Consider the following 71894-nt stretch of genomic DNA (forward strand, 5'->3'; position numbering starts at 1 on the left):
TCTCGTTCTTATTTTTGAAGGATGTCCTATAGCAACTACGTTTCTTGTCGTGTTTGTCTCTATAAATTGAAAACAGTAGCTAGTCCTAATTAATTACATGTTTGCAAATTGTTTGTAACAACATTCAGAAAAGCTTGAAAAAATCAGAAATGAGGCTGCATGTACAGTCAATTGAGTAAATAATTATGAGCCCAAATCCAACCCATGCGTGATGGGCCAAATCTGGGCCGCTGCTTGCTCGAAGCAGGCCAGCTTGGCCTGTTTTGGCCTGAACTCGACCTTTATGAGGTTGAGATTGCGAGTTTGGTGTTCTTTGTCTTAACAGGTGGTTTACTAATTATATGAGATCATCAAAAAGGGAGGAACTTAATCCATGATGTACAGTTTTCATACTTGGCATACATTACAACATATACTGCAAAGTAAACTAAAATCTGAGATGCAACCTATCTTATTGAGCATATTATCAGCATACATATGTAAACTACCATTTAGCTAACTTATATTGATATACACTAGGCATACAAGCTGCTTCGATTGTCAATACAAGAATGAAAATTATCATATAATACATGATATCTAATATAACAATATATGTATGAAAATCAACTTCAAGTCTTTTCCTTTTTTGCATTCATGTTCAATGTTCCAATTACATTTGATAGTGCCTTGGTTGTGTACCTGATGTAGAGGAACAGAATAAGAAGGAAAAGGATCAGCTGAGCAGCACACGGCAAACAACAGCAACAGCAGATTCACAGCAACAACACAACAATAAACAACCAGCCAATAATGGTGAAGCTCAACAAGGAATCGAACAACAAATGAACAATCCCAGAAAAAGAACAGAGTAGGAAACAATAGCCCAGAATGTTGAATGTAACAGCAACAGAAGTCCAATGACCACAAGAAAGCTTGGCAGACAAACAGGAAAAGCAAAACTCCACAGAAAACCTGATCAAACTGGACTCTTGCACAGTTTCTTCTAGACAATACTCATTCACAATGTTCTGAAATTTGTTTCTGTTTTTCCTTTTCAGTTTTTCTTACTCCTAAGATCTCTCCAGACTCAAAAATTGAACCCCCTTCTAATGGAAGGTCTGCCTCTTTTATAGCCTAACCTTAACACTTTACAGTCTGTTTTACAACTCAAAATTGCCCCCCTCCCGTTGTTTTTCCACTCACTTCTTTTAAATAAACAAAACTCCCATCAAATCCCTGACAGCCCCTCTCTCTTTTGTTGTTAAAATGTACTAATCACTTGTTTATTTAACCAAAGTATGGGCAGTAGGAATATAATCTGACAGCACATGCTGTCCAATTATTTTAATTCCTTAAAGCTAACCATACACATGCTGCCCACGGTCTAAACCAAATGGCATCGTGTTTTAAAATCAAAGTCTGAATCTGCCATTATAACCTTTCCCCTAGATGTTTTTTTTAATTCAATTTGAACAAAATCAATAGGCAATACAATTCAACTCCTAGTGGGACTCAAATACGATCACAGCAGAAATAAGCAATACGAATCAAGTTGTTACCATTAACGATTGAAACTAATTGACGACATATATCGACTCGACTATATTAATCGTAACACATAACAATCAATCGTTCATACAAATAACACGTATAGAGTCCCGAATGACTTCAGACAAATTTGTTCAAACACTGGGAACTTATATGAATTAAACTCGTTTGACGACTAATCTAATTGATGAGCATATGTATATCACAGGGTACATTCAGAACACAAACAGGAGACAATTGACCAAATAAAAGGCCTTTAACAGAGATGGAAGAAATCCGAATGAAAAAAAATAACAAAATAACAAACAAACACGACGAAACATGCTGACAACTTAATTAGAACTAAAACAAAAGAAAGGAAAACTTACCAAAAGAGTTTGAAATCAAAATGACCCAAATCTGATTCAACTTCGAACTTTTGAGGCCGAACAAACTTTAATCAGGGTGTTCTCACATGAGAACACCTTGATTAAGGTCTATTAGACCTCAAACCCTTGTCCAGACCGGCCGGATTCCCCAGGTGCATGTGTTCTAAGGTCTGGATTTTCAGATCTGGATTTTTAGGAGTTGTGGGTAGATTCGGACCAAACCAAGCTTGGTTTGGTCACGAGGAAGGTCAGGGGAGTGTCTGGTATGAAGATGGGGTGGTTTGGCATAGTTCCGGGTTCGACTCAAATCTTCAAATGAAGATTCGAGACGAAAGAAGATGATTCGAGGCAAATGGATAGCAGATCCATGTTTAGGACAGTGAAGTGGTCTTAGGGTGTTCAGGAGGTGGCCACCGGCGTTCGTGCCGCCGGCTTTAATGGCGAAGGAGACTAGGGCGGCTGCTAGGGTTCGGGGGTTTCAGGTTTGAGTTTGGGGACGATGAAGGGTGGGGTTGGTATAGGGGGTGCGGGGTATGATAGGAGGCTTATATACGGGGAGGCTGATTGGATCTGAGCCGTTAGATCAGATGATCTCAACGGCTTAGATCTGATGCTGAGAAATGAGACGGGGTCGTTTGATAGTTAAACGGGGTCGTTTGGTTTAAGTGAGGGGTTGGGTCGGATTGGTTCCTGGGTCGGGTTTTGAAACGGGTTACTGATAGTGATCCTGGACCGTTGGATTGGATTGATTGGAACGGCTGAGATGAGCCGCCCTTGAAACGACGTAGTATGGGTATTGAACTACGTCGTTTTGATAACTGGTGAATGGGTCTTGGGTTGGCTGACTTGGACTGGGTCTGAGTGCTGGTTTGGGCCTGCTTTGTTTCATTTCTTTTTTGGCCCAAACCGATTTTCTTTCACTCTTTTGCTTTTTTTTTTTCTTTTAAACAAAAATGAGATAATAATAAAATAGTGAATTTAAAATCAACAACACTGTAACATTTCCACATAATTATCACAAAAAGTAAGTTAAATCACAACCTAGAACGAACGACGCACATATATTTATATTTTTTGAATTTTCTTTTAACGACACATATTTTTGTATTTTGTTTGATAATGACTAAATGCGAAATGGACAGACCTACAAACGACTAATAACACATGTCACGGAAAAATCGAAAAATTGTACAGCGAAATCATTTGTCACTATTTTTATTTTTTTTGTTTTCCTTTTGGAGTGATTGCTCGTGAAGCAAAAATCACGTGCTTACAATCGGCACACCATGAAGCCTAACAATCTCCTTGATATACAACTTCGCATAATCTTCAGCCATGTAAGTTGTCTTAACTGGCAGAAAATAGGCATATTTTGTAAGTCGATCAATTATCACCCAGATGGAGTCAAACTTATGATAAGAGCGAGGTAATCCAATAATGAAGTCCATATTAATCACATCCCATTTCCATGTTGGAATCTCTATATTCTGAAGCAATCCACCGGGTTTCTGATGTTCTATCTTTACTTGTTGACAATTGGGACACTGGGCTACAAATTCTACAATAGACTTCTTCATGTTATCCCACCAATACTGCTCTTTGACACCATGATACATCTTTGTCGAGCCGGGATAGATGGAATATCGGGATTGATGAATCTCATTCATAATCTTCTCTCGCAACCCTGCCACATTAGGCACATATAATCGGCCCTGGTATCTCAGTGCCCCATCTCTTCCGATATCAAAAGCCATACTTTTACACTACTGAATGTTCTCTCTTAATCGTACTAAGATAGGATCTTTATATTGTCGTGCTTTTACCTCGGTTACCAAAGATGATTCTGATGTATTCTGTACAGTAACACCCCCGTCATCAGAGTCTAACAATCTGATTCTCATATTGTCTAGCTGATAAAGCTCTTTAGTCAACCCACATCTACCTGCCTTAATATGTACTAAGCTTCCCATTGATTTATGGCTGAGAGCGTCTGCCACAACATTGGCTTTATCGGGATGATACAATATCTTGACGTTGTAGTTTTTCAGCAATTCAAGCCACCTACGCTGCCTCAAATTCAACTCTTTCTACTTGAAGATGTATTGTAAACTCTTATGATTTGTGTAGACGTCAACATGGACGTCGTATAAGTAGTGCCGCTATATCTTCAAAGCATATATTACTGCAGCCAATTCCAAATCATGGGTTGGATAATTATTTTCATGCTTCTTCAATTGTCTTGATGCATAAGCAATCACCTTCCCACGTTGCATCAATACGCACCCCAAACCTATACCTAAGGAATCACAATATACCACATAACCTTCTGTTCCTTCAGGGATGAGCACTGGTGCGGATGTCAATCGATTCTTTAGCTCCTGAAAACTACGTTCACAAGTGTAAGACCACCGGAACTTGGTAGCTTTCTGTGTTAACTTAGTCAATGGTGATGTTATAGAGGAAAACCCTTCTATAAACTGCCTATAGTATCCTGCTAGCCCTAGGAAGCTGCGGACATTTGATGGTGTTGTAGGTCTCGGTCAATTATTTACTGCATCGATCTTCTGAGTGTCGACACTAATACCCTCGTCAGATATCACATGGCCAAGGAAAGCTACTGAGTTCAACAAAAATTCACATTTGGAGAGCTTAGCATATAACTTACAATCCTGAAGCGTCTGTAATACTATCCGCAAGTGGACCGCATGTTCCGCCTCCGAACAAGAATACACTAGAATGTCATCAATGAATATAATCACGAACACATCAAGATAGGGCCTAAATACAGTATTCATGAGATCCATAAAAGCTGCTGGGATATTTGTTAGCCCGAACGACATCACCAAGAACTCAAAGTGCTCGTATCTTGTCCGGAAGGCCGTCTTTGGAATATCCTTCTCCTTAACCCTCACCTGATGATACCCTGGACGTAAATCAATCTTGGAGAAATACTTGGCACCCTGGAGTTGGTCAAACAGGTCATCAATTCTTGGAAGTGGATACTTGTTCTTTATAGTAAACTTATTCAACTGTTGATAGTCGATACACATCCGTAACGACCCGTCTTTCTTCTGCACGAATAGGACTGGTGCACCCCAAGGTAAAGTGCTAGGCCTAATGAAGCTCTTATCCAGCAAGTCCTTCAACTGCACCTTCAACTCTCGCAACTCTACCGGGGCCATTCTGTATGGAGGGATAAAGATCGGTTGAGTGTTAGGCAACACATCAATGCTAAACTCAATCTCCCTTTCAGGAGGAAGGTCTAGGAGTTCATTTGGGAAAACATCTGGAAATTCATTGACCATGAGGATTGATTGTAGAATAGGCGGCTTCGCCTCCGCATCCCTAACGCGAACGAGATGATAAATGTAACCTTATGAGATCATTTTCCTAGCCTTAAGATAGGAAATAAACCTACCTTTCGGTGTAGCAATGTTCTCTTTCCATTCAATGATGGGTTCACCAGGAAATTGAAACCTAACCATCTTCGTATGACAGTCAAAATTTGCATAGCATGAGGCCAACCAGTCCATTCCCATTATCACATCAAAATCAACCATTTCCAACTCAAATAAATTTGTCGAGGTTTGACGACTATAAATCATCACAGTGCAACCTCTATATTCTCTTCTAGCAATCACCAAATCTCCTATCGGAGTAGATACCGCAAGGGGTTTACTTATCAATTCAGGTTCAATGCCAAACTTATTAGACACAAAGGGTGTAACATATGATAATGTAGATCCCGGAATCAATCAGCGCGTATACATCATAAGAAAACACAGACAATATACCTGTAACAACATCTGGAGATGACTCAAGATCCTATCGACCTACTAGAGCATAGGTTCGATTTTGAGCACCACTCGAACTCGGCACTGCACCTCTACCTCTACCACGACATGTCGACTGCTGAAAACCCCGTGCTGGAGGTCGAACTGATGAGGAAGAACCTGGCACAGATCTAGTCGGTTGAGCCATACCATCACCTTCTCTATTAGGACAATCACGTATCATATGGCTAAGCTATCCGCAAGAATAACACGCATCAGAACCTCGACTACACAGTCCAAAGTGGGCCTTGCCGCACTGATCACAATATGGTGTTGGGGGTCTTGTCTGACTAGTATCACTGTGATGTTGCGAGCTTGATGCCCGCGAACTCTGACCTGGACTAGAATAGGTAAATCGATTATATCGAGGCCTCTGAAACTGGGGAGGAGCACTGGCTACAGGTGGCGCCGAACTCCTCGAAGACCGGGGCCTGACGCTGCCTCTGAAGTCATCAGAATACCCTGCAAATCTCACCCTCTTATGCTAGCCCCTATCCTACTCCCTATCAGCCCCCTGCCGGCTCTTACGATCCTCTAGGGTCTGGGCATAAGCCTGAATACGGGAAATATCCATGCCCTCCACCAAGGAGGCTGTCGTACACTCATTTATTATATGTGGTCCTAACTCGTTCACGAATAGATGCACCCTATCATTCATCTCGGTCACCATATGGGGAGCATACCTTGCCAAAGAATAAAACTGCATACTATACTCTCGCACACTTATATTACCTTGTCGAAGGTTCAAGAACTTATCAGCTCTAGCTCGTCGTATCTCAACTGGCAAGTAGTGACGAAGAAAGGCCTCAGAAAATTCCTTCCACACAGCTGGAGAAGCATTCGGACCCCTAGATCTCTCCCAACTATCATACCAGAAAACCGCTAAATCCCGTAACCGATAAGAAGCCAACTCTACTGCCTCCGTATCGCTAGCATGCATAACCCGCAGTGTACGATGAACCTGGTCAATAAAAGTCTGCGGGTCCTCCTTGGGGTCTGATCCGGTAAACACTAGAGGGTCTAAATTAATAAAATCACGAACTCTTGTACTAATTGGTTTATCAACAGCACCTGTATTCTGCCTCTAAGCCTGAGCAGCTACCAAGCTAGTCAACAACTGCAAAGCACTCAGCATATCCTGGTCTGTAGTGCCAGACGGAGGAACTGGAGGTGTTGGGTGCCTCCTAATATCCTCTGGAGGAATGGAGTAGATGAGGTATGAGAGGGCATCTCACTCTGAGCCTCACTTTGTCCTGCTCTGGCTTGGGGAACCTGACTGGTACCCTATCCCGCTGCTGTATCAAGCCGTCTACTAATCGTTTGCTTCCTAGTTGAAGGCATCACTGAAAGAAAACAAGGTGAATATTAGAGACGAACGCTTACGACTCAACTCTATGCACGATCTAGATTCATGAAGAAGGTAACAACCCTAGATGTCATGTAGCCTCCTGATTATAAATGTGGCACGCTACACATCTATAATCAAGACTCTACTAGACACGTCTCATAGACAACCCCTAGGAAACACTTGCTCTGATACCAAGTTTTGTCACAACCCAAACTGGAGGGCCATGACTAGCACCCAACCATACTTGCCGAGCACCAACGTACATTTTATCTAACCTTCTTTATTATCTTTTAGGGTTGACGAGATCAATATAAATGGTAGACATGGATCATGGACAACCAACAATAAAATATGATGGCATGAAATACATAACATGGGATGACCAGACAATCAAGAAACTACATATAAGGTACGAGCTACCACGCTATCATGAAAGACAATACAACAAAAATAAGCCGACAAGGCATACCAAACTATACATGAGTCGACACCTGTCTATGAGCCTCTAAATGAACATAAGCGCTGCAACATAGCTGGAACAGGGCCCCGACATACCCATAATGTCTATAACAAAACTGCATACCAAGACCACGGCAAGTCCGGAGAAGGGATCTCGTCAATCACTGCTGGACTAGAAAACCTACTGTGGTGGGGAAGCTGCACCTGCCTGTCTATCAGGGCCTGCAATATGACATGCAGCATCTACAAACAAAAGGATGTCAGTATGAATAAAGTACTAAGTATGTAAGGCAGGGAACCATAAATACGAACAATAATGTAAGCAGGGATAGAGAATATACAACTTGTAACATCTGAGTACCTTTGAGGGCTAATGACATGAAATGCATGATACATATATATAAATACATAAACTTTTAAATCATACGCCTCTGTGGACATCATCATCATCATATCGTACCCAGCCGTAATAGGCTCGATAAAAAAAACGTACCTGGCCATCATAAGGCTCGGTAGTATCGTACCCGGCCACGTAGAGCTCGGTAAAACCCAACTGATCAGTGGTTGCACAATAGGTGCCGTACCCGGCCGACTATAGTGCGGCTCGGTAGAGTAAAATCGATACATATATATAATGCATGCTCGAATCATGGAATCACATTCTAAACCTTTCGGAGTGACGTAAGGTCGGTATCCTCTGTACATGTTATTAGGACTAACTCTTCATTGTGAACCTTATAAGAATCAGGAAGTACCAACAACATTGATAACATAAGAATAAGAGAAGCAACATTAACATCAATCGTTCCATAAGAGGGAAAACAATGAAAGTACTGCTAGCTTCTAAGAGTAGAGTATCTTTGGAAGCTCGTTCATTACATTATGTACAATCGGAGTCGTGCAAAAGAATGAAAGGGAAAGCCTCACATACCTTGTATATACTGCCTCAATCTCAAGCTATGCAATTGTCACAACTCCTTAGTCTATAATAAGAGAAACGATACTATCGTTATCATTTAAGCGTCATAACTATTATGTATCGACCGCAACCTATTTTACGATGAAACGGACAACACCTCCCCTATATATATGACTTCACACAATTCAAAACAATCACCAAACAGCCCAAACAACATCAATAATAATCATATTGAGCCTCCTAAAATAGTCCACGCACAACCTAATCACTTCATATATACGACGACCACCGTAGTCGTGTCAAACGACCCGAAAATGTTACGAAGAAACTATCAACCCACAACCCTACATATATAAGGTGTTTCTACACCCCTTTCTACCTTCAAAACGCCACAAAATATTAGTAAACCACGCAGCCCAATAGCAACACAAAACAGTCCACAAAACAGTCCGTTATAAGTGAATAACTCGAACTCACAGCTTCCGATCACCGTCCCGTGAGTTCTTACATGTATAAAACGAATTACCATGAATTCACAGCAGAAAAAAATGTATGAAAGACGGAAGTAACTTACCTTACTTGTTGGATAACTCATCCCTTCCCTTGGTTCTTCAAACTCTAGGTTTTATCTTCAATTAGAACTTGAAAGAGAGGGAAAATCGAATAGGGTTTGTATGGGATTTTTGGGGAGGAGTTGCAGGGATTTAATTTGGTTTTGAAGGTCTGAAATAAGGGTGAAATAACTGGGTTTATAATCCCTTAAAAGTCCTCTCTTGTCCGACTTTGGGACTTTTACTTTTGTCCTCTCATTTTGGCAAGTAGGTGATGCACCTACTTGTCTCCTACCAATCTGCGTAGACTTGCGAAAATACGAATATCTCTATACTTCGAGATCGTATTGACAAAAGGTTTAATGTGTTGAAAACTAAACTCATAGATCTTTAATTTTGTAGGTAGATCACCCCGTGATTCCTTGTAAATTGGGAGAAAATCTTAGAAACATTTGACCTAATGTTTAAGTAAAATTATGAACCTAAGTTGCGACAATGTTTGTCGACTTTTGTTTCATAACTCGTTTGACTTCAAGAATTATGATACGGATATTATATGATTCAAATACCTTAATACATGACCTCTTGAGTGTATTAAGAACCTCTAGTTTTTACCTGAAAATACGAGTTACAACATTCTTGCTTCGTTTAACTTCTAATACTTGTTAATCACCCTTATACACCCTTGTATCACTTAAGACCAATAGGATTAACTTCTTATCATCTCAAAGGTAATTCCTTCTTGGATTTATGTTAACTAATATATGGCATGAACTAACTCGTGTGGATATGGGTTGTAACAAGTTTTTTGGCCTCGGCTTCGAGCTTTTTAACACTTTCAATCTCAGCCGATAAGTCGAAGCCCCGAGCATGAATTTCTTCAAGGGTTCCCTTCGAGACTACCACTTAGCATGGTCAATGATGTCCTTTGCCCAAACCTGTGTTGCCTCAGCGCCGGCCTTATAAACGACCACCATTTCCTCAGTATCAACTTTTATTGCTTTGGCCTTTGACTTGACCATTTCGAGATCCTTGGCCAAATTTTCTCGATCAGAAACGGCCAAGTTCAGCTGGGACTGGAGCTCCTCGATCTCCTTGGTCTGGGCCAAGGACTTCTCCTTTAAGCCTAGAAGTTAAACCACAGTTGCAGCCAGCTATGCTCGGGCGGTCTCCTTTTCTGAGGCCAAGCGGTCCATGTTCTTTTTCCATTCTTCTATATAGGACTTTACCATGTTTACCTCTGCCCGAAGCTGTCCGATATGGTCAAGCTTCTATTGGACCTACATATTCGGACCATTAGCCACTAGATCTTACTTATTGTCACTATCCTCAAAGACTATTCTTACCTGCTCTTCCAGGTCAGCATGCTCCTTCCAGGCCGCCTCCAGCTCAACTTGGAGTTTCCTGACCCCACTCGCGTTGCTCACTAAGAAGCTTGAAAGCATCCCTGTTCTCGATGAGCTCACGGGTCTCGGCCTCGTGGTGGTTTAATTCTTCTCGGTACCGGAGAAAAGCCTTGTGAGTGAGCACCGAGGCCTACAAACACAAAGGAAAATATTGCGATTGTTTACAGATTAATCTAAGTACATAATAAATAAGGCATCAAGAGGCATTCAAAGTTACCCAGTTTAACACCTGTTGGGCTTTATTGAACAGGCAGAGCGCTTCCACGTTGTTCATCTTTGTTTGATCCTCTTCTGTCACCAAGTACCGAAGATAACTTGCGACCCCCATAGGGACTGAGAGAACCCGGGCATCCTATGGGATGGACATAATAATTGTTCGCTTCCGGATAAGATCTAAACTAGGGGCTGGGAACTGGTTAACTAATTTCGGACTTAAAGAAGGCCCACTAGTTCCGAAGACAGACTCGTCTTTGGTACCGTTAAGTTGCCCAACCCGGTGACATCCTCTGAGGCGGAAGAATCTAAGCCATCTAGGAAGTGGTCAAAGGGGTATGTTGCCCCTTGGGGACCCTTAATTGGGCATCCTTTAAGTGTTTGGGCATCACGGATCATGGAGTCGATGAATAACGGCGACTCAGAGAGGTCTATCACCCCGAGAGCATCTTTCGCGCATTATCCTCCGATCGAGAGGCATTATCCGCAATATTTTGGTTGACATTCCTAACTTAGGGCAAAACGGCTTTGACCCTACCTGGTTCAGAGGCCTCGACCACCGCCTCCTCAACAACCCTCTGGTTTGAGGCAATACGACATTGCCTCGCACACGGGCCACCAGCTTGGATTTTCTTCTTCTTCTTCTTCAAACTCATCCCTTAGCTGGTGGACTGAGTCTAATGGGAGAGTGTTGGTGCTTTCCTTGGGTTTGCGCACCAGCCTCCTTCTGGATTTTTTCTTCTTCGAGTTAGGAGAACTCGGAGGTCTTTTACTCTTCTTTTCCTCGCCCTGCCTCGGAGCAGAGGACTCGCGGGGCTATCCTCATCGCTAGTTGGGGGCGTCATTGCAACATCCTTCCCAAGGCCTACATAGAAAAATAAATGATTAATCTCAGAAGAAGCTCAAGTGTTGTCTACTCTAGGAAGGGATCTCACCATGAGAACGGACCTCTCACCGGTGCTTTGAAAGTTTGCTCCATGCACGCTCATAGTACGGTTTCTTGGAGACAATGCCCTTAACCTACTCCCTAGGTTAAGGAACTGCCCTTGGAACCTGAGCAACAAGTGCATTGCAACCAAATATCAGTAAGAAAGCTGGAAAGGAGAACAAAAATATTAAATTCTGGAAAAAAAAAGAACTTGACTTACATTTTGTGTTCCACTCTTCAGGGAACGACATATCCTCGGCCGAGATCAAGTCCAAGGTTCTCACTCGGACAAATCGGCCTAGCCAACCTTGGTCTCGATCCTCATCGATGCTCGAGAATGGGGATTTAATGACCCGGCGCGCAAGTTTGATTAGTCCCTCCAGAAAAATCAGGGACTGTACAAGGGCATCAGATGATCAACGGTGAAAGGGCACCCGTCGATCTTGCTCACGAAAAATCGGAGAAGAATAACTATCCTCCAGAACGACGGGTGGATCTGACCAAGGCACACCTCGTACCTTTTACAGAATTGAATGATCACCGGGTCCAACGGGCCCAACGTAAAGGGATAAGTGTAAACACTTAAGTATCTTTTAACGTGGGTAGTGATATCTTCGTCGGGCTCGGGAACTACCACGTATTTTCTGGCCTAGTTATAGTCCTTTATGACCTTAGGAAGTATATCCTTGGTGATCGAGCAAATATACCTAGGCACCTTCTCACCCCAGCCCAGAACGGGTGAAGGTTTCTAAACCTTGAAGTCGGCGGACACTGAGCACCCGCCAGGAATAAACGCGTCGATCGGCCGGGAAGCAAAAACGCTTTCTTTTTGAGAAACTGTTTTACAAGTATTCACCATTTTGTGGATAAAGATAGAAGAATGAGTTAAAAGAGTATGCTTACAAAGGGGTAATCCTTGCAAAGCTCTCAAGAAATTTGGGTATGAGTACTAGAAAATGCAAAGATTCTTTAAGAACAAGAGTAGGAAAAGATTGGATGTATAGTTTGAATGAATGAATGAGGAGGTATTTATAGTTTTCAAATGATGGTTCAAAATTTGAAGCAGTCGACCAGTAACTGACGAACATTAATGCCATTAAGACGTGACTAACGGAAGATTTTGTTCGTTTTGTCATTTCTGGCACGAAGTATCGAGATGAGGATCGAGGGCTCATATCGTTTCTCGTCGTTTACTCTCCGAAAAATGAAGGGACTATCTGTATACGGTCGAAATCGGGCTCATCTATTGTATGACAGATCGGGCTGAAACGTGATGGATTGAAGATCGACCCCCGATTTCATCGAACCAAGGTACGAGGTAAGAACATACATATTCAAGATCGTCGGGTCCATGACTCCGGAACCAACCCCTACTACGAATGAGCCCAAGCAAACATTATCGGATCGAATAACGGAAAGGCAAAATATCTGTAACCGGGCGAATATCACGGCAGAAAACTCGACACGTATTAATGAGAAACGGATTAATTAGCAAATCATGAGATTTTTTACCTTAAATAAAGTTGTACTTAATATAGGACTCCCCTACTATATAAAGGACTCTTATTATTTGTAAAAGGGATTGTAACATTCAGTCAGAAGCAATATACTGTTATTTTCTCTTTAAAGCTCTATTTCAACGGTGTCTTGATACTGTGATCGAAGTACACACTGTTCAAGGGAAACTTTTCTCCTAAGGTTGTTACTGTCTAACTCATATGGTTTGAACTTATTTTATCATACCTTATTTGCAATTTCAATTTAACTTATTACTTTGTGTCAATTTAATCCACGTATCCTTAAAACCACTTATAAATTTATTTGTTATTTGATTTTGAGGATAAACATGCATACAAGTTAAATACAAAAAAAGAATAGCCTTGATGTTTCTTGGAAAGTAACTTCATGTACCAAGTGAATCCTAAAATATCCATCACAGGGGCGGCTCAAAGAATTGTGTGGCCTAAAGCCAAAATATATTAAAAGGACCTTAAATTTTCATAAAATACATATCATAATGAGACATAAAAAAATTCATGTGACTTTGGTTTAGTGGTAAGAGTATAACGCATGATGAAGCTAGGCTCATTTTATGATTTCGAACTCTCACGTAGACAAAAGCATGATATTTGAGTGAAAAAGAGTAGAAGAACGAGCTCATTATCCATCGAGTTCAAATCTTCGCCGCTGTCCTCGAGAATTTCTTAGTTAAAAAAGATGAGACACAAAAAATAGCTAATCCAGAGAATCTGAGTTGAAATGAGTGTGAAATGTCAAAACATGAAGAAAAGAAAGAGTATACATAGAAAAATTAGAATTAATGAGAAGGCAAATATACAATTTAATTTAATAAGAGTGAAAAATTGTGTTATTTACTCACTCAATCATACAACGTCAATCAAATTTAAAAATTTAAACACGTTGTCAAAATGAAGAGACCTTGGTTTTAAGCCAATAGAAGCAACATACACTAGATAACGTATGCTGGATTTGGACCATACTTTTTCACAATTGAATTGAGCAGTTAACAAAAGAGATTTTTACCTTCCTATACACTATTTGAAACTTTATTACCTTCCTTACTTAAGTTTCAATTTAATTACATAGGCATATATAATTTACCAATTATATACATTTTAAGTTTTAAATGAGTATCCCTTTATATTAGGAATTGAATAAAGAATATTAGTTATTTCCTTATTCCTTTATACTTGTCCACTCTCTCTCTTTGTGTCTCTCTCTGCTTTTTCCAGTGTACATATAGTCTAGCTTTCTTTCCAGTAGTGTGATCTTAATAAAAGAATATAATTTCTGGCAGTGGAACTTTCACACTTAATTGGTTATTATAAAACTTAGAGTTCACAGAACAAAGATTGCAACTCAAAAGTGTGGATTACAAATATTGAAAAGAATTACTAAATTCAAGACGAAGATATTGTAGTAATTCATCAGTGGATTTCTTGTTGTATAAAGTTTTACTGGAATTCATCAATGGATTGCAATCGTTTTAACTTAGCAATTTCCTTTCGTGTTGCACAATTGGTGTTCAAATTGAAATTGTCAATCAATAAATTTTGAAGGTGTTTGACTCTCCACCATTGAAAGCCACTAAAAAGCTTTGAAATTGAATTTGGGTTTTCAAAAATCATTATTTGTTTGGATTGGGTGTTGTTGCAAACAATCGATAATATTATTTGGAGTTTATATTTCAATTTTGAGGGTGTTTTGGTGAAGATTAGACTTGATTTTGGCTGAATTTCAGATTGAAACTCGAAGAAGAAGAAGAAGAAGAAGAAGAAGAAGAAGAAGAAGAAGAAGAAGAAGAAGAAGAAGAAGAAGACGACATGGCATACAATATACTTACGAATTTGTAGTAAAGTTGTAGGTAAATTGTCTTACAAAATTGTAGTAAAGTTGTAGGTAAATTGTATTCTGTTATAGTTATATATTTTTTTATTTGAAAGTTGTATGAAAGTTGAAAAATAGTTGTATTATGTATGAATTGTTGTATAAAATTTGTATTTAAGTTATCAATACTATCTTTTTACATAAAGTTGTTGATATGTATCAAAATAAGAGAGTAAGTTTTGATTGGAATTTTAGAGAGGAAGAAGCACACACTACACACAAAATATATACAAATCAGATACAAAATATACAAAAGACATATTGTATAAAATTTATATAACAATTGTATTTAAGTTGTATGATATTGTAATTGTATTTAATTGGGTATAAATAATGTATGAATGTTGTAGATAAATTGCAGATTAGTTACAAATAAGTGTATATTGTATATTTAGTTGTAATTCACTATAACAAAATCAAATGCAATGTGCGTAATTCAATATTACATTCAAGTCGCAATTGACTATAATTTCTTTGAGGGTAAAATTTGATTACGTAATTTGACCAAAATAACTTGTGACTATAATTGTCAAAAATGTCGATAAGTTCAAAATGTCTTTGTGCCAATTCTCAGTACTTGTACTGAGTATTGCCATTTGTCTAAGTAATAAGGAGCCCTATTTTCAAGTTGGTTACGTGATAGACCTGTAGGCTTTCGGTGCTTGTGATGTAATTTTGATTTCCTTTGCGTTATGAAAAGTAATGCATGTTTAAGGAAATCAATTGTGCTAAGCTGATAGCATAATGAGATAAATATTATCGTTGAAAGGCATTTGCTAAAAAAGAATTTCGTGATGCTTAATTGTGTGAATGTTAGAGTTAAATGCCAAGAGGTATTGTTATATCAAATATCACCAGTTTCTCAAATTATACATGGGGAACAACTAGATTTTATCATCGTACAACTATTTTTAACTTTCAAATTAAAAAAAATATATAACTACAACAGAATATAATTTACCTACAATTTTACTACAACTTTACTGCAATTTCGTAAGTATATTGTATGTCATGTCTTCTTCTTCTTCTTCTTCTTCTTCTTCTTCTTCTTCTTCTTCTTCTTCTTCTTCTTCTTCTTCTTCTTCTTCTTCTTCTTCTTCTTCTTCTTCTTCCTTCTTCTTCTTCTTCTTCTTCTTCGAGTTTCAATCTAAAATTCAATCAGAACCAAGTCTAATCTTCACCAAGCACCCTCAAAATTGAGATATAAACTCTAAACAATATATCCAATTGTTTGCAACAACATCTAATCCAAACAAATAATGATTTTTGAAAACCCAAATTCGAATTCAGAGCTTTATGATAGATCAGTGTTTGAAACTTCAATTCCTACGACCTGGAGGTTACTTCAATAGGTTGATTGGCAGAAGACAATTTTAGGCTTACCTTATTGAGAGAGAAAACCAGTGAGAAAAAAAAGAAAGAAAAATTGATGAGAGATGCGGCAGTGAGGAACGATGAAAGGAGAGAAAAAAGAAAAAGGATGTAACTAAATCCCCTAATTCAAGGCACTAATAATGGATTGTATATAATTTGTAAGTAATCCTTGTTTAGGATGAGTAATATACAAAACTAAGACAATTTTGATAAATAAGTTTCAAATATTGCATAGGAAGGAAAAAAATCCCATTAAAAAACCTCTTACTACAAAGATAACCTTAATTTAAAGATTAGTAGCCTAATGAAAAAAGGTATTTGGAACTTTTCCTCTATTTCTTTTGACCTTCCTCCAAACCTAATTCATACCATCAAAAGTGTTCATCTTCCACTATATTTTGTTACTGAATTGTAATGACCTCTTCACTACTGAATCTGCTTCCCAACTCGTTCACTTTGGATATGAAAACTTAATTAGGACTCTAAATAAAAATAAGTTTTTTCTTTTGTTGTGCTACCATAACAGATTACCAACTAGATCATATTTAAAACTCTATTGGGATCATATTAACAAACAATGCTCTATTCAAAGTGAAACCACTAATTTTAGGGCTTAGGACCAAATTTGTCAATTTTTTTTTTTTTTTTTTTAGGGACTATATTTGTTGAGGGGTATATATTAATATTAATTAAGAACCAAAATAGTCCAACTTGTAAACATTAAGTACCATTTTGATCATTCTCCCACTAAACCCTTGGCATTCCTTTTCTTCACTCTCTTCTCTCTTCAGTACTGAAAAATGATAGGTATGAGAACGGTAAGAAGAATGATTTCATTATTATCAAGAACGTCTCAGATTCGAAATGGTTCCAGAATTCCTAAGTCGTCTCCACCTCTTGTTTCACTTGACCTCCCCGATGAATGGTCCTCCAATTTTATCCATTCTGATTCTCCTCCTCCAAAATGCTGTAAGCACCTCGATTTTTGAGTTTTCCCCCTATTTCGTTATTCCTAGATTCTTTTTCCTCTCATTTTTTCCTTTTTTTGGGCTCTAAATGTCATGTAGAGAATTAAGCTTTGCAAATTAATTTTTTCGGAGGTTAAATGAAATTCATTTAACTTTTTTTCTCCTTCATTTTTTGCCGTAAAAGTATTCCCTTTGTGAGCCCCAACAGGCTGATTGGATGGTTGTATCTGTGGTTTCATAACGTACTGTTTTGTGTTGTATCGTGTTTTAATATATTGGTTTGATAGATTATAATGTTTGCTCTGGTTTAATAACATGTTTATTGTCTGGTTTGACTGTATCATATTGTATTAGAATAACTGATAAGTTTACCAAGACATCTATGAAAGGAATAATGCACGTGCAAAAGAAGGGGAAAAAATGTAAGATGAAGAAGATTACTCCGTCTCCAACCTAACATTTGCAAATGAAACATAATGAAAGAAAAGAAAATATTGAGGGAAACGAGAATGAATGGTGTATAGTTTTTTTGATAATCGTGGTGCTAGCTTGCCCACACCTCTGACTAATTCCTGGAATACCTGCTATTCCACCAGCAATAGGTACCAGGTAACTCTGTCCACCAAAGCTTGAACAAATGTGAAGCAATTATAGAGAAACCAAATTTTAAAGGAGCATTGGGGTACAAGAACTCTACTATATTCTTAGGAGCAGTCCTTAGGACTCTTCATATCATAATGTCAAACTTAATGTTTCAGATGTGATACTCCCAATCTCATCTTTAGCAGCCTCACAAAGTAAATACTTGTCATATTTTGGGGAATGAAAATTGTTCATGCTACACAACAATGGCTGTTCCGATAACTTTAATACTATAGAATCTTGCTTTCAAATGATCCTTACACTGCCCTTGTCTATGTTTTGCATTTACGTTTTTTCAAGTTTCCTATAATGGAACGAAAAAAGAAACAAAGAAATGTTCTGCTTCTAGTTTAATTTACTTTGAACAGCCGACAATGCAACTGCTAGAATAATTGATGGGATCTCTGAGGCCGAGCAAATTAGATCAAGCATAGCCGTTGAAGTTAGCAGAATGAAGGAGTCAACTGGAAAGGTTCCTGGTTTGGCTGTAGTATTGGTTGGGCAAAGGCAAGACTCTCTTGCCTATGTCCGTAAAAAAATAATGGCCTGCCATGAGGTTGGGTTCAGATTTTCACTTTCTGAACTCCCTGAGAGCTGTACAGAAGAGGAGGTCTGTGATGCATTATCAAATTATAACAAGGATGCATCAATTCACGGTATTCTTGTGCAGCTTCCTTTGCCACAGGTAAATCTTCAACTAAGTAGTAGTATACACTTATCCATGTTATGTGAAAGGCACTGCATAGAAAGCATGGAACTATCAGTTTCCATAAATATTGTTGATTCTTAAACTTGAGCATCTGTTCAGTTATCCTCATTTTCTCCCCAAAGATGTTTACACAGTTGAATAAATGGTTGAAATTCACAATGTTGAATATGAAATCTAGGGGAGATACTAATTTCATCCCTTTAATTACTGTCTGTATATGGTTTTGTCATTATGCTGCCCCTCCAAACAAAAAAAGGTATGTGATATATTTTCTGGCGCTAACAAAAGTTATTGGAACAGCATTTTGACGAGGGAAAGATTCTGAATGTACTAAGCTTAGAAAAAGACGTGGATGGATTTCATCCACTAAACATTGGGAACTTAGCCATTCAGGGTAGAGAGCCATTGTTCATCCCGTGCACTCCGAAAGGCTGCATCCAGTTACTGCTCAGGTCTGATGTCGAAATAGTTGGCAAGAGAGCTGTGGTGATTGGGAGGAGCAACATCGTTGGACTACCTACATTTCTGTTGTTGCAGGTGATACATCTGTCGCACATAGCCGTCAATTTGTTGCACTCGTATAAATCCAACTCTTTACAAATATCTATCCCACACTAAGGTAGTGATTTATGTGTCAATAGCACAACGTATTAGGCATGATGAATAGTTGGGCATTCATTCTGGCATTGTTAGGTTGGAGCATTATTAATACGGTGTATGTGGCCTTGCAATAACTAGAATATATTTTCTTGTTTAAGGCTAATTTAAGTTTATTTCGACTTTCGACTAAAATTAAATGTAGAAGATTGAGAGTTATCCCTCTGTCCTATTTTACGCGACGGTGTTTGATTTGGCACGGAATTTAAGAGAGAAAGACTCTTGAAACTTGTGGTCTAAAACAAGTCATAGATGTTTTATTTCCCTTATCATATCTGCTTTTCCTTTTGGGTTAACTATAATTTCATTATTTTACATTTTTACATTTTTAATTTAATCAGTTTCTATAAGAAGCACTATATTGCCTGTGACAAAATATTGTTAAAGGACAATGAAGAAACAAGTTACTCTACTTGTATAGCAAACATGGGTATTGATTTATTTACGGCATATCTGGTCTTTGGTAACAAGACATTATACTGCATGTCCGGTCTTTGATTAAAAATGAGCCAAATGTTTGATTGTACTGATAATTCTAAGATTATATTTACCCATATCAGTAATCTCTCTGTATTACAGTCTATGCATTTTCTTCTCACCATGTCAAACGATGTGAACATTGTTTGCAGAGGCACCATGCAACAGTAAGTATTGTGCATGCATATTCGGAGAACCCAGAAATGATTACCCGTGAAGCTGATATACTTGTTGCAGCAGCTGGAGTGCCTAATTTAGTCCGCGGTAGCTGGTTAAAGCCTGGAGCAATTGTTCTTGACGTTGGAATAAACCCAATTGAGGTAATTTCTAAAGACCCTTCTTAGTATTGCATGGCAGTTAAAGTAAGATTGGTCGGATTAGGCATAACTCTTCTATCGAAAAAAGAAAATTGATTTAAATAATTGATGTACATGTGAAACAATAAGGTCATTTGTATGTTTAACTGGTGTAGGACCCTGAGAGTGAAAATGGTTACCGTTTGATTGGAGATGTTTGCTTCGAAGAAGCAGTCAAGATAGCTTCTGCAATAACCCCTGTTCCCGGAGGTGTAGGTCCTATGACAGTTGCAATGCTTCTTCAGAATACCCTTGAAGCTGCCAAGCGTGCTCTTCATTTTACTTGATTTAAGGTGGACGAATTCCTAAAAATGTTCTCGCTTATTCCTCTCCATTAGAAATGTGGAGAAGAAATGAATGATAACTAGCCTGAGTTTTACACAACCTCTCCATTGTTGGAGCTATGTCTGGTGGACGAGTCGCTGCCATTAATCAATCCTGACATATTAGGAAGTTCCCAGTTCCCACATCAAGGAAGCAGCAGTACCGAATGAATGTAGCAGCTTCAGTATTCGGGATGACGCGCTGAGATAATGACATTGAAGGCCCAGCGAATAGCGCTAACAAATTGACGTTTGGTTTCCATAATGCAGAAAGTTCTCGTGTATACTGAGTTGCTTCTTCAAGGTTCCTTCCCCCCCCCCCCTCTCCTTATGGTTGACCTTTTAAAAGGTACACAAGCATATGTTTTGTCGGACAGAACTTTTGCAAATGTAAAAGGAAATTTAGAAATGATGCAACATGCATACTGTGAGGTGGATTTGATGGTAAACTTCAAAGGCTTTCTGCAATGTTCTTCCCCTTATTTTCTAGAATTTGATACTTTTTCCTTCAAATTTTTCTAATGTTGCACTATTATTACTTAGTTGTTGTAGTACCTTTTATCATTCGTTATTACCTAGGTAACTATATTTTGGGCGAGATCGACAGTAAGAGTCAAAAATATACTTCTGCTATCAAAAATTGTTTAAAGTTATCCTACGTTTTTTTTCCCCCATCAAAAATACCCCTACCGTCTTACTATTAGATAAATATACCCCCAAGTTAATGGAGAGGCCACATGGTAGTCACTTAAGCTATTTGATCCATCCGGATTAATTTTTACACTGATCTGACCCAATATTTGATACCCACCCTAAAATTAAACCCTTATTCAATCACTTTGAATTCAGAACCTAACTTTTTGGACCTTTCTTCATCTGCTTCGTTTGAGCCTTTTATCTGCAAATGCACTTTGAAGAACTCAAGAAATGAAGGTCAATCTCTATCTACATCATCCATATTGATAAACCCAAGAAAAGAAAGGTTAAATCTCCGTAAGAATAAAAGATACAACCTGTTTATATTTCTTATCACTTAGATCTAGTTATTGTTGACAACTTTTTAGGGTGGTAATGGATGAAGAAGGTGGGTTTCTTTCTCACTATCTATCCAAAAATTCGAAAACAAACCATATAACAATAAGAAGAAGAAATCAACAGATATTCAGTACGATAATTTAATTGCTGATTTTTTTTGAAGTAATATTACGAGGAATGTACGGTGTAAGCTTGTGCAACAATTAGAATTCGGGCAACATGTGGAGAAGAAGAGGTTAGATTTGAGAATAATTTAGAGTAAAAATAATGAGAGTGATACAGTAGCACTGAATTATTTGAAAGGGTAATGCCAAGGAATCCAAGTTCAACTACTTATGGAGGTTGATTGGAAGATATTATAGAGTTCTTTGGTAGTAGGATATATGAAGCCTATGCAGCTAAAAGATGTGAAGGTATGGTTATGTTTGTCTGGATTGAAGACTTAGAACTTGGGGAAGCGGTAGCTCGGGATGTTGAATAGGGGTTTAATTTTTGGGAAAAAGGCTAAAATTGTCCCTATACTATCGAAAATTAGTCACGTTTATATCCGTTTCTACTTTCAGTCCAAATATACACCTGCCATTAAGAAAGTAGACAAAATCGTCTCTAACCCTAACGGCTGTCCATGACTCAACAACTAAAATGACACGGTGGACTCCATGTCACTATTTATTTTCCATTTGTAATAATAAATAACTAAACCCACTAAAATTAGTCTTCTTCTCTAACAACATACCACCGTTGCTGCAGATTCAAGGTTCTTGTCCTGCTCCACAAAATTATTTCATAAATTCCCATCATTACCGGTCAGTGACCGAACCACCACTCCAGCCGTCTTCTGCCACGAAAATACCCCATATTCTCTCCACCTGGAAAATCATTAGCAGTCACTCATCGGAAAATACCCTCCAAAAGCTTCACTAGAAACCATTAGATCTAGAAAAAAGAAATCCTCCATAAAAATTCATTTACCAGTGACCTCATGTTTCTCTTTAAAAACCCATTTAGTAGGGTTAGGACGATTTTGTTTACTTTCTTTACGGCAGGTGTATATTTGGACCGAAAGTAGAAACATGTATAAACGTGACTAATTTTCGATAGTATAGAGATAATTTTGGCCTTTTTCCCTTAACTTTTAGTGTGGATATTTGGTATCAAGTCGAGTTAGTGTTAAAATAAACCCGATGGACTAAATGGCTTAAGTGGATGCCACATGGCCTCTTCGTTAATTTGGGGTTATATTTGTTTAATAGTAAGACGGTAAGGATATTTTTGCTCGATTAGTATAACGGAGGGTAACTTTAAAGAATTTTCGATAATATATTTTTGATCCTTTTCCGTGGCAAATAATATACGTAAAAAATTAGTAGTAACGAAGGTGTACATAAATAAACTAATCAAATATATAAATAAATCCTTTGCACTAGTTTGAAAATGTACTTAAAAAATTTCGATTTCGATTACATAGTACTAGGGGTGACAAATGGGCCGGTTGGGTTGAATTTGAGCGGATCAAGAGGGGTTAGGTCAATAAATGGGTCATTGCCCAATCCAGCCCAAAAGTGTATTTGGGTCAAGATGGGCTAAACAATGGGTCATAACCCAACCCGCCCAACTTGACCCATATTTTAGAACCATGCTCATCTTGCATAAAAAACACCTTTCACTTTAAAATATGTAAGTTGACATATATTATATGGGTGGGGATGGGTGGATGGTGCAGAAAAACGAAAAAATATAAAACACAAAACAGAAAATTGAAATTATTAAAAAAAAGTAAAAAAAAAATTGAAGGGTTTTGCCCGCGAGGTGGGGGGTGGGGGGTGGGGTGGTGCATAAAAATAAAAAAAAATAAAAAATTGAAAATAAAAAAAAAGTAAATTTTTTTAGGAGGTTTGCGTCGGGGGGTGGGAAGATAGGGGTAGGGTGGGTGGGTGGTGCAGAAAAATAAAAAAACAAAAAATTAAAAATACAAAAAAAAAGTGAATTTTTTTAAGGGTTTTGCGCGGGGGAGGGGTGGGGGGTTAGGGGAGGGTGAATGGCGCAAAAAAACAAAAAAACAGAAAATTGAAAATACAAAAAAAAAAGTATAATTTTTTTGGGGTTTTTTTTGGGGGGGAGGGGTAGAGGTAGGGTGGGTGAGTGGCGTAGAAAAACGAAAGAACAGAAAATTTAAAATACAAAATAAAATAAATAAATAAAATTGGGGCAACTAAAAAAATTTCTAGATAAGTTGGGTTGAGATCCTTTGTTTTGGGTGAGTTTCATGGGTTGTATTTGAGTTGTTAAATGGGTCAGAATGGGCTATAAAAAATAATGGGTTAACTTGGGCTCAACCCAAACTGACTCATCAGTTAAAATATTTGTAGCCCAACCCATTAATCTCTGAGCTAGTTGGGCGGGTTAGATGGGTTGGGCTCAAATTGCCACCCCTACATAATACACACCCAATAATTTCTTTCGATTCAATTAAATGGTGCTTGCAAGTTGCAAACATGTCATTTCGGAGGGCCTTATTTTGCATTCATCTCAAATCACATTGAAAACATGTTACTTGGAATATTAAAAGTTTGACATTTCTACGTATGAAATTTCATCTTAATGTTCAAGAATATCTCAATCAAAACAATATAGTGGCGTTTATCTGAGCAAAGTTTTAACAAAATGAAGTTACTTTTGTAAATAGTGTTTCTTTCAAAAATTTGATTCTTTTATAAAAAATTACAATTTTTATCTCAAGTTGACGAATTGTTGAGATATTTTTCATACTAAAATTTCAACTTACAAACACTCTTAAAAGACTAGTACAATTTTGAAAACAAATTTCAGCTTTCATCAAAAAATTTCTCCAAATAAATCAAAGAACTTTTTCCAAATGGCTTCTAAAATTAGGATGGTAGGACTTAGGAGTGAAAATGGTTAGTAAAACACATGAAAACCAAATTTTAGAAACAATATGGACTATAGTTGCAACCACAAAACATTGAGATGCTAAACTACTTATTGCCAAAAAGAAAATGACCCAAAGTGACAAAAGCTTGTATTATTACTTCGTTACTGAAACAGCAACCAATAGAGAAGCGCGTCAATGGAAAGTGGTGAAGAACATGAACAGAAAATGCAAAACCCTAACAATGGAACAACAATGGGTGAGATAAACCTGATCCCCACATCAAATTCAAAGCCAAAAGTGGTAGTAATAATGGGAGCAACAGGTTCTGGAAAATCAAAACTTGCTATTGACTTGGCTTCACACTTCCCTATTGAAATCATCAACGCTGATTCTATGCAGGTATATAGCTCTTTATATACTCTTACAAGTTCAATAATTTTTGTATAATACTTTTATTTCTGCTATTTCTTTTGGATAGGTTTACAGTGGATTGGATGTTCTGACCAACAAGGTGACTCCCCGAGAGCAAAAAGGTGATTTCTTGCTCTGTTTTGTGTAGTATACTTCTTCAGTTATTTAGTTTTATGTGCTGGTGTTTGACTGTACATGAACAACTTGTTTGGATGGTTGTTCCCATTGTATGGTATTGTATTGTTATCCCAAAACAATGTTTGTTTTGATTGTTTCATTAAAATTGGTTGTATTGTATTGTATTGTATTGTATTGTTAAATGTAAAATCACATTTTTTGAAACAACCAATTTAGTGTGGTGTGATTGTTTCCTATTTTTCTTTCCAATTATGCCCTAACTTATTAATCCATAATTCTATTTTACCCTTTAACTTTTTTTTCTATTTTAACTCCAAATCTCCAACCTATAACCTACTTTATTTGTTTCCAAAACTTCTGCCGCCAACGTTAAAGGTATTTTGCCATCTTCTGTTTGATTTTTTCTCCTAATTTGCTTTTAACTCAATCTAATTAGTTGTGTTCCTTTGTTTTGCCTTCTTCTGTCTCGCTCCTTTGTTCTGCTTTCTTAAGGTGTTTTGCCTTCTTCTGTTTAGTTTTTTAAAATTATTTTTATGCATATTTTTTGATAAATTTAATATTTAAACAATTGAGGGTATTTTAGTAAACTTATCAGTTACAGTATAGTACGATACAGTCAAACCAAACAGCAAAATATTATTTAACAATAACAAACAATACAATCTATCCAAACATTGTATTCATAAAACGATACGATACAATACAATACATTATAAAACAATAAGGAACAATGATCCAAACAGAGTGGAAGTTTAAAAAAGAAAAGAGACAACTCACACGAGTAAAATATATACTACATAGTATAGCAAGGTAACCTCTAGTCTTCAACTTGCCATGTCAATACCTATAAATATGTTATTAATGGTAAAATACAAATAATATTTAAGAGTTTTCAGATGTCTTTTTGGAGCGGACCAAAAAAGAAAGATGTCCAATAAAATGGACTAATATAAAATGGAATGCCGTACTATTTTGATGTGTAACTTTGTGCATATAGAATCAAGTATCTACATTTTGATTTTGGGTTGTTGTGACAGGTGTACCTCATCATCTTCTTGGTACTATCAGCCCTAGTGTTGAATTTACTGCAAAGGATTTTCGTGACTCAGCTATCCCTGTGAGGCCTCTTTTCCCGGTGATCTCAATCTTATGTATATCAGGGATTACACAAGAAAAAAAAATATACAGGTCTATTAGAATGTCCCTGGGCATTGGATGATGTAGTTCTGATATTCTAAGTCACCATCAAAGCTGCATCTTCAATAATGGCTCTAATGATTTTGTCTTTGTTGGAAATGGGTAAATAAGGTGTTACCTTTTGCCTAAATGGAAACTAAGAACCTATTAGCGCTTGAAGTTTCTTCTGAGGTTCGATAACCTCTTGAAGCCTCTAGTCTGGGCACTAGGATGGTCAGTTATTATTTGTTCTATCGAAGGTTCTTCATATAAGCCTCTTAGTTTACCTTAGTTTACCCAGAAGTGTGAACTCTACGGTATAGAATGCTGTAATAATAGTTATGCATGGGACACTTTTTCAAGTATTGCAAAAAGAAGGGCACACTGCTTTTTTCAACAGGGAGGCTATAATTGTTGTCAGGTCAGACAGAGGCCTAATCTGTAAGCTGGTCCACTTAGTGAACTCCTAAAATCTTGGGAATACCTTTCTTTAATCTTCTTTTGGGATAAGGTGACTATAACTTTTTTAATTAATTATAGCAAACAATTAGTTATAAACTTATTGCACATATTTCTTCTAGTATAGAGTGAATCTCAATTGTAAAATCTCAATTGTATGAGTATACTCCAATTTTCTGACTAATTAGATAATGAAGAATCTTCTTTTAAATCACTAAGTTTGGTGTGTTGAGGGGTGGTGGTGGCGGCATTGATGAATGGGATATCTACATCTATTTGCATGTACTGAGGGTTTCTGTGTCTATCCTTTGACTCCTGATATTTTGTGAAAACTGTGAAAAGAATGGATGCAGTCAATCCCCTCCTCTCCACAGTTGAAAACTTGAAACCTCTATTCAATGACCAGCAACTCTGGAGCAACGAACTTTGGTTGCTTTTGTCACTAGGCGATGTACCTAACCTGTCTTTCCCTGTAGCAATATTGATTAGTGTCTTTCAGCCATCTTCTATAGGAAAATTTGAAGTAAGCTCTTGAAAGTTGAAACGTTATATCCATCAACAATCATATCTATCCACTCTTTCTACTAATCTGGTTTCTTATTTTATTTGTAATTTCAGATCATAAATGAGATATGGTCCCGCAATAGGTTGCCAGTTATAGTTGGAGGAACAAATTATTATATTCAGGTACTTTTTGGCTCTTCTCCACTCTCCATTTTTTTGCTTGTGTGCATGTCGTCCGTCATAATAGAAATTTCCGAAGACACTGGGACCAAAATGACATGATTATAGAAGTTGTCTACCTCAATAGTCTGATTATTCAGAAAATTACTTTTCTCCTGAATGGTTCACAAGGTCAGTTAGAGAGTTAGTTTTGCTGGGTGCTGCCCTTAACTCTTAGTAGCATCCTTCTTCTTAAATTATGAGCTGTTCCAAAATCAGCAATAGACTTGCGCATCTACTTTTATTTTATCTGTTTGAGGCTAGCACCTAAATCTGTTGGTTTCTCTTTCACTCGTGACCATTCTGTTTTTCTATTTAACTAAATTCTGTTTTTCAGTTCTTCTGAAAGTCTTCCTAGCTGGGGTTGTTAGTCATCTTTTTCTTGATTTGATTTGTTTGCATTCAGGCTCTTGCGAGTCCATTCCTTCTTGATGAATCTGTTGAAGATTCAGAATCAAATTGCTTAAGCGACTCTCAAGGTAAGCAATCAGTTCTGTCTTTGTTTTTTTGGTCAAAATTTATTTATTCAAGACCAAAGAATTGTAGGTATTATTATCTTCCTTTCTCTGCAGAAGATGAACAGCCTGATCTTGAAGTTGAATTTACGGACAAGGAACATGATTGTGCTTACAACCGTCTTAAACATATTGATCCAGCTGCAGCTGTCAGAATTCATCCAAATAATGATAGAAAGGTGAGGTGATGTTTGGCTTCATATCATTTCTGTTTCTTTGCATGATGCAATCAGCTGAAAACCTTTCGGCTGGAGGTGACTATTTACAATGAATTGTATTGTTTATTCTAAGATGTAACAACTACAATGACATTGATTTAACAGTTAACACAAATTGCTCTTTTATTCAAAGATGTCACAGCTATAATGATTTTAGTTGAGACATTATATTGGTCAGTTTGATTGTGCATGTTGCTTCAAGTTGCAAGCTGCGGATCCACTTGTTAATATGTCATTCTTCATCTATCACTTACCTTGAGCCGAGGGTCTCTCGGAAACAGCCTCTCCACTCCTTCGGGGTAGGGGTAAGGTCTGCGTACACTCTACCCTCCCCAGACCCCACTTGGTGGGATTTTACTGGGTTGTTGTTGTTGTTGTTGTCATCTATCACTTACCTAGCTTTTCCTCAAAGTTATTTGCCATTGTTAAATGTGTTCGTAGTTCATAGCTAAGTTGCTCCGACACGGCAGTTTAGGTGCCGCACCCGTGTCGAAACGACATTAGTATGGGTGTAGATATGGGATCCGTACCGGATATGGTCAAACAATTTGGGTACTTTGACCACGATGGACGGAAAAATTCGAAACGAGATACAATTTGATTCCCGAAATCAGAACCAAAACTAGGGTAAGTTTGAAGAAAATAGCATACCTTATCTAGGAAATCAATCATTTACCTATCTATAACCTGAGAATAAAAAAAAGAAAACTACAATTTACAGTATTCCACAAAATTTCTCATAATTTAGAGATATTTCTATATTTTTATTCTTTTGATTATTTTTAGCCGGATCCCCGCACCCGTGTCCGTACTAGGATTCGTATCCCCGAATCTTAGAATTTACATCTTGAAGGATCCGACCTCTAGATCCGCATCCGTGTTGGACACCCGCACCCGTGTCCGAGCAACTTAGGTTCATAGGACTGAGTTAATTTGTAATAAGAGTTGTTTGTTCTTGAATTCACCTTGAGCATTTCTTGTGATTTCTGGTCTCTGACACTACATATTCAGAGTTGTTATGTCAATGCTTCTTTGGTTTGAGCAGATGATTATTAGGGGTAGAATTGTTAAAATAATTGCTTTTATCCTACACAAGATATAATTTCTGAGGTGGAATGTGATGTAACGATGCTTTATACAGACTTGTGATTCCTATCTATTGCTAGAGGTTTCAATTGATGTATCTGTTGCCATAAGCTGCAGATCAACCAATACCTGAATCTGTATGCACGATTTGGTGTTATTCCAAGCAAACTTCTTCAGGAGAGAACCGTAGAGGTGCATTCTTCTTGTTCACTCATTTATTGTTTTAACATAATTTTCCATAAAGTTAACTGTGTTAATTTCTAATGATAGTAAGATTTGGATTTTGGAAATAGTTGGCGACTACATGATGAAATCAGATTGTTCCCTTTACGATGCTCTTGAGAAAATATTTGCATTGAAGTCTTTCTACAGAAAAAAGGGAATTTGGTGCAGGGAACTTAAATATCTATGGAGATATATGCATCAGTCCATCATATTGGATTCCCTGTCTATCAACCGTCTTTCAAGCGGCTGATAGATCTTTTCCTTCACTTTGCTAAAGCTCAAATTTTTGTCAGTTTAAGATTCTCTTGCTTTTACATTCTTCCGTTCTTCCATCTGTTTATTTTGATACTACTGGAAATCGTTGCAACGCCATGTTTGATGTAAGATAAAACTAGTAGTTGGTACACTAGAATGGTCGAAAGAGATTCCATTTATACTTAATAAGCAGAAACATGAAATCGATTTTAGATTAATTATCGAAACGAAAAGAGATAAGTTAGGAAGATTCACTCTTAATGGCTGTAGGAGGATAATCCACATTATTAACTCAGAGAAAATGCACAAACTAGTGTAGGACATTTACATATGCCCAGTCATCTGTCAAAAGAATTCTTGAGAAATCTGGACAGGCACAATTTTTTTTGTTTTTTGATGAAGTAATAATAGATTTCATTGCTGGCATCAAGAAGATGCATAATAATACAAAAGTTATGGAAGCAAAGAAGACACTGTTAGCTCAATTACAAAAAGACTATTCTAGTACCAGAGAGCTAACGAAGTTCAAAAAGTTGTCAGGAGAATCTAAGGGGGAAAGGTAATGCCAACTATAAAGATACAAAAGACATCTAGCCTTGAGGGAATGATTTGGAGTTGATAAACCTTCAAAACATCTGTTGTTCCTTTCTGACCATATACACCAAAAAATACTCGCAGGAATCATCTTCCAGATTGGCCTGATGGCCTTACCAACTCTCCAGTTACACCAGCACTCAAAGGCCTCTTTAGTGGTATGTGGCATTACCCAGTTAATACCAAAAATGCACAAAAACATATTCCATAAGTCAGCAGCAACTGTACAGTGTAAAAATAGATAGTTGTTAGATTCAAGTTTCTGTTGGCACATGTAACATCTATTGATCATCTGGAAGCCTCTTTTCTTAAGATTGTCTTGTGTGAGGCATGCTTCATAGAGGGCTGTCCAGCTGAAACATTTGATCTTTGTTGGGAGATTAGTCTTCCATATCAACTTCCATGGCCAGTCATCAATAATGTCATTAGAAGCATATGAGTTTGCATAGCCTGCTTTCACTGAGTATTTACCATCAACACTGCTCCACTTTAACTTATCTGCTGCCTGGGCATTCATCATGTGGCTTTCTAGTCTGGAAAGCAAGTCTGTCACTTCTTCAATTTCCCAGTCTTGTAGGTTCCTTCTGAAAAGCATGTCCCAAGTGTTGTTTGCCCAATTCTGAGATACAGAGGACAGGCACAATTTATTTATCAAGGACATTTAGATAGTAGCTATAGGCTGTTGGATTTGTGATGTGAATTGCCATAGCATGCCTCTTCATGTTATTTTGTTGCTTGTGGCAGGGCAGAACTGGGGTCGAGTTGATAATTCAAGATATGATTTCTGCTTCTTATGCGTGAATGCATCTCTTTCCACTATGGATCCATTTGTCAATAAAAGAGTTGATCACATGGTTGATGCTGGTCTACTTGTGGAAGTTGGTGACATCTATACACTAGATGCAGACTATACAAAGGGCTTGAGGCAGGCCATCGGTGTTAGGGAATTTGAGTTATTTCTTCGACGTCACATACTGGAACATCAAAAAGCCTGTGGTGAATCTTACCTTCAGGCACTAAATGATCAGACATTGAGGCAGAATATACATCATATCATGGATTCCCCTGACAACAATGAACAGAAAGCTCTTTTAATTGAAGCAATTGAAAATGTCAAACTGAACACACGAAGACTTGTACGGCGTCAAGTAAGTACTGTTCCCTTCTAAAGTAGCTAGTTGTATGTTTAAACAAGGTATAACCAAGTAAGAAATGTTTGTGTGCAGAACATTCGGTTTTTCAAGTCTGCCTTCATGGGGTGGGCAAGTGTTCAGTTCTTGCAAAACCGGATGTAATTGAACTGTACATCGAATTTGGTTAAACTCTCTGATCAAAGGTGCAGAATTTGGTTGATTTGTGTAGGACACGAAGTTCTTGAAACCAATTGCTGATGTTTTATACTCTAGGAATAAATATACATGACATATAAACAATATCTGGAAGATATATAGCTTATCAAAGTTCATAAAAAGATGCAGAGCATGAACTCCTAATGCTCTTCCCCTTCATTAGTGACAGAGGAGCCTTCTTAATCTGAACTTCGTTATTTGATATTAAAATGAGGAAGTACTTGCAAGTTTTCTTGCTTTCGGTGCACTAGTTGTTACTGATCCTGAGATTCTTTGAGTTAGACCTTTTGGAAATGCCTATTGCTGATTGTCTGATTGTTCTCAGAGGAGAAGGCTTAATCGGCTGCAGATGCTATTTGGATGGAACATACATTATGTTGATGCTACAAAGTCCATAATAAGTATGTGATTCGGCTTTAAACTTAAATGAAATTTCACATCAATTTCAAAGTCCTTTCTTCTTAGAAGGTATATTGTCCTGATTTTGGCTGTACTTGCAAGTAATATCTGAATTAATTGGCATGTTTTACACAGGTGGCTCTGATGGTGTATGGGCAGTGGAAGTGGTCGAACCCTCTGCGAGAATAATCAAATCCTTTCTCACTGGGGAATGCAGCACAGAGAATAGCAGCAATGCTTCTGAAGAAATGAGGTTGATGCAAAAGGATATCTGGACTCGGCATGTATGCGAGGTTAGTGTCAGCTGCTTCATTCCTTCCGCCCCCCTTTTCCGACTCCCCTCAAATAATAGGAAATGAAAAGGGAAGGGTTAAAAGTAAAAATGAAGATAAAACCGATGTATCCAACTATTGGTAATTTGGTGATAGCTACCAATCATGCAACATTTATATAGTTGTCCTGATATATGTGCGTATTATTTTGGTTGCTTGTCAGGCATGTGGGAATAAGGTCCTCAGAGGTGCGCATGAATGGGAACAACACAGGCAGGGCCGTGGCCATCGAAAACGAGTTTCTCGGCTTAAAAAATCTGGAAACTTGTGCTCGTGAAGCTATATGGATACCTCCCCCGCTTCAACCACAGTTAGTTACTTTTTAACTGCCATGTGAAGTATTGTCATATTTTTTTTTTTCACATGTGTTAGTTTCGTTGTCAAAAATGGTTGCACTCATTTTGCTCAGTCTGTAATTTACTGAACAGTTTTTCAGTCAAGTTAAATGAAGCAGTTTATTCGATTGTCTTGCAGAAAAAAATTAATTCTCAGTGTTGCTTTTGTTCTTTTGTGCTCTAATTAGACTGGCTCCAGGATTTGCTTATAATCTTCTTTATTGGAGAGGGTTTAGACTATTTTCTGCAGCACAATTTTTCTTACAGCCATTCCAGATACATGTCTATGCTGCATACACTATGCAGAAACTAAGGGGTTGTTTGGTTACCAGGTGTGATGGACAAGGATATCCCATGGGATTAGCTATCTCATCTTCTATATGGGATAGGTAATCCCACCACCATTTGGGTATAAAATTTATCCCATCACTAGCTAATACCTATAACCAAACATTGAATAAATACAATCCCATATTCTATGCCGTATCCCGATAACCAAACGACCCCCAAGTGTTAACGGTGGTTGAATAATAGAAGAGCACACGTGTTTAATCAACAACTTGCATCATTAGTGTGGTAAATCAGTTGGCAACAAAATAGGTGGTTTAGTTAATTTTCAAATGAGTTACAGGCTTACAGCTTCTGCTGTTGCGCAGAGTTTTTTTTTTGGGTTCCCATTAGACAATAGTATTCTTTGTGGTCCGACTAAATTTGAATTCGTGTTGGAGAGTTTCATATTGGGGGTTAAAGCTCTCTAATTAACAAAGACGACTTCATACATGGGGCTTGAACTTGAAATCTCTGATAAAGATGGAGTACTTACCATTTCACAACTAATCCCTTGTTGGTAGCGAGAAGAGTGGTTGAATTCTATAACATAGCTGACAATATCATTCATACATCTGTTAGATGCAATCAATGAATAATACAATAACAATTACTCTGTTTTCTCTAATCAATGATAGGAAGAAGGGCTTCGCTAGTTTACCTAAGAATCTAGTTATTTAGTCAGTTTATAACCGTCTTTTTCGATTGATGGAAAAGGCTACACCCTAAAATAGACAAACACAAAATGATTAAATTTTTCACCTCTTCTATCTTATTTCACATTAAAGAAATTGATTCAGCTAAATGAAAAAAAAAAAAAGGAAAAGCAAATTACCAATTATAGGACCAAAGAAGCTGTGGCAAGGTCTTCAATTACATTGTCATTTGTCAGTTTACCCTTTTACTATAGCTGTGGTGGCTCAGAAATGGCAGGGGCTAGTGGAATCCAAGCAAGGCTGATGCAACTTTATTTTAGTGGACTGTTTGTATGCACGACTGGATGTCCGACAACAGATTCGATTTGTTTGGACATGGGCCTCTTTTGCTGTTTCTTGATTCTAATGTTAAAATCTGATATCAAGATTTAGCTACCACATTCTCAAATTTATTTTAAAGATTAAAATCTATTTGAACATTATTTTTAAAATATATTTTACTTTTTTTTTTTTGAAAAAAACATGAAACGTGACTTATACTCATAAGTTCTAATCAGAGATACCAAACTAGCTAATCATGTATATGCAGAACCTTTATCGATGTCATTCATTATCATTATCACAAATCATAGTCCTGAACATAGATAAGTTTGGCACAAAATTATCATTTATATAATAAATTACATAATACACTATCCTAAAACAATAACCTGATATTTTAATAGCAACTGCTATTAACACGATTACTAGCTACTATAATTCGTCAAATTGTAATAATATTACAAGATCCATCAGTTAAAAAAAATTATTTAGCTGGTGGATTAGTTAGGTCATAATAGATGGACTTTTTTTAAAAAATATAAAGTTTGGGGTAATTTTTGAAATTGTTAAAAACCCCAACTGTACTATTTTGAGCCAAAAACAGGTATAGAGTTATTTTGGGATTTGAAACTTTTGTTTTCAAAATCTGTCAACATGTGGATAAAATTTATAAACAAACATGTTTTACCAAAATTTTTGAAAAAAATTGCAAAAATCTATGGCCAGATGGTGCTTAATCATTTGATAGAGCAAAAGCATTTGGATTTTTACCACCTCCAATAAAAGATTTAAAATTCATTTTCAAAGAACTAGTTTCACCAAGTAATGCTGATTTTTTTTTTAAAGAATAGCTTTTCTGTCTATAAATGCTCGAGCCATATTTTTAACCGGGGTAATAAAAGAAATGGGGCGGGTCTAATAATAGGACGAGTAATATTATCAATATTTGTTGTCTGACCCAAAGAGCCATGTGGCCAAGTAAAAAGATGCCTACAAGTTAAAATCGTAGCCAACAACTTTTACCGTTAAATTGAAAGGTAATTTTAGTATAAAAATAACGATGAGAGTATTTGAGGACCAAAAGATAAATGGAGGATAATTTTAAACTATCTACCAAACAATATGAGTAATTTTGACCTTTTTCTGTAAAACAAATATCAAAGTTTGAAAAAGAAAGTAAGAACTTCTGATGGAATTTATTTCCAACTTTTCGTTCATTAGAGAGAAAATTGGTCACTAGGGATTTTTCCAGTATTGATGAACCATGGTCCATAGAGCATGTCGAATATCTTTTGGGATTTGCTCCTTCAATATTTACATTTAGGGCCCGTTTGGCCAAAAAAAGTTTTTTTTTTCGAATTATCGTTTGGCCATAAAAATCTCAAATTTTCACTTGAAGTTGAATTTAAGAATTTTTTGGAATTTGAAAAACTACAAAAAGCTATTTTTTAAAAATTTCACTTCAAAGCACTCACAAAAATTCAAAAACTCAAATTGCATATATATATATATATATATATATATATATATATATATCCAAAAGTTTTTATTTCCAAAAAATATATATATTGATTTTTTTTAAACCCTTTTTCGGAATTTCACAATTCTTATGTCCAAACACCCACTTAGTTTAATCAAGGGGATATAAATAGAATAAGATTTACTTTTATTATACGGTCAGATGTTCTCTTTCTTGTACTAACGTTACTATAACATACTGGAATACACGCATATGATACTGAAAATCTAATTTCGAGCATAATAAAGAACATGATAAATCTCTATAGTGTATAACCTTTTAATAATTCAACAACATACCAATTATTTGAAAGAAAAGCCTAAGGTCACATTCCTTAAATTAAGTGATGTTATGTCAATGATTTCCATATCAAAACTCAATCGTAAATTAGATAGCACAAAGAAGGGCCATAGGGAAAAATCCAGTAAATGAACATGGCATGCTCAACTTAAAGCAAAAGAAAAAAATGAGGACTAAATAAAAAGAGTATCTTTCAATTTAGCCCCATTTGTCCATAATTTTTTTTTCAAAAATATGTTTGCCCATGAAATTTTATAAGTTTTTGGAAAATTTTCGAAAATGAGTTTTTCAAAAAAAATTCAGAATTATATTTTCTCCACTCACAAAATTGCAATATTGTTTTTAAGTGAAATGCATGTTCAAACATAATTTCAAATTTCAAATACTATTTTCAACTTAATTCCAAATACTACTCCCTCCGGTCCATAATAAGTGACCTTTTGGTCCAAAATAAGTATCCTTTTACATAATCAAGAAGGAATTAATTTTATTTTTCCAAAATTTTTGCCCTTATTTACATAGCCCAATATGTCAAGGTAACAATTAATTATGGGTAATTTAGTGAATACATATTTTTTTTATCTCTAGGAGTTCGTGTTTTCTTAAGTGGTGTGCTAGAACTAAAAAGTCACTTATTATGGACTAAAATGAGTACTTTTAAAAACAATTACTCCATCCGGTCCACAATAATAACCAATTTGCTTTTTTATTTTGGTCCAAAATAAGTGTCCATTTATATAATCAAGAAAAAATTCAATTTATTTTTTCAAAATTACTCTTATGTACGTAACCCTAAAAAATCATTTACTCCTCACGTTTGAGAAGATAAACAAGTGCTACTATAACTATGGTGCAACATTTAACGAAGGGTAGTTTAGTCATACTAACTATTTTCGTTTAGAATTTAGTGACTTAATGGATGCGCCCAAAACAAATTAGTCACTTATTGTAGACCGGAAGGAGTATAATTTTTACGTCCAAACTACTTGGTCCCACAAATGAGAAATAGTAGTAGTAGTGGTTTCTCACTATGATGTTGCATTTTGAAAACTAGTCCCTCAAATTCCAAGAAGAATGGTTCAGAGTGGGGTCACTCCTTTTTGAAAAGCAAGGTTAGGACAATTAGGGTGAAGCCATGAAAATTACATTGTCCCATGCAGCTAATTGTACCTTTTTCCATATATTGTTTTGCAGATATTGTCTTGTAAAGGAGAGACTTGACTTCATGGTACAAAAATGTGTATTTATGCAAAGATGGATCCAAGATTTAAGTTTTATGAGTACAATTTTTAAGATTATTATCCTTAAACTCATTATATTTTTAAAGTTATGAGTTTGTATCTATTATTTATTGTAATTTTAGTAAATTTTTACATATAAATTTATACTCTGCATTAAAAGTACTGAATTTAGATGAACTCGACACGTATAAACTCCATCTGCCCCAGCATGAGTGATGACAGACTGTTGAAGTTGACAGAAAAATAATGTTGGGTGTATATATAGGTGTCTTTTGGTGAACCATTTTGCTTCATTGGTTTACTAATTAACTGGCCATGGCTGATGGATTCAAGCATTTGGTTTTGGTGAAGTTCAAGGAAGATGTGGTGGTGGACGACATTCTAAAAGGATTGGAAAAGCTTGTTCAAGAAATGGATATTGTCAAGTCTTTTGTTTGGTAAGTCATTGAATACATTTTTATGCTCATTTTTATAAATACTGATACACTATATTATACGGACTCTCCAAAATGTTACTGTACCCGTGTCGGATCCTTCAAAAATACACTACTTTAGGAGGATCCGACATGCAACCGGAGATAAGTCTGAGCAACATAGCTGATACATAGAAGAGGAGTCTTGGTGCAACGGTAAAAGTTACCGTTGCGTGATTGGGAGGTCATAGGTTCGAATCGCGAAAACAGCCTCTTGCAGAAATGTGAGATAAGGTTCCATACTCATAAGATCAAATGTGGTCTTGGTCTGACTCTTTCCCAGACAGTGCGAGCTTAGTGTACAGAACTACTCTTTTGCTTGCACATTGTTGTGATGATTGTAAATTAAAATGGTTTCTATAACTTGTGGCAGGGGAAAAGATGCTGAAAGCCATGAAATGCTAACACAAGGTTTTACTCATGCTTTCTTGATGACATTCAATAACAAGGATGACTATACCACATTTGTTAGTCACCCAAATCATGTGGAATTTTCTGCTACTTTCTCCACTGTAATTGACAAGGCTGTGCTACTGGATTTCCCTGCTATTTCTGTCAAAGCACCTGCTCCAGCTTGACCACATGATCAATGTCACAAAAAAATAAAAAAAGCTAGTTGTATGTGTGCATCTATGTTTCAGTATGGTTTGATTTGTTTAGGATGATATTTGGATGTTTGAGGTTCAAGTGTGTGAACAGTCTATTATCTTTGCTTCCCAAATTGTGGATGCTTAAGACATGTAATGTATCACTATGAGGAATCTTGAAATAAAGGCTTAATACATACTTTCCAAAATTGTGGATGGTTAAGACATTTAATATATCATTATAAAGTATTATCGAGAAGTGTGATGAAATAGTTGTGATCCATTCATTTTTAATAAGGGATTTCGAGTTCGAACAAAAAAAATGTAGAACTTTTCGGTAGGAAGCGTTTTACCCTTTTAGATGGCCTACTTTGCGTAAATACAACTTAATCAGGCTAATGAATTTTGAATACTGAATGATTAAACAACAAACGTGTTGGCTGTTGAGATATTTAAGCTCTTTAATGAATTGGCATTGATATTTTACTACTCATACTATGTTCATTCTATATTGGGAAAAATGCATAAATACTCCTTAATTAGATTTGTCTTGGATAATTAGATTTGTCTAGATCACATGAACGAATCTTCAAAACTTAAAATTATAAAATAATTACCTTTCTTGATTTTATTGCTTTTTTGGAAGTAGTCCAACACGTGCTCCTTATTAAAATAATGTGGGGGTGTATATACTGGGCAGAAGTGGCGGAGCCAGAATCTTCATTAAAGGGTGTCAAAATATAAATAATTAGATACATCAAAAAATCACAGGGAGTAGTATAGTAAATATACATAAAATAAAAAATATATCTAGTAATATATTGTAATTTTCCAGTGAAGTGGTGTCACTCAATGTGACTCGGCCACTAGGCAGAGGTAGGTAAGGACTTACTTGTTCATACAATCTCAGTAGTTTTGGCTCAAACTCTATACATATACTTAAAAATCTACTAAATAAGTACATATAATAGAGTTGGAACCCAAATCAAATAGGGTTGAGTAAAATTAGTTGTCGAAGTCATAATGTTCAAATGTTGAATAGGACTTGATGTATACAAACGCGGGTTTCGGAGGCCATTTTTGCTTCATTGATTTACCAATAACTAGCAGCCACTGCTGATGAATTCAAGCATTTGGTTTTGTGAAGTTCAAGCAAGATGTGGTGGTGGAGAAGATTTTTAAAAGGTTGGAAAAGCTTGCTTTAGAAATGGACACTATCAAGACCCGTTTCACCATACATTTTGTCAAAATATATTTGAGTTTTTTTTTTTTTTTGCAAATACATGTTTGGCCATAGATTTTACTTATATTTTGGCAAATTCCTAAAACTCAAATCTCAAATCCCAAGAGCTGGTTTTGGCCCAAAATATCACTATTACATTTTTTAAAAATTACCCCAAACTTTTGTATTTTATAAAAGAGCTCACTATTTATTATTTTGTAACAACGCTGCTTCATCTTCTCGGTCATGTGATAGTGTATTATGTAGTTCATTATAAAAATGATAATTTTGTACCAAATTTATTTATGTTCAGGACTATGGTTTGCGATAATATAATGAATGTTATTGATAAAGGTAACGTTGGGTATTTGTGATAGTTTTTAGAACTTATAGGTATAAGTCATGTTTCATGTTTTTACAAAAAAAAAAGAAATGAAATATCTTTTGAAAACTTATGTCCAAATACATTTTCATCTTCAAACTAAACTTCACCCAAATCAAGATTTTTCAAAATAAATTTGAAAATCTATGATGAAACGCTAGCCAAGTCTTTTGTTTGGTATGTCTTTGAATACACTGTTCACATTTTCTCATAGGTCATTTTAATGTAGTCACACATTTTTGTGATAAATAGTACGTACTAATATTCAAATGGTTCTTTAACTTGTGGCAGGGGAAAAGATACTGAAAGCCATGAAATGCTTGCACAATGTTTCACTCATGCTTTAAAAATGACATTCAGTAGCAAAGAACACTATAAAAAATTATGTTAGTCACCCAATTTATGTCGAATTTTCAGCTACTTTTGCCACTGTAATTGACAAGGCTGTGGTGTTGGATTTTCCCTGCTATTACTTTCAAAGCACCTGTTATCCATGGCACAACAAACTAGTGTTATGTGTGTTATTATGTTCCAATATGGTTTGGTTCTGTTTAGACTGTTTTGGTCTAATTGAGGTTCAAGTGTTTGTATTGTGGATGGTTTTGCATTTTATGATATCCTTTCATGAATGGACATTTCAATAGAACATTGTGTCCTTTTCAACATCTTGTGACTAGTATTTTGATTATGAAATAATCACTGAACTAGAGTACAAATTTAACTTTTGACTTTTCATTACCTATGCTAGAGATCTACATGCTAAAATTAATCTTCTACTACATCATACTGACCCCATTATACCAAAGTTTGTCTGCCATATGTTGCCTCTATTATCACTAATCGGAAAATACAAACAAATTCAGTAAAATCTTACCCATGGAGACTGAAAGTAACGTGTACTCAAACCTTACCCCGCTCCCCGTTTATAAAGTAGATAGGTTGTTTCCAGACTCAAAAAGGACTTTGAGGTCAACAAAGCATATCAGATAAATAAAAAGGTAATAATATTTTATTCCAGAATTTTATGATGCTCAAAGAATATTACAGTAACAAAAAGGTAGAATTTTTTTCCTGCAAAGTGGAAAAGTTAGATTCTTTAATTCCTCCTTTTACAGCCTTTCATCTATTTTGCATTTTCTCATTGCATCAAAAACTCCATTTTTGAAGTTCCAATACAGTAGAAATATCAAATCAGGGTAACAAAAGAAAGGAAGCAAAAACATGGAAATCTTGATCAAGAAAGTTCATCTTTTAGTCTTTTTCCTTTCTTTAAACTTTTACATGTCTCAAGAAGCACAAGCAGCAAAAAACTACTGTGGTAATATAAGAATTGAAGAGCCATTTGTTTCTCAAAACTCAACAAATTCATCTTTCTTGAAAAACATGGTCTTTTGTAGATCAGAGATTTTATACTATAGAACTTCTGTTGGTCTTTTCCAAGTTTCATCAATTGATTACAAAAATAAAGTACTTACTGTTTCTCATAGTTCTTGTTCTACTTCATCTCATTATGTATCTGCTAAAGATTTATCTTTTGGATTTCCTCCTCCACCTAAGCCTAACTCATTACTCTTATTCAACTGCTTAAATCCTAAGGGAAATACATCAATTTTTCGAAATTGTCCTTACTTGAAAAATGAGAAAGGAATTTCTTTGAAGTTGTGTAAAGAAGGTCTAAAACAAGGGTCTTTTTCTTGTTTGATGGTTGATGATGTTCAAGATTTGGGAAATGAGTTTCATCCTAAGGATTTGAACTGTTCACATTATAGAAGAGTTTATAAAAGCAATTCTCAAGATGGGAATAGTGAGAAACTTGAGTTAGGGACAAGGATATCTTGGGATATTGAACATGTACCAAATCCTTGTGATGAGTGTAGAAAACCTTATGGTAATTGTGGAGTTGGATTGAGATGCCTTTGCTATGTAACTCAATGTAGTAAGTTCTCTTATCTCATAACTCAGAAGCTTTTACACTAAAAGCTTTCTTTGTTTTCTCTTGTCAAATCATTGTCATGGTTTGAGCCGTAGAAACAGCCTCTTGTAAAAATATAGGTAAGACTGTATACAATAGACCCATGTGGTCCGGCCCTTCCTTAGACCTTGTGCATAGCAGAAGCTTAGTGCACCGATCAGTTCTTTCATTGTCTTGATTCTTATTGTGGTGTTTTTTTTGTTTGCAGAGGTAGAGGTTTCTGCTGGTCTAATTCCAAAACCTAGTGGTATTGTGCTCTTCTCTTTGCTTTGCTTAATTGTTGTGATGGATCTTCTTGAAGGGGTTTGAATATAATTAAGCTCTTCCATTTTATGGAAAAAAACAAGATGTATTTATTTTACTTTCATTTTCAAAGAATGAGAATTTGTATTGAAGAATATCTTTGGGGATGTATATTGTACTATATGATATGATGTTATCATCTTGTACTAAAAAGTGTGAAAGGGAGCGTTACGTAACTGGTAAAGTTGTTGTTACGTGATCAGGAGGTCACGGGTTTGAGCCGTGGAAACAACCTCTTACAGAAATGCAGGATACTATTGCGTACAATAAACCCTTATAATAGTGTGGCTCTTTTTCGATCCCGCGCATAACGGGAGCTTAGTGCACTGGGCTAACCTTGTACTAAAAAGTGTGACGAAGATTTGCTGGATACTACTTTATCAATATATATATATATGTCTACTGAAATTACTAGTGGTGTGTTGCCTTTTCCACTTATTGTGTCTAAACTTTATGAATTGAGCAGGTTATGGAACATGTAGGGACATTTACAGCCCTTTAGTGAATGCATTGTTGAATTTAAGCTTTTCATTATGCTGTAAAGTCATGTCATTGTTTGCAAAAAGTTAAATGAATCCACATTTTTTCTAGAAATATGCATGTGGTAGGGATCAATTTTGCTTGTGATTATAGAAGAGAGTTGTCTTCTTGAGTGAGGTTGACAACTAGAGAATTTGCTGAGATAAATACCAAAGGTTACATTAGTTCAAAACAGTGGAAATATGATGAAATATTCTTGTTTAGAAACTGGTTCTTTTAGGTTGAATGACCAAGAGACTATAATTATGTTTCATAGTACTAGTAATAGAAAGTTAAAAAATGTATGCATTGACGGTGTAAAATATATGATAAATTACTTATATGGGTAAAATATATTGATTAGTAGAATGGTAACTACCCTGTGTAATACGTTAAACTAGGCTAATTGTGTAGAAATTTTTACATGCAACTTAAGTCCTTTCACAATATGGTGTCTAGAAATACTTGAGAAATTCTCATTTGAAGCATGCATGTTCCTCATTCTTTTACATGAGTGCAGCTTATGACGCTCCAAATGATGTACTGTACTTTTAATCAAATCATCGTCATCTTGAACTTGAATGCTCTAAGCATTAATTGTTGCAGCAGTTTGGAAGTGCTTACTGTCCTGTCATAGCTCAGCACCTTCTTCTTGTGATATGTTCTCCCCTGCTTCATAATCATATTGTAGAAGAAATGCACGAACCATCCCGCTTTCACACGGGAAAGTCCGCACCCCAAGGAGTTGTGTCACGATCCAATTTTGGATTGTGACCGGCGCTTAGGAGCAAGTGCTCCCAAGTAAGCCTCATCGGTAATTTTACAGAAAATCGAACAGAGTTTTCCCTATTTTTGGACCATCCCAAAAACTTTCCTGTCTCAAATCAACAACCAAACATCCTAATATCATACCAAATTATTGACAACTTGTCAATTAACCAATATAAGTCTCCACCATAACTAAACCACCAACTAACCACTAGAAATACAAATTTATCTCCAACTTTGATAAATGAGAACGATACTCAACATAAGACTATAATAACAAAAGAATACTCACGACACAATAACGATGGAGCGACTCAGAGTTCAATGAAAAGACCATAACAATAAATAAAATCTCTGCCCACGCGAATTGCATCGAGAGACTTAAGAGAATGCCGCCCAGTGTGACAGGCTCTTGCAAGAAATCTGTGTGCAAGCAAGAGAAGTTGCCCGTGAGCAGGGAGGAGTGCGGGACGAACTCATGCTGGAAAAACTCGTCGACGCCGTCAAGTATCTTGCAGACATGGACGAACAAGTGCGAGGCTCACCGAGAAATATCAACCCGTGCGCTCTAATTAACGATATTCTCGCCTACGTCAACTGCTGTCTCTGTAAAAAAAATTAGCGGGGAATGAGTCGCTAGCTCAGTGAGTAAATAACACTTAACCACAACCGTTTTTGTTGGGGACAAGTCAGAAAACATGCTAGTATATCAAACAGAAAATAACATAAAAATGCCCTTTCAGAAACAATAAATAATTTTCAGTCTCGTCATGCTTTTCTTGTAGTATAATACAATTAACAGTTTGGTAAAAAGCTTGGTAACCACCGTCTAATATCAATATTCACATTTAGGAGGTTTCAATGAACGAATCATGTAATCGGTATAACTGTGGACTTCTTCGCAAGAAGCCAAATATAACGGTAGTCCCTACTCGAGGGAAATCGGTAACGGTATGCTAGTTCTACCTTCCCACTAGCGGTGACTATAACTGTACTCTGTAATCGGTAAATACAAGGTGCACCAAGTCTAACGAACCCGCCGTTAGCTACGGGATCCTTCAAAGTCTACTCCCATTTATACTTGTCTCTGTAATCCATATATGCTCATAGGAAATATTTTAAAACAATATAGGACATTTCGGTTCTTATCAAATCATATAATTTCATTTGGATAACAATAAATTCAAGTAACGGTAAAATGTATCTAGTGACAACAAGAATATTTAAAACAATGGTAATCATATCAAATAACTATTTTGGTATCATATCGAGTAAAAGACTTGTCCCACATGCAACTCAAATTAATCGGTAACATATTCTTATTAAAAATCATGCAGGTTATGAAAACACAAATTGCTGTAAGATTACTACTCACAGTACTCGTGCCAAAATTCCAAATGCTTCACCTCGAGCAATTCGTACAACTTCCTCCAATTCAATCTATAATTACATAATATCGGTGTCATGTTAATTTCTATGTTTAGGCTAATTCATAGCTAATTTAGAATACCCAACCCTCGAGGTTCCATATTTGACTCTTAATTCGCCGAATTATATTTACCCACATATGAGTAATTACTAATCTATCAACTCCAACCTATTCATATAATTTACCCAGTTAATTCATGGAAAAGTCTCATGAATTTCTCCCAATTTCCTTAACTATATCTTTCAAATTTTTAGTCCAACTTCAAAATTATATCTACTCAGCCCTACAAAGATTATGTATATAAAATTCCATAGCCTTAAAAGAGGAAGAAATACATGTAACTACCTGGAGTGTATTGCTGAAACTTAAGAAATTGTATGCCAAAGATTAGATGAAACACGGTCTTCAGCGGTAGAGAAACAACCGAAGCTTCTTTCTTTTGTTTTTCTATTCGATGGTAGGTCTAAGGGATTTTTGTCTCAACCCTTTTCTTTTGCTTCTGTTTCAATTTAAGCAGACTGCGTATTCCTTTCCCCAACTCCTTTTTGGCTTTAATTATTTTTTGTTTTATTAGTTATTTTGCTAGATTTTGTTTCTTTTCCTTTTTGGGCAGAATGGGCTTCAACCTTTTTTTTTTTTGAATTCCTTATCTTTTTTTTTTGGTTATTCTTCTTCTTTTTTTGTAGCTAGTTTATTATTATTATTATTATTATTATTATTATTATTTTGCTAATGACCAATACACCCTTATTAAAATATAGGGTATTACAGGTTATTATGTAGACGGTCTACTCTAATGCAAGCATTCCACAGTTGAGACCAGAAACTTTTAAAAAAAAATTGAATTTGGTAGGGTGGTGATGAGCAAAAGAAAATTTAGTAAATATATCATGGTTTGTGTCCTCCAAGGTTGATGTTATCACAGTGGTTGCTATGTAACTCAAAGCTAGGTTTGATGCTACAAAATATATGTAGTTATGTACGAAGTCTACTGTGAAAAATGTGCAAGTTCACATCTTGATGGCATTAATTAAGTGAAAAGCTATTGAAAACTTCTCACTAGGGTATACTGGGACACTGAAAATAGAAAGTAGGGAATTTCAAATTGAAACTAAGGTTGTTAGATTCCTTACAACTAGGGTACAAATTATAGAATGACAGAGAGCAGGCTAAAAAGATATAGTTGCAAATTTATATGAAGATGACAATTCAGAAACAGGATCATGATAAATAAAGGAACAATAATTTGAATTGTTATAATAATTATGCTTCAATTCCAAAAGAAGTTGTCACATGAATCCTTACTGATCACGTCGATCCATTTTATCTCATATCACCAATGATATATTCTGTATCGTTAGAGTTCATAAGTTGATGAGTTTTATGTTGATTATATATCTACCGCAACCCTTTTTCTTTATCTAAGTTTGGGACTGACAATGTAAGCAAGCTCAGGCACACAAAGTTGATAGCTTGACTTGTTATTCTATCCAAATTATGTTTTAGCATTTCTTGATTCATTTAGTGAAGACAAAGGTGAGTTTTTTCTTCTTGCCTTTTGCATTAGGGCATCTCCAACCTTCACCCCCATTTTGGTCCCCAAGATGGGGATTTTCCCATTTTGGTGACAACTTACTTCAACCATCCCCCCCCTTTTCCCCCGAAAGCGAATATTCTTTTTTATATTCTTTTCTCTTCTATATTATATTATTATCTTTCATTTCAATTTTATTTTTTAATTTTCATTAAACAAATTTCATCTTTTATTTTCATTATTTTGTAATTTCCATTAAAACAATTCCATAAAATTTTAAATAATATAATTTGTAAGCAATTATTATAGATTAACTAATAATTCAAATAAAAGTGAAATAATTGTGATACAAGATTAATTAAATACATATTACATAACGATAAATTTTATTCGAAATACTACATAAATATTCAACTTCAACCTCTAGTATTCTCCCATAAATGATCTATTAATGCATACGAAGTGCAAAATGAGTATCTTTGTCCTTAATTCTTCCATGTCGAGCTAAAAATTCTTGAAATCGTTGATTTTCATCTTCTGCCATTTCTATTGTTGGAGGTGGACCTTCCAAATCATCTTGAATTGGTGCATTAAGATCACGCTCATTCTCGATTATCATGTTGTGCAATATAATACATGTAGTCATTATATCATGTAGCACTTCTTTTTGCCAAAAACGTGAGGGTCCTGCAACAATTACAAAACGTTGTTGCAAAACTCCGAATGCACGTTCAACATCTTTTTGACATGATTCTTGTTTCATCGCAAAATAATTTTTCTTTGCCAAACGTGGCTCACGAATAGTTTGCACAAGGGTTGACCATTTTGGATATATATTGTCAACTAAATAATAGCCCATATTATATTCTTGTCCTTTCAATTTTAGCAACATCTAATATTTTATATTTGCACTATTCATTTTTTGAGATGATCATATATTTTTTATACAATTATAACTTATAATAAAATTAACTTATAATTTTACATAAAAATAATAAATGCACGAAAATTAATTTATCAAAATTATACGCCAAAGTTAAGATGTTAAATTAATATTATAAAGATATTACATAAACATAACTAGGTATAAATAAAGAGATAAATTAAAAGAGTTAAATAATAAAATAAAAATAAAATATGCATGAATAGTAATGTGGGAGATGAATAATGTACCCCCATCTATTCATCCTCCATTTTAAGGGTAAAAATAAAGGAGGATTGAAGCTTCATTATGACAAAAGTTGCCCATATTACGGGGAAATGGGGGAAGGTTGGAGATGACAATAAGGAATTAAATTTGATCCTTTCCTTTTCTTCTCCCACTTTTGTAATGTTTCCTTCTCCTCTTTATTATGATCGTTGGTGGTTCTTTTTGCTTTTGTGAAAGGTGTGTGGTGTTTTTGGCCGGATGCTCCTTTTGCTAAATTTTGATGCTACAATGTACAAGGTCAATAGTAAAGAGTTTGCAAGTCTTTTTTTTTTCTTTCTAATTCGGTATTCACATTATGGCTCCGTCCAATCCGCATTCGCATCGCGTAAGGCCTATTAAAGGGACCAAAATTGTTTTTATTCTTAAGGCTCAAGCTCGAAACTTTTGATTAAGGGTAAAATATTTTATCCATTCCACCACAATTCGTGACGGTGGTACAAGTTACATCTTGATGGCATCAAGTAAATGAAAACAATTAGTGACTTGGATATCGAAATAGAAAGGAGGAAGTTAGAATTGAGATTAAGGGGGTTCAAGATTTTCAAAATTCTTTAGAACTAGGACACAAATTACATAATGACAGAGGCCAGGTTGAAATAACAACAACATTTGTATGAAGATGACAATTTAGAAACAGGAACATGTTGAAAAATAATGTCAAGGTTTTTGGTCAAACACCCTGTGAATTTATGGGTGTCAAATGGGCTTATTGAGTAAAATTTGAACACGTCAAAATGGGTCAAGTCAATGAATAGATCGTGACTTAATATGTCTAAATTCTGCTTGTCTAAGTGAGTTAACTCAATAAGTTATGACTTAAATTATGATATAAAAGGAAATATAACAATATATTATTTAGCTTAAATTCCTAAGTCTCTAAGTTTGTGGTAAACCACCTTGTGAATTTACGGGTGTTGAATATGTTGGTCGAGTCAAATTTGAGTAGGTTAAAATGGATTAAATCAATAAATATGTCTAAATTTTACATGTGTTATGTCATGGGTGGCTTTTCAGCCGTGCCCCATGACCCCTTGGGCGCGCCCCGTGGCGTCCTAGCAAGCCTTCCAATGCCTAGCGCCACGGACAACCACGTGGTCTTGGCCGCGCCAAGTGACAAGCGCGCATGTACCTTTGTCGCCCCACCGATATCCCTTACCAGAGCCCAATCGCAGGCAGATGCCAACAGCGCCGCGCGCGCAGACCCTGATGCCAAAGACTATGCTGCTGACAACGGACCTGTTTCTGCTTATAGCAAACTAAGTCTTTTTCATTGTAAATATAGAGTAGTTTTATTCCATGTACTTCCATTATGTTTCTCCAGCTTAATCAAGTCTAGTCTTGTAGCTTTGGATTATTTTTTTAAAGTATTATTAGGGGGGATCAAGCAATCAAACTTTCTAGCAAGCAAACAATTCTCTGTACTGGTGTCTCTCCCCCTCGACACCGCGTTGCCTTTCTGTAATAGATTTCATTAATGCAATCAATCTTTCTTTCGTTCTCAATTCTCAATCCTGTTCTCTCAATTGCTCTTGGCATTGGTTTTCCCGTACGACACTGACAATCTAGTCTAGCGTACGGAGGGGACCTCAGTTGGCGGACAACAACTGCACTGACATCAGTTGCTTAGCCTTACGTCTCCCTTCCAAGGAATCTCAGGAAGGCACCACGTAACAGTTGGTATCAGAGCCTAGGCTCGACATCAGACGAGAGAACGCATTGCCATTACCACCATTTCTGACCATGCTGAATTTTCCCTTGAACAGACGGTCGACGGATTACTGCCCATCATGAATACTGCCTGAACTAAGAACCAGCCTAGGGCAAAGGTTGGATGACCTGGACCACAGGGTGCTACAGGCCGAAGTTGACATAGAAAACATCAATCGTGACTCCGAGGGAGACCGGCAAACGGCAGCCACAAAGGTAGCCAAAATTTTTGGCAAATTCGAGGGATTCTAACAGGAGCGTGCCGAGGATTTAACTTACAGGGCACAAGAGGCAGACAGGGTGACTGCCATGCAACAAACTATTGACGACTTGACAGACAAGCTCAATGTCGTCAATGCTGCTTTACAGGGCCTGCTGCGAGGCGATGGAAACCAGATTGGGGACGCTGCAAACCCCATTTCCGCGACACAAAAATTGAAAATTCGTGAGCCAAAGCCATACAGTGGAGCTAGGAATGGCAAGGAATTGGAGAACTTCATCTTTGATATCGAACAATATTTCGATGCTGTTGGGGGCCTTGAAGAAGGTAAGAAGGTAGCAACTGCTGCCATGTATCTTCAGGGTGATGCTAAACTCTGGTGGCGGGTGAAATACGAAGCCATCAAGGCCGGTGAAGATGTTCTCGAAACATGGGCAGAACTGAAAGCAGCCATACGCCTACAGTTCTTCCCCGAAAATGTTGAATACAATTCAAGGAGAAAGCTACGAGAAATCCGTGCGGGACTACGTGCGGGAATTCTCCGCGCTCATGCTAAGCATATGCGACATGGGGGACAAAGACAAGCTCTTCACTTTCCTAGAAGGGCTGAAACCTTATGCCCGTATGGAGCTACAAAGACAACGGGTAGATACCCTGCCCAAGGCGATCCAAACAGCTGAATGCCTTGGGGACTATCAAATGGAAGCTCGGAAGGATAGGCCTCAGCCGCCTGCCTGAGCGAGATTCAAAGGGGGCCAGTCTAGCAATGGTGGCCCTAGCAGAAGTGGGGGAGATCGGAGCTCAACCAAACCTAAGGCTCCCTCCACAGGCAGCAACAGTGCTGCATCTAACAACAATGATCGGGGGAGGAAGCCTCCTTCAGGGTGCCGTCATTGTGGCGGACCACATTGGAACAATGAGTGCCCACATGCACAGATGAATGCCCATCAGACTTTTGATGATGGGACGGATGACGATTCAGACGATGCGGATCAGACTGAACCCGTAGGTGCCTTCAATGCAATTGTTGGCTCCATTTCTGAGGCATTAGCAGAGACTAGTGCTGGTATCCGTAAGAAGAAGGACCCATGTCCCGTCACCAAGAAAGGGAAAAAGAAGGCGGATGATGAGACTCCTCTTAAGCACGAGAGGACCTTAATGTTCGTTGAGATGAAGGTGAATGGCAAGCCCATTCGGGCCATGGTAGACACGGGTGCTACCCACAACTACTTAGCCTCGACTCAGGTGGAGCGCCTTGGTCTAGTTGTAGGGAAAGGTAGAGGCCGTGTCAAGGCTATCAACTCACCTCCCCAGCCAGTGGGTGGAATAGCCAAAGAAGTACCGGTGAAGCTTGGCCCTTACGAAGGAAAATTCAACCTGCGCGTGGTGATCATAGATGACTTCGAGTTGATAGTTGGATTGGAATTCCTGAGGCAAACCAACACCATGCATGTACCGTATGCTGACATGTTACTGATGATGGGAGCAAACGGGACCAAGCCCTGCATTATCCCGTGCATGCCCATGAAGATGGCCGTTGAAAACATCTCAGCCTTGCAGTTGAAGAAGGGGGTCAAAAGAAATGAACCCACGTTCCTGGCAACCCTCTGCATTGAAGATGTAGAACGCTCCTTGGGTCCCATTCCTGAACCCGTGAAGGAGCTACTACTAGAGTTTGAAGATGTCATGCCACAAGACATGCCAAAGCGACTACCGCCTAGGCGCACTATGGACCATGAAATTGAGCTGGTGTCGGGCGCGAAGCCACCCGCCCGGGCGCCTTACAGAATGTCACAACCCGAACTCACCGAGCTTTGGAGACAATTGACAGAAATGCTAGACACAGGGATTATCGTGCCCTCCAAATCCCCATATGGGTCCCCTGTGCTATTCCAAAAGAAACATGATGGTAGTCTAAGACTCTGTGTGCACTATCGGGCTCTAAACAAAATTACTGTGAAGAACAAGTACCCTATTTCGCTAATGGAAGACTTGTTCGATAGACTGGGTGGTGCGACGGTGTTCACCAAAATAGACCTGAAGATAGGTTATTGGCAAGTTCGGATTGCAGAGGGTGATGAGCACAAGACGACCTGTGTGACAAGATATGGGTCGTACGATTTCCTGGTTATTCCATTCGGCTTGACTAACGCCCTAGCTATATTTTGCACTTTGATGAACCAAGTCTTCTGAGAGTATATTGATGAATTCGTGGTGGTCTACTTGGATGACATTGTGGTATATAGCCAAACATTGGAGGAACACCTGATGCACTTGCGGAATGTCCTATCTCGATTGCGGGAGCATGAACTATATGCGAAGCTATCTAAGTGCTCCTTTGCTCAAAAGCAAATTGACTTCCTCGGACATGTCATCGAGGAAGGGCAGATCAAGATGGACCAGCAGAAGATTCATGCAATCACAGATTGGCCGCCGCCTAAGGATATCCACGCCTTGAGGGCGTTCCTTGGTCTATGCAATTTCTATCGGCGATTTGTGAAAAACTACTCCCTCATTGCAGTACCATTGACAGAACTCCTCAAGAAGGTCACGCCTTGGGAATGGGGACCCAAGCGAGCGGAGGCCTTCAACGCATTGAAAGCGGCTATGTCTAGTAGCCCCGTCTTGGCCCTTCCTGATCTGGCCAAGCCATTCGAAGTACAAACAGATGCATCTGACTATGCCCTCGGTGGCGTCCTGCTACAAGAAGGGCATCTTGTAGCGTACGAGAGTCGGAAGCTAAAAGATGCAGAGCGGCGCTATGCCGCCCATGAGAAAGAATTATTGGATGTCGTCCACTGCTTGCGCCTCTGGAGGCACTATCTACTGGGGACCCCGTTCGTGGTCAAGACAAACAACACAGCTATTAGCCATTTCATGACCCAGCCGAAGTTGAATGGTCGACAGGCCAAGTGGGAGGAACTCCTAGCTGAATTCCACTTCAACCTGGAATACCGAAGTGGGAAGACCAATCATGTTGCTGATGCGCTCAATCGAAGAGCTGATCTAGCATCGGTGTGCCTACTCACCACCCTAAGGGGGAGCGAAGTAGCCACCCCATCAAGGACCAGATACAGGATTTACTCATCAAAGATCCTGCTGCACAGTATTTGGTTGATTTGGTAGGACAGGGCAAAACTCGCCAGTTCTACATGGAAGATGGTTTTCTGAAAGTGAAAGGGAACCGACTTTATGTTCCTAAAGGAGGAGATCTACGAAGGACTCTTCTGGCTGAATGTCATGATACTCTGTGGGCCGGCCATTCCGATGAAGAACGCACCATGCCGTTACTTCGCCGTGCATATTATTGGCCTCAAATGGCCGATGACGTTGCTCAGTATGTGAAGACTTGTCTAGTATGCCAGAAGGACAAGTCAGACCACTTAACACAAGCGGGACTCTTGGAACCACTAGCTGTCCCAAAGAGACCTTGGGAAAGTGTTTCCCTGGATTTCATCACCGGATTGCCCAAGGTCGGAGATCTAACAACTATCTTGGTTGTGGTAGATCGGTTTTCCAAGTATGCTACCTTTATTGCTGCCCCACAATATATATCAGCAGAAGATACAGCTCGACTCTTCTTCTCTCATGTCGTCAAATATTGGGGCCTGCCCAAAGACATTGTTAGTGATTGTGACTCACGCTTCACTAGTAACTTTTGGACCCAACTCTTTAAGTGTATTTTTAGGAAATATTGTGCGATTTTCCTGTTGTTTGCATAGATCTGTGTGCATGTTTAATTTTATTAATGCGTTAAAAATACAAAAAATATAGCATTGGCATTTTTAGAATTGTATTTGTATATTTTTGGAATTAATTAATAATTAGTTGCTTTACAAAAATAAAAATTCACAAAAAATAACATATTATTCGTATTTTTGTCAAATCGCGTGATTTTCTTTTAATTTAAGTGTTTAATTGTTTGTGATGGGTGTTAATTAAAGTTAACCAATATTTTTAAGTTAACTTAGGTCTTCTATAATTTAATGTAGGATCTTTAAGTTTATTTTTGAAGGAAAAAAAAAAGAAGAAAAGAAAAGAAAAAGAGTTAACAAAAAAAGAGGAAATCAAATTTGGGCTAGAAGATACTCAAGCCCAAACAAAATTCGTCCAAACCCACTCCAAACCGGCCCAAATCCGCTCCCCTACCCGATCCAGCCCCACTCCGACCTAAACGACGCCGTTTCAAACCCTTTTAATCGAAGCCGTTGATTCCCTTCGATCCAACGGCTCGAGATCAACCCCCATTTAATTACCCCAAGACCATTACCCCTACCCTACCCCGAACCCGGCCCTTCCCATCTCAGTACATCTCACATACCCTAAAGAACCCCGTTTTCCCACTGCCTCACACCACCATCCGCCCACCAGAAATCGCCTCACGACGGTTCCGGTGGCCCAAACAACCCCGAAAACACACCACAGAACCCCCTCACTTCCCTCACTCCAAATCCCCAATACCTTTTCCTCGAATCACCCCCTAACTCTTCGAATCTTGGATCGAAGATCTGACCTTGAACCTTAACTCACCCAATCAACCCCAAATTCACACCGTAGAACCGCCACAACTCCCTCTTCACTAATCCATGACCCGTTTCCTTCGAATGGCTCTTGATCTGCTCGAATCTTAAATCTAGGGGTCCAAGTTCTAAGGTCAAACCTAATTCAAGAACTGTTGATAATTGTAGAGCCGGTTTTATCGTGAAATGATATTAATTACTTGTTTTAACAAAGAACAAGTGATTAACGTCATTTGGCGATGAAATCAAAAAGAAGAAATTTGATACCAAGTTGTTCAATTAAACTGGTAAGTTTCTTAACTGTTTTTTTTTCATTTTTCGTTTTACTTCCCTAGTTGTTGGTCCACTGATTCAGTCAGTTTAATTAAATCTTTTTATTAAATTCGTTTGAATTAGTTTAGTAACAGGGCTAGTTAAGTTGGTGTTGATTGTTTTAAGGGTCGAACCACAAATGAGTTCATCCGTTGGTTATTCTTGTTTGTTTCAATTCTGATCAGTCGTGTATGGGGTATGATTTTCTATTTCCTTTTAATGTCAAACCCTTAAATAATCAGAAATTGATGCTGTTTGGTTTTGGCTGCTTGGTGATTCTGTTTTGTAGAACTGTTTGTGCCAGCTTACAAATAATCAAAATTTTCAGTAGTTTTAATCAAATAAAGATTTCAGAGTACAATATGAGCATTGTTTAATAATTAAACGGGGCATTCACCCAATTTAAGAAGATTCTAATAGTGGTAGGGTTAGAAGTGCATTAATTGAGTAAGTGGAATCATTTTAAAATTTTGAAAGGTCATTTTATGAATCCAAGGGGCATTTCCAGTTACCTGTAAGATAGAGCTTCAGATATGAAAAAGAGAACAATTCAGAGAGAGGAGGAGATAGGAAATAGATACAGAGAGAGAGAGCTTAAGAGATTTATTAGGAGAAAGAGATTTAAACTCTAAAAATTCTGAAAATTGAGGGCTAAGACATACACGGATATACACACACAGGAAGACAATTCTGCTGTTCCATTGAAGTTTTTACTGATTGAGAATTGTTTTTAAACTTCTGAAACAATCTCAACTCACCTGAGGGAGAAAGGTTTTAGAATTGGTCTTCAAATTTGGTTTAAAGCTGTACGAGATATTGTTTGATTGGGGCTGTTTGTTGCTGCTGGTGATAACTGTTGTTATTCTTGTTGATCTTACCTCCTTTTGACTTTCATTTCCAGGTATGTAAAGACATTTGAACCTTGAAGTAAATCTAGACCAAACGCCTATGAAATCGAGCTGAAATTGTTGTTTTGTTCTTTCAAACAGAAGCTATTGCTTTTCTTGTGATTTCTGCATATTTATCTCGTCAATCATTATGAATAGTTGGCCATATAGTTTGTAGTCTATTTCCTTTTCAGATTTGGGATTTTCACCAATGTGTTATAAATAATGTTAGATTATTGGATTATAGCATTATTCTAGATTGTAAATTCTGATTGTGGCTCTCATCGGATTGATTTGCTGGTTAGTCCCCATTGAATATGATTTCTAGTACCTGTTTAACCTTTCAGAAAAATGTAAAAATGTGGTCCAGACCATGCTACTCATGATATATGTTTGGTTACTGAGGAGAGTTTGCCCAGGACCTACCTGCATTTTTCAGGGAATATGCATTTGTTCTAATGTGTTCTTCGTAAGGTTTATTTTTCAGAAGTTGGGGTTTTGTTGCCTTTGTACGTTCTTATATCGAAATTTGTTCCATTCCGCTAAAGTTTGCTGGATTCAGGTCATAGCTTTACTGTCAGTCTTCACAATTCAATCGTTAGTTTTAATATATGCCCAGAGGTATGATTCTTTGCGAGGGCATTTCAAATGAATTATTAGAGAAATAGCTTTGGGCTTTAAGAAATCAGGTTTTGGACAATGGTTTGTGTTAATTCTTGGGGATTATGTCCAGCTCGCCTGAATCTTCGTACTTGTCATGTGACCAGATTTAAAGGATGTAATTTCAAACAAAGGACATGGGCCTAGCAAATAAGCTGCCAGGTCCTTCTCCATATTAACATTTCCTGGCTACAAATCCATGTGCCTCGAATTAGCCCATTTGCCCTTTTTACAATATAGCTGGCCCATAACTTGTGGCCCTAGCGATACTAATTCGATTTAGGGATAATTGTTGAATATTCGTAGAGAAACATATAAGGCCGTTTAAAATACAATTGTGATTGCGCACATGTTCGCGTGACATGATTACAACTAATTTCGGAGTATGCGTTCGCGCAACTCCGAGCAAACCTTCTTAATAATAAAAATGGGTTTACGGAGGTTATTAAATTAAATTAGCTCATATAGTCTGAGGTGTGACGCCTACCATTTAATCATACAAAATTGACAAATGTACGTAGTTTTAGGTTTGCACAATTGCGGCCAAACTTTTAAATTAGCAATAAAGAGCTATCAATTATGGACAAAAAATAGTGTTATAGTCCTTAAGTCACAAATAGGTTAACTTTTTCTAGTCATTCTTGTGAATAGACTATAAACTGTAATAAACTTTCTTTATAAGATTGTAGTAAATTTTTTACATAAAGAAAAGTTTGTCTTCTCTAATTAAACATTTATAATTTTTAACTACCTAGCCATGAAAGTTGGAAATTCCTAATCTTAATTTAGTAGGAATATTTTTTTTTATTTTTTTTATTTTCCTAAAAAAAAAAAGGAAAAGAACAAAAAATAATGTTGGATAAGGTATTTGGAATTATTAAGTTCACTAAGAAGTTTTTTTTTCCATATATATAACAATTTTTCTTTTTATTCTCTTTCTTTGGGGGCTTAATAATTCCACATCTATCCTAATCTTAAAACAAACATAGAAAAAAATATAACTCATAAACCACTAGTATACTGTTAAGCGTATTCAAATAAATTATTGTAATTATGTACACATTCGCGTGACGTAACTATAGTTTATTATTGTAATTATGTACACATTCGCGTCGTAACTACAGTTTATTCATTTTCATTTTATATATATATATAATAAAAAAAATCGGGATATGAGTTCACACAACATCGAACAAGTTTTCTTAAATAATAACGAAACATTATTAATTGTGGACACGTTCTCGTAACATGATTTTTTGACGAGCCAAACAAATGGGTACACGTACGCGTGACCCGTTTTAAGATAATTTTCTTAGTTGAAAGTGGTCAAAAAGTCAAAATTACACATAGGTTCAAAAAATATTTTAAAATTAGATAATTAAGCCGAATATAACAGTTGAGCGACCGTGCTAAAACCACGGAACTTGGGAATGCCTAACACCTTCTCCCGGGTTAACATAATTCCTTACTCGGATTTCTGGTTCGCGAACTGTTAAACAGAGTCATATTTTTCCTCGATCCGGGATTCAATCGGTGACTTGGGACACCATAAATCTTCCAAGTGGAGACTCTGAATCTTTAAATAATTAATCCCATTTCGATTGTCCTTAAATTGGAAAAAACTCCCTTATGCCCTTGCGGATACAGGTAAAAAGAAGGTGTGACAGCTCTGGCGACTCTGCTGGGGAACCGAACCCAGAATCTCTGGTTCAGGGTTCAAGAATTCGAGCTTAAAATAACTGTTATAGTTGGCTTTGTTTGTTATCTGATTTTTTTACATATTTATGTTTAATGTGCTAAATGTTGCTTTTTACCGCTTTAATATTATCTGAATTATGCATATAAAACTGCTACGAAACCCTTCTTCTTTTTGAATCTTCTAAATTTATGGTGCACACGTGCGCGTGGCCCACCTTTCTGTTAGAAGTCATACCAAATAAGACGAAGTTGGGACAAGTAACTAGGCCGGGTAGACTTTCGTGCTCCCAGTACGTTGCCCCCACTTCGGCTCAAGCTGTCCGTTTGGGTAAGCCAGGTCTAGAACAGTATGCCTCAGGTTTTTCACTTAGAATAACTCAGCCTCATACCGGATCCCTAGTAGGAACGTCTGTTTGCATCATGTGCATTTGACCTTGGAGACTCAACACAGGGGTTGGGTCTATCTAGGACAGGTGCACCCGAAATGAAAAGACCATCCTGATGCATCTTACTTGCTACTTGTGCATTCATTTGCGTCGGATTTGCATGTTGACCAGCTTAATTGGGAAAGGATAGAAAATCATTGTGAGAGCCGAGAAAGAAAATGGGTTGTTTTAGAAAATTCCCAAAATATTTTAAAATTTTGAAAAAAAAAGAGAGAAGAAGTGTCGTTTTTTTATTTTATATAAAAAAAAAATTAAAAAAATGATTTTTTTTATGAGTGTCTGTTTTCAAAAGGAGTCTTGATTTTGTTAAAATTAATCGCAGATACAAAATGAGCACCATCCAAAATCCACCATTCGCAAATGTAGATGAGTTTCTATTTCGACTTCAGATATGGTGGCATGAGTTAGGAGAAGATGGTCAGAAATGGGTCATTAAGTATTTGGGAACTCTCACAGATATTATGAAAGTTAAACCACGCGATGATTTGATTACGGCGTTAGTAACTTTTTGGGACCCTGTTCACAATGTCTTTCGCTTCTCTGATTTCGAGCTTACTCCCACATTAGAAGAGATAGCTGGATATGCCGGTTTTGACGGAGATTTGAGAAACCAAAATCTTATATTCCCAAAGGCTCCCTCAGTGCATCGATTCTTTGGTCTTCTGAACATCAGTAATCAAATCAGAAAAAGCAACGTTGTCAAAGGGTGTTGTTCTTTCAACTTCTTGTATTCAAGGTTCGGAAAGCCGGATGGATTTGAAATTCATGAAAAGGGCCTTACTAACAAGAAGAACAAGGACACCTAGCAGATTCACCGTCGCTTCGCTTTCATGGTGGCTTTTCTGGGAATCATGGTCTTCCCAAACAAAGAACGGACAATTTATATTCGCATAGCGAGAGTCGTACAGGTCCTCACTACCAAGGAAAGTCACACCCTTGCCCCGATCATTCTCTCAGGCATTTATCAGGCGTTGACTTTATGTAAATCAGGGGCAAAAGTTTTCACAGGGTGCAAAATTTTGTTGCAAATGTGGATGATCGAACATCTCCGGCATCACCCCAAGTTCATGCAGTATGGTCCAAGCAATGACAATTTCATCGAGAGTTATGAAGAAAGAATAAAAGATTATAAATCTCCAGAAGGGGTGGAAGCCTGGATATCTCGTTTAAGATCTTTAACGGCAAGTCAAATTGAGTGGAATTTGGGATGGCTCCCGGTAAGAGAAGTGATACACATGTCAACCTTGAATAGTTATTTGCTGCTGTTGGGTTTGAGAAGCGTCTAGCCATATGCGCCATAGAGAGTTCTAAGACAACTAGGGAGATACCAAGTGGTGCCTGATGATGAGGATTTGAGTATGCAAGTGATCGAGCTACACCCCGAAGCCACTCTCCCCGAGGCTTTAATTCAGCAAATGTGGAATGGGTGTCGATACTTGAAAGATGATACTCAAGTTACAGATCCTGCAAAGGGTGAGATAAATCCAGGATATGCTAGGTGGTTTGAGAAAAGATTCCGCGTGGATGATGCACCAGAACCTGATCTTAGAAGGCCTATAAAAAGACCACATGTTCAAACCTTTGATGATAAAATCCAAGAACGATTGGCTTGGGGAGAAAAGGAAAAGGGATACAAAGCAACTATTCATGCCTTAAAAGAAAGTCTGAGGAACCTCAATTTGGAGAAAGACTTACAAGCACAAGAAGCAGAAGGTGAAAAGAAGAGTCTGATTTGTGAAAATAAAAATCTCCGCGCTCAATTTCAACAGATGAAGAAAGCTTCTGAAGCACCAGTAAGAAGTTGGAAAGATCAAAAAATCATTGCCAATCTGATGGAAAAAATGCAAGATTATGACTCCATCTTGGCAAAGACTGAAAAGGCGTTAGGCAAAGCTAAGGAAAAAAATCATACAATTAAACGAGGAGGCCGAATCTAATAAGGAACGCCAAGTAATGAGATCCGAAGAAGACAGGGCACAATTCAAGAAAGAGAAGGACCATTGGATACATTCAGAAGCTCAAATCCATGCACAATTGGAAGAAACAAGAAGGTACAATAGAGAACATCAGCACGCAGACATCGACAGAGAAAGAGCACAGGCAAGATTCGATCAGGCCAGACTTTGAGCTCAATTGGAGTCAGCTTTAGATCGCGAAGACCGCATAAGAGATATAGCCACCACTCGCCAACAACAACTGCAAAACCAAGACCAACGTCTCCAAGATTTCAGGGCACAAATCCATGATTTGGCGGTTTACACCTCTCAAAGTTATGTGAACTGCCAAGGGATGGATTATGAAAGGTTTCTAGAGCATGCACCTACTTTTGCCCGTCATCGGGCAATGGAGTTAGAAAGAATGTATCGTACACTAGGAGGTCAGCCGGATCAAGCCCCACCGTGAACAGATGTTCCAATGATTGAAAACAAAAGTGGGGAGTGGAGCATATTCACAGCTGTTAGGAGTTATGTCTTTTTGTTTGATTTGGGTTTGTATCGAGTCTTTGTTTTCCAAATGTAATGTCCTTTCCGTCTTTGTATTGTTTCAAGAATAAATAAAAGTGTTGATAATTGCCTTCCGCCAGAACTACGCACGGTCTGATTCATGCGGGGACATATCAAAAGAAGGAATAAAATAAAAGGAGGGAAATAAAGATAAGAGTGAGTGACAGTAAAAAGAAAGATCAAGAAAAGCTGGGATGACACAAGCAACCGAGCAAATACATGATAGAAAATGGTTAATTGCCTAGGAACATTGCATCTCAACGTGTAATTGTATATGTGTTAAACTCTCAAAACTAACAAGTTTGCTCATTTCCAGAATTCAAGCAGTTAGTTTATCTAGAGTATACTGGCACATTATCATTATCAAACCAGATCAAAAGGACCAATACCCGAAAGCATGTCTATCCCGGATGTCGACACAGGTGTTGAGATAGAGGAGTTGGACGTCAGTAAAATGAAAGAAGAGATGCTTAAACTTAAGCAACAGATGGCCGAGATGTATCGGGCTTGGTCTACAGGACAATCACCCCCAGCTTACCCGGCTAACCCTTCTTCCACCCCACCACCAGCTCAAACTCAGGATCATCCTACCACTGATCTATCCCCGAGTTTCCCCATTTACCAGCACTACCGAGGCACCACTTCTCATGCACCACAATCTCACCCCCTAAACCAGTTCCATACCCTCCTCCACCAGTAACTCCCGTCTTCGTAGCACCTCCCCCAGCTACACTCCACAAATCTCCTAGTGAGCATATGTTCCAGGCCCAGGACAACCAATACTACCCCTCGGAGCCCACTTTCAAAGCTTCAGAAATCCATTCATTTACTCCCCGTTTTGACCTCCCAACAGAAATTGACAAGCCAGTCAAAATTACCGAACAGGAAGAGATGTTCAGGAAAGTCAAAATCTTAGAACAATCGTTCCGAGACATACGGGGGTTAGGAGGGCAGGTCAGTGTGGCCTACAAGGATCTATGTCTGTTCCCAAACGTGCAATTACCAGCTGGTTTCAATTTGCCCAAGTTCGAACTATACAATGGGCACGGCGACCTAGTGGCCCACTTAAGGGGTTTTTGCAGCAAGATGAGGGGAGCTAGAGGAAAAGACGAATTATTAATGGCTTACTTCAGTCAGAGTTTGAGCGGATCAGCATTGGAATGGTACACCCGCCAAGACCATGGGAAATGTTACACATGGGATGACCTGGCACAGGCATTTGCTTATCACTTCCAATACAATCTGGAGATCGTTCCAGATCGACTATCCTTGACTAAATTTGAGAAAAAGCACAGTGAAAGCTTTAGAGAATATGGGTTCCGGTGGAGGGAACAGGCAACAATGGTGGATCCCCCAATAAAGAAAAGTGAGATGGTAGATTACTTCCTACAAGCCTTGGAACCTACTTACTATGGCCATTTGGTTTCAGCGATAGGAAAATCATTCAACGAAGTAGTGAAGATGGGAGGTATGGTGGAACAAGTCCTCAAGTCGAATAAAATCGTGAGCTATTCGGCTATCAAAGCAACTACTCAAGCTATTCAAGGTGGCGTATGAGGGATTGGAAAGAAGAAAAGAGAGGAAGCGACAATGGTTGATTCAGGAAATTGGTCCGGATCCAGAGGTTCACCCCATTACTACAATCAACCTCGATCCCACCAACCAACTTATCACCACAATTCACCCCAACACTACTATCACCCGTCGGAACCTCATTTTTCCGTCCACCATGCGCAAACATACAATCAACCACCTGCCCACGCTCATTGGCGTGCTCCTGTCGTACCAAGTACTTACCCATATCCGCGAACCTATCAAAATGTTCCCGGACCAGGTTTCAGGCCTAATCAAGCACTCAAGGGTAAAAGGTTGCAGAAAAAGAAAACCTTTACTCCGTTGGGAGAATCCTACACTAGTCTGTTCCACAGGCTAAGACAGCTAGATATGCTAAGGCCGATACAATCCAAGCTGCCAAATCCTCCTCCAAAGAATCTGGACTACACTGTTAGCTGTGAGTATAGTTCTGGTACACCAGGTCATGATACAGAAAAGTGCTGACACTTAAAAAATGCGATACAGGAGCTGATTGATACTAATAAAATTGAAGTTCAAGCTCCCGAAGCTCCCAATATCAACAGAAATCCGATGCCAGCCCATCAGGAGGCCAATATGATAGAAATAGTGCGGGCTGATGGGGAAACCAAGAAGCCGTCACAAACCGTCATGTTGATTCAGTCTTATGAAGCCAAGAGAGATGAACAATTAGCAGATGAGAAGTCGGTACCCAAGCAGAACAAAAACAGTGTTGAGCCATCTGTGGCAATTAAGAAGGGATCTTCGAACAAAGTTGCCACGAAGCAGGAAGGGGTAAAAGTGATTGTGCCAGGGGTGGCCAGCAAACCCATCATAGTCGTGGAAGGAGCCCGCGTAGATCGGGTTATTATAGGTATTTGGAATTATTAAGTTCACTAAGAAGTTTTTTTTTCCATATATATAACAATTTTTCTTTTTATTCTCTTTCTTTGGGGGCTTAATAATTCCACATCTATCCTAATCTTAAAACAAACATAGAAAAAAATATAACTCATAAACCACTAGTATACTTTTAAGCGTATTTAAATAAATTATTGTAATTATGTACACATTCGCGTCGTAACTACAGTTTATTCATTTTCATTTTATATATATATATAATAAAAAAAATCGGGATATGAGTTCACACAACATCGAACAAGTTTTCTTAAATAATAACGAAACATTATTAATTGTGGACACGTTCTCGTAACATGATTTTTGACGAGCCAAACAAATGGGTACACGTACGCGTGACCCGTTTTAAGATAATTTTCTTAGTTGAAAGTGGTCAATAAGTTAAAATTACACATAAGTTCAAAAAATATTTTAAAATTAGATAATTAAGCCGAATATAACAGTTGAGCGACCGTGCTAAAACCACAGAACTTGGGAATGCCTAACACCTTCTCCTGGGTTAACAGAATTCCTTACTCGGATTTCTGGTTCGCGGACTGTTAAACAGAGTCATATTTTTCCTCGATCCGGGATTCAATCGGTGACTTGGGACACCATAAATCTTCCAAGTGGTGACTCTGAATCTTTAAATAATTAATCCCATTTCGATTGTCCTTAAATTGGAAAAAACTCCCTTATGCCCTTGCGGATACAGGTAAAAAAGAGGTGTGACAGTATGTTGGAGGAATATCTCCGTCATTTTGTAACCGGATCACATAAGAATTGGGTGAAGCTTCTGGATGCTGCTCAACTGTGTTTCAATTCACAAAAGAGCTCTAGTACAAACAAAAGCGCTTTTGAAATTGTTACCGGACAGCAACCGCTACTCCCACACACAATCAATGCACCAAATATGTCTAAATCTCCTCGAGCTGCTAGCTTCTCTAAAGAGTGGAAGCAAAATTTGGAGATAGTGCGGAGCTATCTTGTCAAGGCTCAAAAGCGGATGAAGAGGCATGCTGATCAGAATTGTCGCTTTGCTGAATACCAAGTAGGAGACAAAGTGATGGTCAAAATTCCAAAGCGTTACTTATTTGCGGGGGTCCATGACCCTCGCCTATTGCAAAAATACATTGGACTCTTGTCCATTGAAAGGCGCATTGAGAAAGTTGCATACCGGGTGGATACCCCAGCTTGGTGGAAAGTTCATCCTGTCTTCCATGTCAGCCTCCTGAAACCTTTTCAGGAAGACACGGAGGATCCTTCAAGGAGCCAGCTCACAATACCCAGTATTCGAGGGCCCAATTCAACCGGGAAAAGGCGTGTTGAAGCTATCCTTGATGATAGAGTGATTCATGCCTCAAGGAAAGATCACCAAGAGTTCTTGATGAAATGGCAGGGCTGTGATGCAAAAGAGAACACTTGGGAGAGGGGAACATACCTCAAAGCCTACAAGAGCCTAATTGAAGATTATCTTGCAAGTAAGCTGCTAAGGACGTCGCCAACTCAAGTGGGGGAGAATGTCATGGGCGGCTTTTCAGCCGTGCCCCATGACCCCTTGGGCGCGCCCCGTGGCGTCCTAGCAAGCCTTCCAATGCCTAGCGCCACGGACGGCCCCGTGGTCTTGGCCGCGCCAAGTGACAAGTGCGCATGTGCCTCTGTCGCCCCACCGATATCCCTCACCAGCGCCAAATCTCAGGCAGATGCCAACAGCGCCGCGCGCGCAGACAACGCCGCGCGCGCAGACCCTGATGCCAAAGACTATGCTGCTGACAACGGACCTGTTTCTGCCTTATAGCAAACTAAGTCTTTTTCATTGTAAATATAGAGTAGTTTTATTCCATGTACTTCCATTATGTTTTTCTAGATTAATTAAGTCTAGTCTTGTAACTTTGGATTAATTTTTTAAAGTATTATTAGGGGGGATCAAGCAATCAAACTTTCTAGCAAGCAAATAATTCTCTGTACTGGTGTCTCTCCCTCTCGGCACCGCGTTGCCTTTCTGTAATAGCTTTCATTAATGCAATCAAGCTTTCTTTCATTCTCAATTCTCATTCCTGTTCTCTCAATTGCTCTTGGCATTGGTTTTCCCGCACGGCACAGACAATCTAGTCTAGTGTACGGAGGGGACCTCAGTTGGCGGACAACAATTGCACTGATATCAATTGCTTAGCCTTACGTCGCCTTTCCAAGGAATCTCAGGAAGGCGCCGCGTAACAGTTAAGATGGATTGAATCACCACGGGATAAGTGATTGGTCATTTCCCGTGTGTTTAGATCAAACTAAAAATAACTTTTCTTCTTTTAAACGTAGTTGCATTTGTAAGCACGTGATTTTTGCCCTATATGAGAATTACTCCCAAAAAATTCAAAAATAAAATAATTTTTCTTGGTGTGCAATTTTTGTGATATTTTGTGTAACTATTTGTATGTTTGTCTATGCATGTTTATTTGTTAAATTAATAAAAAATACAAAAATAGGCATCTTTTGCATTTTTAGCATTTAATGTCCAAATGAACAATTTTATGCTTAATTATTACTTAATTGTGCGTTAATTGTTATTGGAAGTTAATTTGCACTTTTATAACTTAATTTAGTTCTTAATAATAATTTAATTACTTTTATAATTTAGTTTTAGAAAAATAAAAGAAGAAAAGAGAACAAAAATACAAAGAAAAATCGGATTGGGCCACTTCTTCAATTTCAAACCACAGGCCCAAATAATTGCCCAACTTTCCCCATGACCCGGTCCGTTTCAAACCGGGTCGATCCGGTCCGCTCCATTAACCCAACACCCCTTCTTCATTTTTGTCCAACACAAAACAAAACCAAAAAATAAAAAATAAAAAGTGAATTATCACTATTAATAGTTTTATTTTTTGTTTTTTTATATATAAAAAAATCCGAAAATATTTTATTTTATTTATTATTTTTATTTTAAAAATATATATATATAGTAATTTCGGAAATGATTTTAAAAAAATAAAAAATAAAAAAATAAAAAAGTAAAAGAATGTAGAAAATATAAAAAAAGTAAAAAGTTTTAAAAAAATAAGGTTGGAATTAAAAAATAAATATAAAGGTTTCTGAAAATTTAAAAAATTTAAAGTAAGTGAAAGTAGCATTTTTAAAAGAAAAAGAAAAGATAGTGGTTTGTTTTTTAAAGAAAAGTTAAATAAAGTGAGATTCTCTTTTAAAAAAAAAATAAAAATTGGGATTTTAAATAAGATAAAGTAATTAAAGTTGGAATTTTAAAAATAAAAGTAAATAAAGGTGGGATTTCTTTTTCTAAAAAAATAAAAGCAATTTGTAAGTGGGATTTCTTTTAATTAAAAAAATAATAAAATAATAAAAAAACAAATCTGAAAATTTCGAAAATTTTGCTATAAATAGAAGAGAAAATTTAGGAAGAAGGGGTGGAAAAAAAGAGAGGAAAAACTAGATAGAGAGAAGAAAAAAAGAGGGGGCGGAGTGAGAAGTATACACCCGATATACATTCTGGATACACTGAATATACAGGGGCAGAATTCATTTTGGAGAGTTTTGAAGTTGAAAAAGAATAGTTACTGTTTCATTGCCTCGCTTAAGATCTGAAATAGTCAGAACCTTCCTGCCTTTTACTTCTTCTCTATACTTGGAGTCGTTTATAGTCTCCTGGGTTTTCTACTATTCCTACTGTTACTGGTCTATTCCTGTGTTGCTGGACTGTCGTTGTTGTGCTACATTGTTACTACTGTTGCTGCTTCTCAGCTTCATCTTCTCTTGTTTTCCAATACCAGGTACACGAATGTAATACTAGTTATTGCAAGCTAAAAATGTGGAAGCATGAATACATATGAAGAATCGAATTTTGAAGTTTTAATTTCGCTTTTTCTCTGTTCCTTTTATTGATTGTATTTAGGCTATTTTATGTATTATTGAATAATAATTGGAATAAGAGAAAATAACATAAGTTAGTCTTTAATGAATCGGCTTGGCAAAACGGGTTAATTCACTAACTATGAAGGTTCTAAGATTATCAACAGTAGGTTAATTGTGAACAAGTACTTAAATTTAGCTAAGGCATGAATTTGAACTAAATTTCGTGAATTAGGTATTAAGGCATGATTTGAGTTCAAACAAAATTAGAAGAACGTTTAAGTCTAATAAACTTTCTATTAAGCTTTAGTAATTATGGTTAAATCCAGTTTCAAATGGTTGTGAATAATTAATTCCAATAGTTTTTTTTTATATAACAATGCGAGCTTCAATCTAACTATATTTGATTCTTTTGAATATTAGTTGTCAAATTTTTATTTTATTTATAATTTTGAATTTTTTTAGTAAAATTCTTGTTCATCAATATTTGTATTAATATAGCAATTAGTATGCCATGCTTTCTTAAATAAAAAAAAGCTCGTAATTAATTAGGATTTTCTTTATTTATTTTAGAGACTAATTTTAATAGAAAAGATGTAGTCGCTTTAGGATTTGTCCATTTAAAATAAATGAGATGAGCCTCGCCTAGTAAAATATATAGATTGCGGGGCCCTCACAAATGTATGTGTTAATTACTTAGAACTCGGGATCGGCCGCTTAGCGAACTTCACGACCTTTTCTCAAAATAACCCTGCGCTAGTCGCTTTAGGCGCGTATTTAATAATGTTATCTCCTTAAACTCGGGTGCACATTTATGTGACCCAAATCCAAATCTCAACGAAATCGAAATGTGTCTCTAATCACCGGTACATTGATTGTGACGTGGTCTGAGATGTATTTCCATGACATTGCAAAATTTTTTTAATAATGAATGAGACGAGCCTCGACAAACCAAAAATGCACAAGCTGCGGGGCCCTCTAAATGTATATATTAAAATACTTAGAATTCGAGGATAGGCCATTTAGCGAATTTTACGGCCTTCCCCAAAATAACAAGACGCTAGTTGCTTTAGGCGCGCCTTTAATAATTTATTTTCCTTAACTCGGGTGCACATTTATGTGACCCAAATCCAAATCTCAACCGAGTCGAGATATGCCAAACAACTACGGGTGCATTGATGTAACGTGGTTCGAGATATGTTTCCACGACGTTGCAATTCTCGTAAAATAATAACAATAAGTAAGAAAGCGGTAAAAAGATAAAATTTTGCACATAAGTTCATATTTGTATAAAATCAGATAATCAAGCCGAATATAACAGTTGAGCTACCGTGCTAGAACCACGGAACTCGGGAATGCCTAACACCTTCTCCCGGGTTAACAGAATTCCTTATCCGAATTTCTGGTGCGCAGACTGTAATATGGAGTCATTCTTTTCCTCGATTCGGGATTAAAATTGGTGACTTGGGACACCCTAAATCTCCCAAGTGGCGACTCTGAAATAAATAAACGAATCCCGTTTCGATTGTCCTTTAATTGGAAAAACTCCCTTGCACCCTTGCGGGTGCGGAAAAAGGAGGTGTGACAGCTCTGACGACTCTGCTGGGGACTACTTTGACCCAGAACCACTGGTTCAGGGTTAGAAATTCGAGCTTAGATAAATTGTTATGTTTGGCTTTATCTGATTTTTACATGTTTTGAGCCTAATGTGCTAAATGTTGCCTTTACCGCTTTGATATTATCTGAACTGTATATAAACTGTGCCGAAACCTACTCTTCTTACCTCCGGGGATGTGCTTACTGGTTAAGACTCCCTATTCTATTAGTGTCATACCCTAAATAAAAGAGGCTCGGAAAGTTTCTAAGCCGGCTGGCCTTTTGGTTCCCGGACAGGAGCTCCTTCCTCAACTCGAGTGGTCCGCTCGGGTACACTGTCTAGAACACCGACCCAGGTTTTGAACATAGAATAACGTGACTTCATGCCGAATCCCTAGTAGGAACGCTTATTTGCATCACGTTGCATTTGACTTAGGGGACTCAACACAGGGGTTGGGTCCGTCTAGGACTAGCAACCTGATATGAAAAGGCCATCCTGATGCATCCTATTTGTTTTTCGTGCATTTATTTGTCTCGTGCCCGCATGCTGACCGGTGTTTGAATATTATGAATATTGTGAAATTGAAAAAAAGGAAATAGCGGTTAGGGAATTGATTGTTTATTTTTGAAAAAACCCAATACCCAAATACTGTCAAAACTCTGCCGAAATTTTGGAAAGAAAAAAAAACGTCTTATTAGTTTGTTTTATTAAAAGCAAAGGAAAAATAGAAAAAAAAAATCGTTGTTCTGTTTTGTTTTTCAAAAAAAAAATATATAGAAATATATAGTTTGTCTTGTCATAAAAATAAAAATTAAAAAGAGTCTTACTTTTTTAAAATGGGTTTTTTATGAAAATTCAAATAATAATAATAATAATAATAATAATAATAATAATAATAATAATAATAATAAAAGAGTCTTTCATTATTTGTCACAAATATATACATGTATATATATATATATATCCAAAAGTTTTTATTTCCAAAAAATATATATATGTCTTTATTTGTTGCAAAAATATTTGTCTTGCCAAAAAGTCTAGAAAGGTTTTTAGACCCCCAATTTTCAAAAACAAAAAAAAATCCAAAAATATTTTCCATTATTAACTTCTTTAGAAAGTCTTTTAACTATTTTTTTTTAAAAAAATGTATAATAAGATAGAAAAAAATCCGAAAATATTTTTCTTCTTTCAAAATTGAAAAGAAAATTCAAAATTCAAAAAAAAATATTTTTTAGAAGCATTTCTTTTATTAAAGGTAAAATTCCGAAAAATATTTTCTTCTTCCTTTAGAATAAGAAAAAAAAACAAATGGAAATTAAAAAAAAATATATATCTTAGAAGTCTTTCTTTTAAAAAGAAAATCAATCAAAAATATTTCCTTTCTCCTTTTAAAGTAGTTCTTTCACAAATTCAAAAAAGGAAGTTAGTTCATCTACTTATTCTTGATTGCCTGAACTACGCGGGTTTGATTCTCACCGGATGTGAGATACGTAGGCAACCCTCATCGGGTCCAACCCCACCTTTTGCTAAAAAAGCCAAAAATAAATAAATAACAAAAAATATATATCAAATTTTAATTTTGGTGATGTTGTTTTGTCATAAATAGCCGAATGTTCCCGAATGGGACGCCGGAAGGCTGACTTTGCATAAACAGCCACCTTTGGGTCATTTTTTAAGACTTGGTCCAGTTGACCCCCACAGCCTAAAAATCTTCGTCCCCGAGACGTTGAAAGGCCGTGTTTGCAATATTGACTTTTCTATTTTGAAAAACGATAAAAAAAGTTATAAATAAGTCAGATGATGCTGTTTTGTCATAAATAGCCGAATGTTCCCGAAAGGGACGCCGGAAGGCTGACCTGGCATAAACAGCCACCTTTGGGTCATTTTGAGATATGGACCCACACAGCCTTAAAAATCTTCGTCCCCGAGGTGCTGAAGGGCCGTGTTTGCAACATCAGATTTTTATTATAATTTGAAAAAAAAACAAAGAGTCGGCGGTCAGGTGAATACCGTTTGAATTTTGTCATAATAAGCCGAGCCAGCTTCGGCCGCGTCTTAAACCGTTCTTGCCGAAATAGCCTTAGAGTATCTTTCAGTTGTCGAAAGGTTGTTTTCGTAAAAGAATGGACAAGTTGGTAAAGTGTCAAAATAATCCTCCCCGGCCTCAAAATTCATGTGAAGTTTGACAGGGGCCACATTTGCAAAAATAACCGTTTGGTTGCATTTGACAAATGGGGAAAGGAAGCTGGCCGTTGTTTTTGTAAATCTTTTGATTAGAATATGCGGGTTGTTTGATTTTCAAGTTTGTAGGTCATCTTTAAACCTTCGAAATCCAATTTGTTTTATTATGAAAATTGATAAAGAAAAAATGTTTCATTGCTTTTACCTTTCATTTTGTCCGAATTACGCAAGGTCTGATTCATGCGGGGTCATGATACGTAGATAATCTCCATAAGATTCGACCACAACAAAAAAAAATGAAAAAAAGACAGAAAAAAAAGAATGAAAAAAAAACGAAAAAAAATGAAAAAATGAAAAATGAAAAATAGAAAAAAAGAAAAATGAAAAAATTTGAAGAAAAAAAAGAAAAGAAAAAAAGATGTTGTCAATAATGAGGACCGACTGAGTCCATTCTAACCTGTTTTGTTTTGAATCACAAAGTTAAGGTGGTTGGTTTGTGGTAAGCCGGACAATGACACCCAGAACATCGCGAAGAATCCTATTGGGAACTTGTTGACGGGTGATGATATTGAAGTTGGCAACGGTCTGGCAATACTGATTGCAAAGCAAAATGGCTAAGATGCCAGTTTCGCTAAGTGGGAGGACGCTCCGTTCCTTGGTTAACAAGAAAGAAGCAGTTGGTGGCTTATTTTGTTGTCATTTCTGTTTGTTCGGATTATTAGGATTGTAATTCGGATTTTGTTTTGTGTCAATATCTTTCCGCTTATCTTTCCGTTTTGTCATAGCGGTTTGTTTAAGTTTTGTCCAGGTTGTTTAGGATTTTATTTCGTTTGTTTTGTTATTCAAACCATTTCACCGGTAGTCTAGCACAAAATCCAGTCTTTTATTATTTCCATTCATCTTTTTGTTTAGTCTTTTTATCATTTTGTTCAGCGCCGATTCTAGTGACATGACATGCGCACACAGTTTGGGCCTAATCTTTAAAGTTAATCATAAAACCCCGAAAAGGTGATCAGAACATTTAAAGGAAATAAGAACGGTTTGAGATTATTCGGAGCTCGAGTCATGTGGAACTGGGGCAAGTAAAACATAAAGAAAACCGTTAAAGGCAAGATTCGCCAAATTGACATAAGGGTCTTCATGATAATGAGAAGTGAGAGTGTCGCCCAACGGTGCTTTAGAAATGGAAAATGAAAAAGCAAACGTGTGAATATAATTGTCAAGTCCAGCATCATCGGAAGAGATTATAAATCTTTATTGTGTTGTTTGCACTTGGCATGATTTGAAGACTGGAATGACGAAGGCATTTTGTTTTACTACCTAAACACTTTACCCTTCGTTACCCCTTTTGAGCCTTATTTATTTTCCTTCATACCCCTCGTTCGGAATTAGTAGCAATGAATAGAAAACGCAAGCGCGGCAGGTAAACAAAAGAAAAAAAGGAGAAAGAAAAGAAAACA

General features: G+C 37.2%; 5 protein-coding genes and 1 long non-coding RNA gene across 9 annotated transcripts; 4 read left to right on the forward strand and 2 right to left on the reverse strand.

Moving 5' to 3' along the window:
• The first annotated feature begins 17051 nt into the window (after positions 1 to 17051).
• On the forward strand, positions 17052 to 20937 carry LOC107815128 (bifunctional protein FolD 1, mitochondrial). 2 transcript variants are annotated; one of them, XM_016640646.2, is made up of 5 exons: positions 17052 to 17306; positions 18316 to 18632; positions 18957 to 19193; positions 19943 to 20110; positions 20263 to 20937. In XM_016640646.2, exons 1-5 carry the CDS (start codon positions 17138 to 17140, stop codon positions 20431 to 20433), a joined length of 1062 nt encoding a protein of 353 aa, XP_016496132.1. In that variant the 5' UTR covers positions 17052 to 17137; the 3' UTR covers positions 20434 to 20937. The 2 variants fall into 2 exon arrangements, with proteins under 2 accessions (XP_016496132.1, XP_016496133.1); XM_016640647.2 differs by having other exon boundaries at positions 17167 to 17306; positions 18335 to 18632.
• A 3600-nt stretch (positions 20938 to 24537) lies between these two features.
• LOC107819295 (tRNA dimethylallyltransferase 2) lies at positions 24538 to 32598 on the forward strand. Of its 3 annotated transcripts, none has more exons than XM_016645402.2 (11): positions 24538 to 24796; positions 24876 to 24930; positions 25984 to 26063; positions 27200 to 27268; positions 27711 to 27783; positions 27880 to 27998; positions 29241 to 29315; positions 30947 to 31345; positions 31872 to 31947; positions 32081 to 32238; positions 32441 to 32598. In XM_016645402.2, the coding sequence occupies exons 1-11, from the start codon at positions 24593 to 24595 to the stop codon at positions 32552 to 32554; spliced, it is 1422 nt and encodes a 473-aa protein (XP_016500888.1). In that variant the 5' UTR covers positions 24538 to 24592; the 3' UTR covers positions 32555 to 32598. The 3 variants fall into 3 exon arrangements, with proteins under 3 accessions (XP_016500888.1, XP_016500881.1, XP_016500895.1); XM_016645395.2 differs by having other exon boundaries at positions 24539 to 24796; positions 27877 to 27998; XM_016645409.2 differs by lacking the exons at positions 24538 to 24796; positions 24876 to 24930; positions 25984 to 26063 and adding an exon at positions 26806 to 27104 and having other exon boundaries at positions 27877 to 27998.
• A 4650-nt stretch (positions 32599 to 37248) lies between these two features.
• Positions 37249 to 38245, forward strand: LOC107819314 (stress-response A/B barrel domain-containing protein At5g22580-like). Its single transcript, XM_016645417.2, has 2 exons — positions 37249 to 37413; positions 37823 to 38245. The coding sequence occupies exons 1-2, from the start codon at positions 37292 to 37294 to the stop codon at positions 38025 to 38027; spliced, it is 327 nt and encodes a 108-aa protein (XP_016500903.1). The 5' UTR covers positions 37249 to 37291; the 3' UTR covers positions 38028 to 38245.
• Positions 38246 to 40703: 2458 nt separating this feature from the next.
• On the forward strand, positions 40704 to 42068 carry LOC107819322 (uncharacterized). The gene is made up of 2 exons (XM_016645424.2): positions 40704 to 41576; positions 41821 to 42068. The coding sequence occupies exons 1-2, from the start codon at positions 40862 to 40864 to the stop codon at positions 41919 to 41921; spliced, it is 816 nt and encodes a 271-aa protein (XP_016500910.1). The 5' UTR covers positions 40704 to 40861; the 3' UTR covers positions 41922 to 42068.
• Positions 42069 to 42215: 147 nt separating this feature from the next.
• LOC142172970 (uncharacterized) lies at positions 42216 to 45194 on the reverse strand. Its single transcript, XR_012702278.1, has 3 exons — positions 44977 to 45194; positions 44578 to 44642; positions 42216 to 43808 (listed from the first exon to the last, which is right to left on the reverse strand). It is a non-coding gene; the product is annotated as an uncharacterized LOC142172970 (long non-coding RNA).
• A 1419-nt stretch (positions 45195 to 46613) lies between these two features.
• Positions 46614 to 47024, reverse strand: LOC142172672 (uncharacterized). Its single transcript, XM_075236340.1, has one exon. It carries the CDS (start codon positions 47022 to 47024, stop codon positions 46614 to 46616), a length of 411 nt encoding a protein of 136 aa, XP_075092441.1.
• Between the last annotated feature and the right edge of the window lie 24870 nt (positions 47025 to 71894).

This window comes from Nicotiana tabacum, chromosome 18 (genome assembly GCF_000715075.1).
Source record: "Nicotiana tabacum cultivar K326 chromosome 18, ASM71507v2, whole genome shotgun sequence".
Lineage (NCBI taxonomy): Eukaryota > Viridiplantae > Streptophyta > Magnoliopsida > Solanales > Solanaceae > Nicotiana > Nicotiana tabacum.

Excerpts from the sequence above, each read along its gene's own strand:
- LOC107815128 (XM_016640646.2), top strand. The coding sequence starts at position 17,138 with ATGATAGGTATGAGAACGGTAAGAAGAATGATTTCATTATTATCAAGA. Across the intron at positions 18,633-18,956 it reads TGCAGCTTCCTTTGCCACAG|CATTTTGACGAGGGAAAGAT; the intron begins GTAAATCTTCAA and ends TTATTGGAACAG. Across the intron at positions 19,194-19,942 it reads CTACATTTCTGTTGTTGCAG|AGGCACCATGCAACAGTAAG; the intron begins GTGATACATCTG and ends CATTGTTTGCAG.
- LOC107819295 (XM_016645395.2), top strand. The coding sequence starts at position 24,593 with ATGGAAAGTGGTGAAGAACATGAACAGAAAATGCAAAACCCTAACAAT. Across the intron at positions 27,269-27,710 it reads GAACAAATTATTATATTCAG|GCTCTTGCGAGTCCATTCCT; the intron begins GTACTTTTTGGC and ends GTTTGCATTCAG. Across the intron at positions 27,784-27,876 it reads TTGCTTAAGCGACTCTCAAG|AAGATGAACAGCCTGATCTT; the intron begins GTAAGCAATCAG and ends CTTTCTCTGCAG.
- LOC107819314 (XM_016645417.2), top strand. The coding sequence starts at position 37,292 with ATGGCTGATGGATTCAAGCATTTGGTTTTGGTGAAGTTCAAGGAAGAT. Across the intron at positions 37,414-37,822 it reads ATTGTCAAGTCTTTTGTTTG|GGGAAAAGATGCTGAAAGCC; the intron begins GTAAGTCATTGA and ends AACTTGTGGCAG.
- LOC107819322 (XM_016645424.2), top strand. The coding sequence starts at position 40,862 with ATGGAAATCTTGATCAAGAAAGTTCATCTTTTAGTCTTTTTCCTTTCT. Across the intron at positions 41,577-41,820 it reads TTGCTATGTAACTCAATGTA|AGGTAGAGGTTTCTGCTGGT; the intron begins GTAAGTTCTCTT and ends TTTTGTTTGCAG.
- LOC142172672 (XM_075236340.1), bottom strand. The coding sequence starts at position 47,024 with ATGGGCTATTATTTAGTTGACAATATATATCCAAAATGGTCAACCCTT.